The sequence below is a fragment of the Symsagittifera roscoffensis genome, chromosome 2, assembly GCF_963678635.1.
Source record: "Symsagittifera roscoffensis chromosome 2, txSymRosc1.1, whole genome shotgun sequence".
Taxonomy (NCBI): Eukaryota; Metazoa; Xenacoelomorpha; order Acoela; family Convolutidae; genus Symsagittifera; species Symsagittifera roscoffensis.
The window spans coordinates 29,626,856-29,698,944 of NC_087063.1; the positions used below are offsets into that span (position 1 = coordinate 29,626,856).

The following is a 72,089-nucleotide window of genomic DNA, read 5'->3' on the forward strand; positions in this document are numbered from 1 at the left end:
CTAAAATTGACTAATCAAATCAGTACTAATTCATCAAATCATAAAAAAAAAACACTTTTAGGCTGCTGGTTCCATGCTCAGCTCCACGTTTTTTCTTGATCATTTTGTTTTTATTGTCGACTAATTTTCATTCTTTTCTTGATGCTAAAAGAAATTTTCGTGCAAAAGAAAAAGTACGAGTGCTTGATGCGGTCATTAGAAACGAAAAAAAACGTCAGAGCCCAAGGCCAAAAACAACAAATAAGGAGGAAAATCGCCATGTTTCGGAAGTTTCTGCTTACAGTGCATACACTATAACCACTATATAGAAAATTTCACTTTTTATTATAAGAAATACCCAACAATACTTATAAAAAGTTCCAATAGTTTCGTTGGAAAGAGTACATACTTTTTGCAAGGTTTTTACCCGTACTCAACAAAGGCTGTTTATCTCGATAGAAGTTTTATATAATCTAAATTTTGGTGTTGTCTATATAGAGTTTTTTCAATTTTCATCTAACATTGGAAAAACAAAATTTCTAGAAAAAAAATCTATAATCAGTTCTCTGTCAACCGCAAAACGGATAACGTTTATTTTACATGTCTTCAGTATGATAGCATAAAAGGGTAGCAAAAAATGTTTGCAATCAGGGGCGGATTTAGGGGGGGGGGGGGGGGGGGGTGGCGTACGCCTCCCCTCAGGGATTCAACCCCCTGTCGACCCAAAGGGTGACCCCTTTGGTACTTTTTAAGAAATCCATTTTTGTCGACCGACCCTAATATTTTTCTAAAGAAGCCGTAAAGCGAGCCAAAAAAACTCGATTTTTTTGCCAAAATTTTCCAAAAAGTGCCTAAAAGCTTTTTGACCTGTTTTTTCAAAAATTTGTCTGTGGCGCAGAAATTATGGCCAAACAGGGACTATTTAGTGCTTTAGGAGAGCTTGGAAAATCAATTTGGTCGACCTAAAAAAGTTTAAAAAATTTGGAAAAAGTTTTGAAGTTCCGCCCCCCCCCTCGAGAAAATCCTAGATCCGCCCCTGATCAAAATGATCATGATTCGTTCTTGTCACCAAAATTCATGATGGCGCCAATTTATACTAACTTTGAGGGGGAGCATGCGCCAAAAAAACGCAATTTTTTGTCAAATACTTTCAAAAAGTGCGTAAAAATGGCTTTTATGACCTGTTTTTTCAAAAATGCTTTTTTTTACCTGCTTTAGGAGGAGAGCTCGGAAAATTAAATTGGTCGACCTAGAAAAAGAAATAACCTAGGTTTAGCTAATCTGGTTAGAAAAAAGATCAATTATAAATCGATCAATTACTGTTTACAAAACTTAACGCGGCGTGACAGCGTAAAGTCATAACGCCGGTTAAAAAATTGGGATCAGACGCGTGATTAGTGAGCAGTTGAGTATCTCTTCAGTTTCTAGTTTTAGTTGTCGTCTTGACAAATCGTGCTTGAGAATTTTCAGTACGTTATTTGAAGCAGCCCTTCTCTTCCTGGAAAATGCTTGCTACTAACAACAGCAAAATACAGGGAAAGTCTCGGCAGTGAAGTGTCAGGCTCACAAAGAATCTGGTCGAACTGAAGCCAACGAAATTTTTCTATGCGAGAAGAAAGTCGAGTTGTTTTCGATAAATTGTATATGGAATCATTTGATATCTGGTTAGGCCACTTGCTGTTTAAAAAGAATCGGAGGTGAGATCTTTGTGTAACATCTAGCTTCTGTTAGTAATTTGACGTCCCAGTTCAGCCGCCTGTGTTGTACATCATTGTCGAGACGACTAAGGCTTCGCATGCTCTAATACTTTTTGCGAGGCTCAAAGATATTCTCGACAGACTTTTGTGAAAACAACTAACTAAATTCATGATTAAAAACTCGAACTAATGTAATTTTATAAAATGTAAATTATACCTTGCAGTATATAGATCAACACACAACAACAAAGACGAACATCCAAAGACAAAATGATCCCATCACACTCGAACAAAGAATGGCTAATCACAACCGATATGCCGTCCACAATCACAACTCAAAGGATTTAGAGTACGACTTGACTTCGCAGAAAAGGACTTCATTGAACTAGACCAATCTGAAAACCATTTTGAAATCAGATTGATTTCATTGGGGAACACAGTCGTTGTCACAAGACGACACAACGATTGATGTTCCTAACTCCAGCGTCCTTGAACTTCTTTAACAAGAGGAGCCGGACAAGAATATGATGTTCGCCAAATACCAACGTTCATCATCCATCCTTTGAATTGCAGAAAGATAATTCTAAAAAACTCTGTAAACCCGGATGGGTGGAACCTGATCTAAACTACATTTTATGATTGGATAAATTGGATATTTTACCACTGTAAAGTATTTAATATTAACCAATCATAACTCATCTAACTAACAACCCACTTATTTGTAAGTGCTGAAATTACTTGTAATTTCAGCACCAGAGAGATTTGAATTTAACTTAGAAATTAGTTGCCTCTCCAAGAGAACTTCAGCAGCCGCAATAAACCAGTATACCCTAGATCTATTGAGCCTAGCAGAGACTAGGTAAACACCCTGAGACTAGAAAGTATAAGAGTAAGATTAGGATCGGTATTAGACTAAGAAGTTGCACGAATCTATCCGGCCGAAAATAAGATAGCGTGACGAGCAGACGGTGTACCCTATCCGAAATTACTCTATGAGTTAACCGCATCGGTCATAACTCAAAACATTTTTGTGGGAGGGAAACGCCGAACTTCTCTTGTTGACGCATTGCTGAATGTCGGATTTTATGCAGAGGTGAGATCCTAGCGATTTGGTTTTGTGCCACTCTTCGTTGCTTTTAACCAAGTTGCCATGTTTATTTTGTTTTCGGTGGTAGCGATGTACACTTTTGTGAATTGTTTTGCTTGTACTTTTAACGAGGTTCCATTTCATTCACACTTCTGCATTCAGACTTCTTCAACTGTAGTGTGAGTGCTACTCAGTTCTTCAAAAGCTTCCGAAATGTATTCGACATCATCAGCGTATTCAGACTTCAGTGGGAGGGAGCACTCACTGCAATGAGTATTTGGTTCGCTGAGAAGTGAATGGACCAGACGTAAAAAAGCAGCTAGATACAAAATGAAAAGGGTGCCTGAAATAGAGCCTCTTGGAAACTGCCAATAATAATTTCAACAGCTTTCGTAGTCGCGTGTCTGCTAGAAGTATGCTCAGAAATCTCAAGTCATCTCCGCTCCCGCCTGCATCTTGAAGAACAACGAGAATTTTATTCCGCTTCATTGTATCGAAAGCGCTAGACATGTCTATGCCGAGTTTCACAAAGTGTCATTTTTTCTTCACCTCTACGCTCAACAGTATTCTCTGGTTCCAAAAAAAGTCACCTGTGCCTTTTCCGCTTTTATAGGCGCGCTGTGTTTCTTTAGTGTAATTGTGTATCAGAGGCTTGATACACTCCAGCGTAATCAAGGGTAGCAATTTGCGCGTGCTGTTCAGTAGAGTGATGGGTTGCAGAATTGCTGGAGGACCTCGTAATTTTTGCGGTTTTGGGAGTGGTATAAAAGTCCCAATTCTGAAATTCAGTTCTTTGTGTAGTTCAAAAGACTTGTTGATAACTTCTGGAAAAATCCTTTTTGCTTAACTCGTTGGGTTTTTTTGTCGGGTCAGCATGCTCTACCATTTGAAAGGTTTCTGGTAGCTCTTTTGACTTGTTCAACACCAATAATAATCATGATAATAATAATAATATGAATTTAGCGTACGCAAGGGGTTTCCCCCACAGTTTCAGTTCAGTTAGTTAGACATATTTCTGCAGTTGTTTCGGGTACAGTTGCACAGAATTTTCCAGCTACAGGGATTTGAGTCATCGAATCTTTTCTCGAAATGCTCCCACATCCATTGCAGCAACCATCCTTTGAGTCCTTTTGTGTTGGTAAAGTCCACTTTTTGAGGAACCAAATTAGCCAACCTCTTTGCATGAAACCAGAAGTTTTTTTCACAAACAAATTTTGCAGGGCGTGTACTTTCAAATAAACGAAATCTTGTATTAGCTAGGTCATTTTTTGGCGGAAAACGGTCAGAAAAGTTGTAGTCGTAGTGATTATTGAGGATTTTAGATAGTCGAAGAAAATTATTAAGCTGAATGTACATGGGTAATGGCAGTTTTCCTAGACGCTGAAGCGACGTTTTGTAATTAGGATCTGTTGCAATCCAATTTTATTTATTGCGTCAAACACTTTCTAAGAGTTTCATTTCTTCGACGTTCAATTGATAGCACGCTGACCAGAACCATGTAGCAAAACTGGAATTACCATGGAATTGAACAGATTAAGTTTGGTCTTGGTATTAAGAGGCAGTGGGTTGTGCTTAAGCATGCATAGAGTGTTGAGGGCTTTTCTTCTTCTAAGTTTAATATGCGATGTCCAGCCTAGATCCGATTTTACAATTATTCCTAGTTCTTTTTCTTCTGAGACTTTCTTAATTAAAATTGAGTCGAAGTAAAAGTCGCTACTTGTGAGACGTTTAACCGGTAGGTGAGTGCATTTTGACGCATTGAACGCAATCTGGTTTTGTTGAGTCCACGTGAAGATGTTATTTAGGTCATTCTGAAACTCTGAGTTAAGTGTACCAATTCATATGAACTTTGCGTCGTCTGCGTATAGAAAGCTGGTGGAATGATTATGTACACTTGGTAGGTCATTAATCATGACAAGAAAAAACAATGGCCCGAGGATTGATCCTTGAGGAACACCGCTTGTGACATAGAATGATTGGGACAGACAGACTTTGATTTTGACACATTGTGTTCTATTTGTCAGGTAGTTACAAATTAGCTTTAATATTTTGCCTCTGATTCCCAACGAGTAGAGCTTATCAATCAGAATACCGTGATCTACTTTGTCAAAAGCTTTCTCGAAATCGGTATATATTACGTCTACTTCTTCATATTTGCTTATAGCTGAAAATATGGTATCAAGATAGAGCAGCATTTGGATGGTCCCTGACCTTTTCGCGCGAAATCCGAATTGTATATCGAAGGCGTATGTTTTCAGAGGCGTATGTTTTCCAGTGAAATACCGAATATGAGCATAGCTGGAGTTATCTCTGAAAGTCTCGCACTTCTGCTGATCGCTTCCCGCAAACATGCGATTTTCATTAAAAAGTGAAACAATTGGTGGCGAAACAGAGGCTTTTAGTGATTTCAGTGCCCTGAAAACATACATAGAATAATATCAGAAATAAGGATTTTCAAGAAAATCACCCTTTTTCTTAAACATTTCAAAAAAAAACTTCTGGTCAGATATTCAGATTAGAAGTTAAATAATCCTTGCCAGAAGAAAAGAATTTGTCCGGTACAGGTACCCAACGTTAGATACTTAAAAATGGAGAGAACTTGTGTTCACAGTTTTCAGTTAGGAACAGTTGAAGATTTTTTCTCGGTCGAAGCTGGTGGAAATGCTTTTCCTCCGTCAAACCATGGAACACTTGGAGTGAGACAGTCAAAATAATGTTTGGGTAAAAAACAATGGTTTTGGTCCTGACCCGAATAAAATTATTAGATAACAATTAAAGAAGCATAACTCATTAGAATTAGAAAAACAATCATTAATTAAACTAAGCAAATAATTGACAAACTCATTTAGAACATAACTTTCCCTTCGCAAACACTATCACCTTTGTGAAATAAGTTTTATGCTGATCTTTGAAATGTTGAATTGTTACTCGAGAACTTTTGATGGTCAAGAAACTCAATACAGGCGAGTCACACCTGAATATGGGTCCAGCCGGTAAAAATATATCTGATCTGGGTCAAATAGAAATCTATGAGTTGAAAAATTGGTGATCCGGAATTTAATCCGAAAAAAAAAATTGTTGATTCGTAAAAAATCATTAATCATACAAATTGGGTCAAACCAAGTCGATCATATTTGTTTGTGCTCGAGAAGGCCAAAACATACCCAATTCAGTCGAAACGATCAAAACATTTCTGGCTTGGGTCCATCAAAGTCGAGCTTTTTTTTCGATTTAGAAAGTAAGAGCTTGCTCAAATTCGATCGAGACGGTTGAAACATCAAAGTCTGGCCGAGACGGCAAGAAATGCCGAATTTCAGTCAAAAAATGCCAAATATATTTACTATGCCGTTAGTATAATTAAATTGTTCGGCGCTATCTTTAAATGTCTCAACGGTATGTGGCATTCGTTGGAAAGACAAACACGAATGGGTGGTTTTTCGCCACGTATTTTGAAGAAAAAAAGTTAAGAGGTAAAATTGTGCGTTTAAAGTTCACAATCAACTAGAAACACAGCTTTTGCCGGTGCGCTGAAGGGTTTCAGATGAGCAAAAAAACAACTGGTGTAAAAAGTGGACAACTGGATCTTAGATATAATGCCTTTGTTAGGAAGTGAGGAGAGAACAGCAGTTTAAATCAGGGGCGGATTTAGGGGGGGGGGGGCGGACGCCACCCTCTCTCAGTGATTCGACCCCCTGCCGACCTAAAGGGTCCCCCTATGGTACTTGTACTTTTTAAGAAATGCATTTTTGTCCGACCCACCCTAAAGTTTTTCAAAAGGCGCCTTCGATGCCAATATATACTAACTTTGAAGGAGAGCGCGGGCCAAAAAAACGCAATCTTTTTGTCAACATTTTCGAAAATTTTTTTGAAATCGGCCCACTGGTTTAAATTATTCCTCTTATAAATATTCAAATCTGGTTACCAAATAACAAAAGTGTAATTAGAGAAAACACTTGAATGAATTCAAAGTTTATTCAGCAACTTGCGAATGACGATTTCGTCCCCGGTAGTCCAATCGTGACCTCGGGAGAGGCGAAGATACTTCTTCACTTTCCCCGATCAGGCAGACGCACAATTTTCCTCAGTTATGACAAATATTTTTCCCGTATAAAATGCAATCACTTTTGGCAAAAATATAGAAAAAAGTGTTAAAGAGTTTTTGTGAAATAAGAAAAAAATTGTGCGATCTTCACTAAATGACTGCTCGTATCAGGGCGAAGCCCTGAATGCTCCGACTGCCTTTTAGTGTCTGTAGAGCAGAGTTTGCTTGTTGAAAATTGATGCATATTTCAACAATTTTTTTTTAATTTTGAGACTTTTTCTGAAAATCATCTCCCCACACGCCGACTGATTTGGGACAATTTAAATGGGAAAATGGCAAATCTTTAAGCCCTATAACATTACGAAAAATGATCCCACGTGAAACATTTTTTTAAATTTCGAGATCAGAGCAACAATACCTTTTAACTGATAATTAAAAAATTCGTCAAAGTTGGCTAGGTAAAAAGTCCAACTCTGTCTGAAGAAAAAGAACAAACCCCGAGCACAAATAATCCGTCACTTTCTTCGAAAGTCGGATTAACAACTTTCGGGTCGCAAAAATAACGTTGAGCCATTTGAGAGCGTTGTTTTTAATGATGTCAATTGAATGATATCAATTATAGGCTACCTGGGTTAGCATACGATTCAGATTTGTTTGTAAAATATCATAAATAACTCTGTAACTACGTTTCGTTCGGAAACTATTTTGTTTTGTTTCGACTTCGAAGAAAGTGATGGAATATTTGTGTGCTCGGGGTGTTTTTTTTTCAGACAAATTTCAACTTTTTTAACTAACTATTGTTGACGGATATTTTTCATATCATCTGACAAGTATTGTTGTTCTGAACCCGAATTCAAAATGATGTTCAACCTGTGATCATGTTCTTAACGTTATGGGTTTAAAGGTTGCCATTTTGGCCAATTTGGGGCAATTAACGCTCGATGTATTTCGCGAGGTTAATGCGTTAGCAGAAATTTAATCCGTTTTAGAAATCGTTCCAAATTGGTTAAAATAGTTATTTGCTATAAATGCTATGTTATTAGGAGCGAAATCTATCACTTTGTATTTTAAACTGCGTATGGTGGGATGGTTTTGAAAAAACTCAATGTTTGAACAAAAAGCATATTTTTTTTTAAATTTCCTTAATTTTTATAAAGCGAACACTGCTTCCTAATTCTTAATAGGCAGTCGGAACAATCAGGGCTTCGTCCTGATATGAGCAGTCTTGTTATTATGATTATTATAAGATGAGCAATGATGGGATTCATGAGCAAGGAAAAGACTGAAGAAAGATGCATGCATATCTTCTTGCAAAGTTGAAGGTTGCAGCTATTGAGTTAGGTCCTTGAGGTTAACTCATAGAGTAATTTCGGATAGGGTACACCGTCTGCTCGTCACGCTATCTTATTTTCGGCCGGATAGATTCGTGCAACTTCTTAGTCTAATACCGATCCTAATCTTACTCTTATATCTACTAGTCTCAGGGTGTTTAACTAGTCTCTGCTAGGCTCAATAGATCTAGAGTATACTGGCTTATTGCAACTGTTGAAGTTCTCTTGGAGAGGTAACTAATTTCTAAGTTAAATTCAAATCTCTCCGGTGCTGAAATTACAAGTAATCTCAGCACTTACAAATAAGTGGGTTGTTAGTTAGATGGACTATGATGTTAAAATATCTAATTTATCCAATAATAACATATAGTTTAGATCAAGTTCCAGCCATCCGGGGTTTACAGAGTTTTTTAGAACTATCTTTCTTCTCTGCAATTTGAAGGATGGATGATGAACGTTGGTATTTGGCGAACATCTTTTTCTTATCCGGTTCCTCTTGAAGAAGAACGTTCCAGGACGCTGGAATCAGGGACAGGAAATTGTTATTTCGTCATTCGACAACGACTGTGATCCCCAATGAAGTCAATCTGATTTCAAAATGGTTTGCTATGTCAGGTTTTTCTGTATTAGTAGAGAACTGTTTTTTGTGCAGCCTCGTCTGGGAATGGCGTGAAGATCGTGTTAGGGAGGGATGCCTTGTAACTCGGATCTGTACGTATACTTGAGCATCGAGGTGGTCATTGGTCTAGTTCAATGAAGTCCTTTTCTGCGAAGTCAAGTCGTACTCTAAATCCTTCGAGTCGTGATTGTGGACGGCATGTCGGTTGTGTTTAGCCATTCTTTTGTTCGAGTGTGATGGGATCATCTAGTCTTTGGATATTCGTCTTTGTTGTTGTGTATGATCTATATACTGCAAAGTATGATTTACATTCTATATATTTATGTTGATTTAGTTTTTTAATCATGAACTTAGTTAGTCGTTTTCACAAAAGCGTTTTGTTTTGGTTCAGTTAATTGGAAGAGTTACTCACCCTTGAGTACCTCTTATTAAAAATAGAAGTGCGGTAACAAAGCGTGGATGTAGCACGGTGGGCGAGGCCGGCTATAGAGCATGCTCAGGACGTCCTTCTCTGGTGGGTTAGGCCAGGAGTGGGAGTATGATTGCATGCTGTTTCTTTGAGAAGTCCTGTTATGTGATAACGTTTTATGTTGGTTTTATGTTGGTCTTTCTTATGTTACTTTGGTTGTGTCCTTTTTTCAAAAATCAAATTGTTTTTGGTATGGGTTTGTCTTGCGTCTTTTTTCTGTTTTATTATTTCTTTCTTAGACTTTATAATAGTCTTCAAAAGAATAAATTATCCAGTTTTAAGCTGGGTTTATCCGGTTTGGGTACCATTGGTTTTCTTTTCTTAGTCATGCTGTTAATTCATGATTTGTGGTGTTTAGTAAGCTGCGTTGGTTAGGTCGGTTTATTGTATAATTCTTTTCCAACGGGGTTAAAGGAAAGTTTGAAACTTGTTATCGCGTGTTAGAGTTGTTGATGGTGAAAGCTTGAAATTTAAAATCATTATTTAAACAAATCTTCGTGGGCGAGCTGTGCGAGTTTGGACAGAATTCTTGTGCGAATGAATAAAAAGATTGAAAAGAATAGTACTGCTTTCTCATTTTATCAATTTATTTCATAGAATTTGAATTTTACTGCGTTTTGGGAAGTTTAAAATTATAAATTTTCATCGTATTTCAAGTTTACTTATAAATAAGTTTATTTATAAATAAAATTACTACATTTGGTATGAATTTTACTACATTATTTAGTGCAAAAAATTCATGAGTCTTAAGATAATTTAACAAGTTTGTACTTTTTTCCTTTTCTGTTTTGTAGATGGTTGTGGTGTGAAGACTAAAAGAATAAATCAAACATTGATAGAAAATGGGTAGTACAAATTTAAATTTATTAGTTAGAAGTACTTCAAATTATATTTACCTTAGTCTTCTGGGAAAAAGCCGTGGGGAAGATGTCGTAAATCATGTCTGATGTTGTTAATAATTTGGCTAGTATGCGTATGATGTTTTTAGTTTGTAGCAGTGGCCAAAGCAATTGAAGTGCCTTGATGTTGTTTAGTTCTTTTGTGCCTACTGCAAACTCGTAAGGTGTGTTTTGGATGAGGTTATAAATTTTATGATTATATTTAGTATTGTGAATGAATTCTAATATGGGTATTTCAATAGGTTGGATAAATTCATGCGGGATAAGGAAGGCTCTTGATTCTTCGGCATTGAAGGTCTTTGTGATGGGACAGATTATATACATTTGGTTAACTGGGTCATAGTTGCGGAGGATGCCGTGGAGGTTAGTATCTTTAATGCAATATGTGAAATTAAGGAAAAATGGTGACGTGTATTTTGAGTTAAGAAACTGAAAACGATGTTGAGGTTGTCTTGATGGGGTGTGTAAATCAAAATGATTTTGAATAAAACGATAATATGTATATGTGTGCGTTTGTTTAGTGCGTAACATAATATCGTGAGAACAGTGCAAATTGCGTTCCTGAGGTGAAAGAAAGTGAAAGGTTAGTGAAAATAACTGAAATTTATCATAGAAGCTCTCGTATGCTTGAATATCAACTAGTGATTCTGAAAAATTATGATCATGCTTTCTATCAAAAATATTAAGTGTAAATACATATGATGTTTTGATGAAAATTTTTTCTGTTAGTTGCGGCGGGTTTGCGAAGCGGTCTTCATCTAAAAATTGATCTTGATTAGGGCGGATGATATTATGATCGTAGTATTCTATTGCAAAATCGTTAGCTCGGGGTGCAGTGAATGTTTTTAATAATTTTTTATATCCAACGTAAGTAAATTGTCGAGGTGTTAGTGTTGTGGTGAGTCTATATAACATGTTTTTGTTCTTTTTGATACTGTCATGAGTATTAGCTAATGGTAGGCAGAGGAGGTTAGTATAATTATAATAAGCTGTTCAATGAAGTGTTGGCATTAAAACGTGCTCATCAACAAAATTGCGTGTGTCGCTAGTATTGTTAGGTGTATTTAATGTATATTGCGGAAAAGAGGGTAAGGTGATTTCAAGAAAATTTTTCGTGTTGGTATGTTCCGGATGATTAATTTATTCGCGGGCTGTTCCGGGTTTGGTTGGTAACGGGTGATTTGGAAATTTTCGTTTAAAAGTGCGATAAGCTCGGTGAGTGCTGGTAGGTGTTTCGGTGGATGTGGATGATTGTGCTAATGAAGGAGTGTAAGCTGAGGAGGGTGTGGGGGTAGGTGGATTTGAGGATGTTATTGTGGATGATAGTTGATTTATTGTAAGTGTGTTGGGCTGTATTAATTGTTGTTGTAAATTAATAAAATTATCTAGCTTCTGGGAAATTTGGGAGGTATCTGGGGAATTATTATTTGATCTGTCGGAATGAAGTGGAGAATAGGTTGGGGTTACTTGGGAAGCATAAGAAGGAGTGGAAACGGATGGGAGTGGATGACTGGATGGGATTGGTTGAAAAGGGGGTTTTGAAAAAACTGAGGAGTTGGTATGGGTATAGGTAGAGGGAGATGGTTCGGAGTCTGCAAATTCGTCGGGGGTTTCTACATTAGAGTTATTAAATTGTGAGATATAAACTGAAATATCTGAGTTAGTATCAAAATTCGTGCTTGATGGTATATTAATAATTGGAAAATCGGGTGGTGGGAAAGCAAAAAGTGGATTATTGGTATTTGAGTTTAGAGGTTGGCTGGGTGGGAATTTGAGCGATGGAGGGATCCAAGTTGTCGGCTCATCGTGGGCTAAAAAAAATGATTATTTTGAGATTGAAAAGTGGTGATGTGAGGTTGTTCTATAATTTTTTTGTATTTATTTTCATCTTGTGAATGATGTGTCATTATATGCTGTATGGGACTTTGTGTTGTATTTGGTCTAGATTTTGGATTATTTGTGCTTGCTAGGTTTCGGAAGTTACGAGGAACTAATGATAATGGATGGTTTTGTGGTAAGGGTGGAAACTGTGGTGCGGTAGGTATTATATCTATATTATTATGTTCTTCGTCGTATGTGTTTTATTTTGTGGATATTTTTGTGTTATTTTCTTTTATTTGTGCATCTAGAAGTATTTTGTTTATTGATGATGAAAAAATTCCAAAAAATCCTGCTAATAGTATACGTGCTACACTTGCTTGTCGATTTACTTCTGTGTGTATAGCGCATGTGTTATAGATTCCTTTTAATAGTGAGAAAAGAAATCCTATAAAATTAAACATGGCGTATAAAATAGTTAATTTTGCTAAGATGTTTTAGGGCCATCCTAGAAAAGCTAGAATTTCATTCTTTAAGGTGACAAACTGAAAATATTTATAGGTGAAATATCTTGTTGTCTGTATTTTTCACCGTTTAAATATCTGTAGTCTTTAATATCTTTAAAATATCCGCTATAGTCTTGTGTATAAATGTCTGCAAATTCTGAGGTTTCAGCAAGTTTTCTCAAATTCTGGTCAATTGATTGTCGTTGTATCGTGTCCATTGTCGTTGTCGTTGTATCGGAATTGTTGTGTTCTAATGTGGTGTTGTATATCGGATTTTGAATATATTCCAATTGATTGTAAATCAATATTTGGGTTACGAGCAATAGCTCTGATGCTTTCGGGTGAAAATTTTTTGAGTGATTGCAATAATGTAGGGTATCGTGTAAGTAGGTAGTATTTATCTTCATCAGGATTTAATTGTACTACATTGTGGCTATTTTTTGATCCACATGGGACTGCGGTATCCCAAAAAGGTGTTCGTCTTGAAAGTGTATCGACAAAATGTACTTTATTTTTATAGAATATAGGGATTCTTTTATAATAACGTTTGTCTTCAAAAACATATAATGATGATACTTTTTGGTGCAAGTATAAAACCATAATATGTTGTCTTCATATTCCAGAAAATTTGATCTGTTTCCTGATAATAAGTATCCTGCGTAAGGTATTTTTAGTACTGCTAGTGCGAGTGATTGTAGGATTTGTGTTCTTTTCAATTCGCATAGTTGATAAAGTGTTTCTAATTCAGAAAGTGACAATTCTTGAAAAATTCTACTAATTGTGTAGTCTAATTTCATGTCTAAGTGGATATCATAATGAATATTACCAAAATAGGTGCTATTCATTAGTGATAGTTCTTGTAACCGTGTGCTTTTACTGTCATCTGGTTTTAGTTTTACACAAGTTTGACCTTTGCTTTTTAGAAGTTAACTGGGACGTATGATGTTCCTTCATTTATAGGATGACTTGTGGCATAAGGATCAAATTTTATTTTTCCAGTGGTCATGTCGAAACCTTTTTCGTATTCGACAAGTATTTCAGAGTATTGCGTCTTATAAAGTGGATTTCTGTATTTACATGCAAATTCTGTTTCTTGATAGATTTGAAGATGTGTTAATTTATTTTCTATATCATGGAGATTTCCGAAATCAATACTTTGTTTACGAGATTAGTTTACTTGTTCGTATGGAATTGATTCTATAAAAAATTTTTTATGAAAATTTATCAGTCGAGCGTGTATTTTTGCTACTTGAAATGTTGTGCATGTGTCTTTGGGAAACCAAACAATTGTTGCTTGATTCCTTGTTTTAGGGTCACAATAACCTTGATCATTTTTGCAAGGTAATCTAATTCCTTGATAGATCATTGTGTTATCAGATAAATCTCGTGTGAGTTGCATTTTTTCGAGTTGTATTTTCCGTTCAAAAAACATTATTTCTTGATATCCTTTATTTTTTGTGTCTGCTTTGCAGTTTGAAGGGTCATTTATTCCAATGTGTGGTATCCAGTGTTTATCGTGTATGTCATAAGTTAATCTTCCGTGTGCGCCATTATATGGGTAATTTTATATGTCCCTGATATCGTTCAAGTTCTGCTTGATGTACAGAATCGGCAAAGACTTGGAAATTTACTATTTTTCTGTCTGTGTTTTTATTTCTTGTGATATTCAGTCTGAGTAATTAGTTTTTACAATCCTCGGGATTTAGATGTAAAATTCGTTCTATATTACTTTGGTAAAATGATCCGTGATCAAGTAGGTTCTTATTTCCGTTGGAAACTTGTGATTAATGTACTTTTTTTTCGGAAAATGTTGCTGTAAATTTATATCCTATGAATGTTGTTGCTCGTACTTTTGAATATAATGTTGCGATTACATTTGTAGTTTCAATAGCTTGTGGTTCTGTTTCGCATTGCGATACTTGATTTATTGCATATTTGTGTAGTGTTTTTTGTTCGTTTTCTTCACAATCATAGTGTGTTACTAATAAATCCTGGGGTCCTGTGCGAGGACAAGGATTTGTTTTTTGGTCGAAATATATTAGGAAAAAAATGTGTTGAAATGTTAATATTTTTAGAATATACATGTGTATAATAATCCTGAGTATGGGTTATAAATGTTATGTAACCAATCGTGTTTTTTGTATATCTATCGTATTTATATATTACTTCATTTGTTATTAATGGTGGTGGTAGCGATTGAGCTGTTATATTTGGTGGATTCAATGGATAGGGATGTTGAGCAATATTATTAAGTTTGATCGTGATTTCAAATTTTAATTGGAGACTATTTTGTTGAAGTATTTGAATATTGTGTTCACGAATATCTTCCTGGATATCTTGTCTATATTGTAGTCTATTGAGTGCCCAACTGTGGAGTCGGTTACTATCTTGATGTTCTCCAAATAATGGTGGAGGTGCTACGAATGTGTTCCAATCTAGTCGTAAAGGGATATTTGATGATGATTGTTCTCGATATCTAGCGTCGAGGTTATTTGGAAAAACTATAGGGAAAAGCGTCAGTGAAATTTGACTTAATGATGGTGTTGACAGTAGTGATAATGTTTCTGGTAGTGATGATGGTGTTGTATCCGTAGAAATATCTATTAGTTCATTTACTATGTTTGGTTCACCTTGTGTATATGAGTGTGTTGCCCAATATGGTAGTCGTGCGGTGGGATTGGGTGGGTTAAAGGGATTTTTACGTACTTGTTCAGATGTTGGTGTTGAACCTAAGTAATCTGAAGGTAAACTTCAGGTGCTATGCTGTGAAAGGAGTGTGGGAGTTTCTGGCAATGTACTACTTGAATTTTCTGAAGTAGTTGGTGTTGGTGACTGGGGTATATCAAAATGAACTCTAGGGGTTCGAAATTTTCTATTTCTTCGCAGATGTATAATCTGTCTATTTATTTCAACTGTATTTTGATTTTGACTAATGTGTCTTATTCTGTTTAAGTCTTTTGGTAATGTGGGGTATAGATTATATGTTGGTTCACTTAGGGGTGCCTGTCGCTGAACTGGTTCTAATGGTTCGGATAAGCGAGTGTGTCGTTCTTCAAAAGTGTATATTTTAGTTTGTAGCAGTGGCCAAAGCAATTGAAGTGCCTTGATGTTGTTTAGTTCTTTTGTGCCTACTGCAAACTCGTAAGGTGTGTTTTGGATGAGGTTATAAATTTTATGATTATATTTAGTATTGTGAATGAATTCTAATATGGGTATTTCAATAGGTTGGATAAATTCATGCGGGATAAGGAAGGCTCTTGATTCTTCGGCATTGAAGGTCTTTGTGATGGGACAGATTATATACATTTGGTTAACTGGGTCATAGTTGCGGAGGATGCCGTGGAGGTTAGTATCTTTAATGCAATATGTGAAATTAAGGAAAAATGGTGACGTGTATTTTGAGTTAAGAAACTGAAAACGATGTTGAGGTTGTCTTGATGGGGTGTGTAAATCAAAATGATTTTGAATAAAACGATAATATGTATATGTGTGCGTTTGTTTAGTGCGTAACATAATATCGTGAGAACAGTGCAAATTGCGTTCCTGAGGTGAAAGAAAGTGAAAGGTTAGTGAAAATAACTGAAATTTATCATAGAAGCTCTCGTATGCTTGAATATCAACTAGTGATTCTGAAAAATTATGATCATGCTTTCTATCAAAAATATTAAGTGTAAATACATATGATGTTTTGATGAAAATTTTTTCTGTTAGTTGCGGCGGGTTTGCGAAGCGGTCTTCATCTAAAAATTGATCTTGATTAGGGCGGATGATATTATGATCGTAGTATTCTATTGCAAAATCGTTAGCTCGGGGTGCAGTGAATGTTTTTAATAATTTTTTATATCCAACGTAAGTAAATTGTCGAGGTGTTAGTGTTGTGGTGAGTCTATATAACATGTTTTTGTTCTTTTTGATACTGTCATGAGTATTAGCTAATGGTAGGCAGAGGAGGTTAGTATAATTATAATAAGCTGTTCAATGAAGTGTTGGCATTAAAACGTGCTCATCAACAAAATTGCGTGTGTCGCTAGTATTGTTAGGTGTATTTAATGTATATTGCGGAAAAGAGGGTAAGGTGATTTCAAGAAAATTTTTCGTGTTGGTATGTTCCGGATGATTAATTTATTCGCGGGCTGTTCCGGGTTTGGTTGGTAACGGGTGATTTGGAAATTTTCGTTTAAAAGTGCGATAAGCTCGGTGAGTGCTGGTAGGTGTTTCGGTGGATGTGGATGATTGTGCTAATGAAGGAGTGTAAGCTGAGGAGGGTGTGGGGGTAGGTGGATTTGAGGATGTTATTGTGGATGATAGTTGATTTATTGTAAGTGTGTTGGGCTGTATTAATTGTTGTTGTAAATTAATAAAATTATCTAGCTTCTGGGAAATTTGGGAGGTATCTGGGGAATTATTATTTGATCTGTCGGAATGAAGTGGAGAATAGGTTGGGGTTACTTGGGAAGCATAAGAAGGAGTGGAAACGGATGGGAGTGGATGACTGGATGGGATTGGTTGAAAAGGGGGTTTTGAAAAAACTGAGGAGTTGGTATGGGTATAGGTAGAGGGAGATGGTTCGGAGTCTGCAAATTCGTCGGGGGTTTCTACATTAGAGTTATTAAATTGTGAGATATAAACTGAAATATCTGAGTTAGTATCAAAATTCGTGCTTGATGGTATATTAATAATTGGAAAATCGGGTGGTGGGAAAGCAAAAAGTGGATTATTGGTATTTGAGTTTAGAGGTTGGCTGGGTGGGAATTTGAGCGATGGAGGGATCCAAGTTGTCGGCTCATCGTGGGCTAAAAAAATGATTATTTTGAGATTGAAAAGTGGTGATGTGAGGTTGTTCTATAATTTTTTTGTATTTATTTTCATCTTGTGAATGATGTGTCATTATATGCTGTATGGGACTTTGTGTTGTATTTGGTCTAGATTTTGGATTATTTGTGCTTGCTAGGTTTCGGAAGTTACGAGGAACTAATGATAATGGATGGTTTTGTGGTAAGGGTGGAAACTGTGGTGCGGTAGGTATTATATCTATATTATTATGTTCTTCGTCGTATGTGTTTTATTTTGTGGATATTTTTGTGTTATTTTCTTTTATTTGTGCATCTAGAAGTATTTTGTTTATTGATGATGAAAAAATTCCAAAAAATCCTGCTAATAGTATACGTGCTACACTTGCTTGTCGATTTACTTCTGTGTGTATAGCGCATGTGTTATAGATTCCTTTTAATAGTGAGAAAAGAAATCCTATAAAATTAAACATGGCGTATAAAATAGTTAATTTTGCTAAGATGTTTTAGGGCCATCCTAGAAAAGCTAGAATTTCATTCTTTAAGGTGACAAAACTGAAAATATTTATAGGTGAAATATCTTGTTGTCTGTATTTTTCACCGTTTAAATATCTGTAGTCTTTAATATCTTTAAAATATCCGCTATAGTCTTGTGTATAAATGTCTGCAAATTCTGAGGTTTCAGCAAGTTTTCTCAAATTCTGGTCAATTGATTGTCGTTGTATCGTGTCCATTGTCGTTGTCGTTGTATCGGAATTGTTGTGTTCTAATGTGGTGTTGGATATCGGATTTTGAATATATTCCAATTGATTGTAAATCAATATTTGGGTTACGAGCAATAGCTCTGATGCTTTCGGGTGAAAATTTTTTGAGTGATTGCAATAATGTAGGGTATCGTGTAAGTAGGTAGTATTTATCTTCATCAGGATTTAATTGTACTACATTGTGGCTATTTTTTGATCCACATGGGACTGCGGTATCCCAAAAAGGTGTTCGTCTTGAAAGTGTATCGACAAAATGTACTTTATTTTTATAGAATATAGGGATTCTTTTATAATAACGTTTGTCTTCAAAAACATATAATGATGATACTTTTTGGTGCAAGTATAAAACCATAATATGTTGTCTTCATATTCCAGAAAATTTGATCTGTTTCCTGATAATAAGTATCCTGCGTAAGGTATTTTTAGTACTGCTAGTGCGAGTGATTGTAGGATTTGTGTTCTTTCCAATTCGCATAGTTGATAAAGTGTTTCTAATTCAGAAAGTGACAATTCTTGAAAAATTCTACTAATTGTGTAGTCTAATTTCATGTCTAAGTGGATATCATAATGAATATTACCAAAATAGGTGCTATTCATTAGTGATAGTTCTTGTAACCGTGTGCTTTTACTGTCATCTGGTTTTAGTTTTACACAAGTTTGACCTTTGCTTTTTAGAAATTAACTGGGACGTATGATGTTCCTTCATTTATAGGATGACTTGTGGCATAAGGATCAAATTTTATTTTTCCAGTGGTCATGTCGAAACCTTTTTCGTATTCGACAAGTATTTCAGAGTATTGCGTCTTATAAAGTGGATTTCTGTATTTACATGCAAATTCTGTTTCTTGATAGATTTGAAGATGTGTTAATTTATTTTCTATATCATGGAGATTTCCGAAATCAATACTTTGTTTACGAGATTAGTTTACTTGTTCGTATGGAATTGATTCTATAAAAAATTTTTTATGAAACTTTATCAGTCGAGCGTGTATTTTTGCTACTTGAAATGTTGTGCATGTATCTTTGGGAAACCAAACAATTGTTGCTTGATTCCTTGTTTTAGGGTCACAATAACCTTGATCATTTTTGCAAGGTAATCTAATTCCTTGATAGATCATTGTGTTATCAGATAAATCTCGTGTGAGTTGCATTTTTTCGAGTTGTATTTTCCGTTCAAAAAACATTATTTCTTGATATCCTTTATTTTTTATTTTTTGTGTCTGCTTTGCAGTTTGAAGGGTCATTTATTCCAATGTGTGGTATCCAGTGTTTATCGTGTATGTCATAAGTTAATCTTCCGTGTGCGCCATTATATGGGTAATTTTATATGTCCCTGATATCGTTCAAGTTCTGCTTGATGTACAGAATCGGCAAAGACTTGGAAATTTACTATTTTTCTGTCTGTGTTTTTATTTCTTGTGATATTCAGTCTGAGTAATTAGTTTTTACAATCCTCGGGATTTAGATGTAAAATTCGTTCTATATTACTTTGGTAAAATGATCCGTGATCAAGTAGGTTCTTATTTCCGTTGGAAACTTGTGATTAATGTACTTTTTTTTCGGAAAATGTTGCTGTAAATTTATATCCTATGAATGTTGTTGCTCGTACTTTTGAATATAATGTTGCGATTACATTTGTAGTTTCAATAGCTTGTGGTTCTGTTTCGCATTGCGATACTTGATTTATTGCATATTTGTGTAGTGTTTTTTGTTCGTTTTCTTCACAATCATAGTGTGTTACTAATAAATCCTGGGGTCCTGTGCGAGGACAAGGATTTGTTTTTTGGTCGAAATATATTAGGAAAAAAATGTGTTGAAATGTTAATATTTTTAGAATATACATGTGTATAATAATCCTGAGTATGGGTTATAAATGTTATGTAACCAATCGTGTTTTTTGTATATCTATCGTATTTATATATTACTTCATTTGTTATTAATGGTGGTGGTAGCGATTGAGCTGTTATATTTGGTGGATTCAATGGATAGGGATGTTGAGCAATATTATTAAGTTTGATCGTGATTTCAAATTTTAATTGGAGACTATTTTGTTGAAGTATTTGAATATTGTGTTCACGAATATCTTCCTGGATATCTTGTCTATATTGTAGTCTATTGAGTGCCCAACTGTGGAGTCGGTTACTATCTTGATGTTCTCCAAATAATGGTGGAGGTGCTACGAATGTGTTCCAATCTAGTCGTAAAGGGATATTTGATGATGATTGTTCTCGATATCTAGCGTCGAGGTTATTTGGAAAAACTATAGGGAAAAGCGTCAGTGAAATTTGACTTAATGATGGTGTTGACAGTAGTGATAATGTTTCTGGTAGTGATGATGGTGTTGTATCCGTAGAAATATCTATTAGTTCATTTACTATGTTTGGTTCACCTTGTGTATATGAGTGTGTTGCCCAATATGGTAGTCGTGCGGTGGGATTGGGTGGGTTAAAGGGATTTTTACGTACTTGTTCAGATGTTGGTGTTGAACCTAAGTAATCTGAAGGTAAACTTCAGGTGCTATGCTGTGAAAGGAGTGTGGGAGTTTCTGGCAATGTACTACTTGAATTTTCTGAAGTAGTTGGTGTTGGTGACTGGGGTATATCAAAATGAACTCTAGGGGTTCGAAATTTTCTATTTCTTCGCAGATGTATAATCTGTCTATTTATTTCAACTGTATTTTGATTTTGACTAATGTGTCTTATTCTGTTTAAGTCTTTTGGTAATGTGGGGTATAGATAATATGTTGGTTCACTTAGGGGTGCCTGTCGCTGAACTGGTTCTAATGGTTCGGATAAGCGAGTGTGTCGTTCTTCAAAAGTGTATATTGCAGTTTTAGATTTTCCGTTTCTTCGAGTTTCATTGTGATTTCTGCTTGTTCTAGTTTATCTACTAATTTTCTAAAATCTAAGTCTGGTTCTCGAATTGAGGAAGGATGAGATGCTCTCTTTTTTATAGCAATTTTCCTTAATTGAGGTGTTAAGGTCATCATTAAAATTTCTGTCAATTTTGTGTTTTTGTAATTATGTGTATTAAGTGAATATGCTTTTCGAACTAGTGTTTCGATTCGTACTGCTAATTATTTAATTGTTTCATTTGGTATTCTGCGTATTTCGTTGCATAAAACTCTTTGGTGTTGTTTGTTTCTTTCAGAATCAAATATTTTTGAAAACTCTTGTGTAATTCTTTTCTAATCTGTTTTTATTTCTATGAGTAATACTGAAAACCTTTTTTGAGCTGCGCCATGTAGTGTTGTTTGTATTAACGCTGTGTGTCTATGTATCCAATTTTGATGGAGTGGTGTTTTAATTGGTTCGGGTCCTATATTTCAAATTAAATTTGCTGTTACTGCATTTAAATAATCTTCTACAGAATATTCAGGGTCTGTTCCTGTGAATACCATTAATGGTTTATTCGATTTTATTGATGATCCACCCATTAGGTAGTGATTCATTGTAATCTGTAGTGATTCTGCGGCATTTGGCATTTGTGAAAAGTTTGAAAATTGATTTTTTGTTATTTCATGTTGCTGAAGGTAATATGGGAGCGGTATTTCATTTTGCATTTGGGTTGGTTGATAAGAATGCATTGACATTGGGTTTCGTGGTTGTATTGGTTGAAAAGATTGTGTCTTAAATGGGTTTTGTATATGCATTTGTTGTGGATTTTGTATATCTGTTGGATTTTGTGGGTAAATTTTCATATTTTGAGATGGTTGAGATTGTCGCGGTCTCTGTGTGCAATTTTCTTTAGTATATGGTGCAAAAATATCTGGTTGATGATAATCATCGTCATCAGATGATAAATAAATTGTGTTATATGTTGTATGTTGTTTATTTTTATTCTTTTGAAAAAATGGGTAATTTTCACTATAATCCTTTGGAGGGTGTGGATTATCTGGAAAATTACTGAATTGATCGATGTTTTTGGGAGATTCCAATAATGGGAACATAAGTGATTTAATTTTTGTGTATTTTTCTTGGGGGGGGATTGATTTGTTTTTGGTTGGTGTGCATAATTATAATTGTGTTCTGCAAAAGTGTTTCTTGTGAACGTTTTTCGTGTTTTTGACGGTTTTGTCATTGGTCTATTTGTTTGATAGTCCATATGTGAATATTGTGGAGCAACCGAAGGTTTAACGGTCGCTTGTAAGGTTACCTGTGTTAGTGATATGTTTATATTTCTTGGTGTTGTCAGATTTGGGTGTATTGGTGAAATACTTTGTTGTGTAGTTATTGCTGTTGTTTGAACGATTTCTTCATTTCTGAAGTGTGATTGTGTTTGAATATCTTGTTGTGTAAGATTTTTGGTTCCATTGAGATTTTCATTATGTATGAATGTTGAATTTAAACTGTTATTTTGTGTATCAGGTAAAAAGGTATTATAATTTAATAGTGTTGCGTCAATCGTCAATGGTATTACTTTTACATAATCTCTGTGGAAAGATATTGTACTTATTGCTTGACTCGAGATATCTTGTGGAATGTTTAGAAATGCTGGATGAGACCATTCAGGTTCCCAAACGTAATCTGATTGTTCTGCAATGACAGTGTCTTCATTGGTATTTTGAGGTCTGAAAACTTTTCTTGCTTGTGAAATTAAATCTAGATTGTGGGTAAAATAATCTATTATAAACCATGCTAAAATCTTTTGCAAATCATGTTCAGTGTTTTGTGAGACATCATTATTGGTAAAATTTTCGTGGAATATATGTAAAAATGTTGAAAATACTGTGATTTCAATTCTTATTTTTGTATGTTTGGATTTTTCGGTTGGTGATATACTTTGAACTTCTGTTTTTTCTAATTTAGAGATATAACTATATATTATTGCAAAAACTTCGATAGTGAATATGGAGTTTGCTCTTTGTTACTTATCATATTGTATGCTTTCAATATATTCTATGAATACTTTTGAAATTTCTAATTCAATATTGTCTGTTTGAATTACATAATTACAATGAGCTGTTCGTGGTGTGCTGAATTCTATGGTGTAGATTCCGTATTGTTGTGTTAGATTACATATGTCTTTCAAATAATGTTCTATAATTTGACTTTTGATTTTTACATCCGGGAATTCTGCTTTACATGGACTGATTTCGGGTAAACAAATTTACGAGTAAGTTTTTACAAAACCGTGTTTGTCCTCTATCATCGAGTGAATCTATAAGAAAAGGAAAAACTGCTTCTTCATCTGGGCTCTCGTCACTTTGAGTGTGGCTCATTTTTTTGTTTGATGGCTGTTAATATATAACTATCAATGTGTCTAATTGGTTGATTCCAAGTATATAGGTGTACTGGTTTCTGTTTTTATATTGCTTTTTTCTTCTTCTTTTTCCTCTTTTTGATGAATTTGAAGTTGTTTCTGAGTCGGAAAAATATAATTGATCATGGATGGGGCAATTTTTATTTTTTAATTCTTTTATTTTGTATAGTTCGTCTAAACTGTTGGCTTCTGATTCGGAAAATGCGTTTCTATTTTTTGAAAATCTTCTTCGTGTGATTTGTCTTTGTTTGCTTATAATTTTTCTTTTTATTGTTTGTCGTTTTGTTCGAATGTATCCAACTGTTTGTGTATGTGGGGTTATTTCAAGTCATATTTTTGGTTGTCTATTTCACAATTGTGTACAACAATTGTTTGTTTATTTCCTAAATTACTGAATGGCATAAGGTTTAGGATGAGGGATGCAAGAAATTATTAGTGATTTTTTAATTTCCTAGACTGTTAGTCCTTACGATTTTTTGGTTAGCTTAACCTGGGTCTTTTTATTCAGGGTTGGAGAGAAAAGTATATCGATTCCGGAGAATGATTTTTTACTTTCTCTTGGCTAGTCTAAGTTAAGGTGTTAACTTACTTAATCTTACTTAGGGGTAGTGATTGTGTTCAAGGGTTGGAGAATAGTAAATCGATCCACAAGGTTCAGGTATAATTAGAACACAAGTAGTTCGTTGGATACTATTTTAAACTTACTTAGTCTAAGATCTCTCCTGGGTCTGGTAAGAGGAGGGTTCAAGTGAAGGATGAATAACCGAAGTTCTTCACTGTTTAGCCTAGTTTGAATGGTTAGTGTTATTAAAAATTTCCATTAGTCCTGGGTCTTTTGAAAAGGTTGGATAGTGAATCGACGTTTGAGGTTGTTAGACACTTGCTAAGTGGGTGGGGGACAACAAAATTGTTCTTTTTGATCCAAGGATAGACCTTTATGATCAGATTTTAAAATTAATGAGATAGAAAATTTATTAAGATCCAAGGATAAGCCTTGATGATCTAGTTTAAAAAAATTAAACTAAGTTTAAAATGATGTATACTTATTTGATAAAAAAATTTAGTTTTTAATGATGTTAGTTAGCTTATGATTGCTGTTATGTTTAGTGATGAAGCTGGAACAACAGGATGATTTATAATTACTAACTATTAATTGTCATGCTACTAATTTTTATTTTTATTTTCAATAAATATTTTTCAAATATGTTTTATAAAATACTGCAGAAATTGAGGGAACGATCTGAGATCTTTTTATCAGTCATTATTGTACATTAGTAATTTTGTTTAGCGCCTGAAATAATCATGAAGATTTACTTCAAAATTTTATGTTTGCAAATGAAAATCTAAATTCATTGCTAATAAGATTCTAAATATAAAAGTTTGTGTTGGCTTTTGCCTTACAACCATAAAACTAAATGGTAAGTTTCTATCTAGTCGTATGTCGTCTCTTGTCCGAGGTCTTCTTCCAATACCGGGTAGTTCTAGTATTGTGCGGAACTTTGGCTCTGATCTATTGAGTCGTAGAGACATTTCAATTAAGTTATTATCGTGCAACATTTTGAAAATGTTTTGTCTATTTTCTAATCTATATTTGGTTAATTCTAAGCAATTAAGGTCTTATTCGAGACATGGTCGCACCACATGAGTTAGGTCCTTGAGGTTAACTCATAGAGTAATTTCGGATAGGGTACACCGTCTGCTCGTCACGCTATCTCATTTTCGGCCGGATAGATTCGTGCAACTTCTTAGTCTAATACCGATCCTAATCTTACTCTTATATCTACTAGTCTCAGGGTGTTTAATTAGTCTCTGCTAGGCTCAATAGATCTAGAGTATACTGGCTTATTGCAACTGTTGAAGTTCTCTTGGAGAGGTAACTAATTTCTAAGTTAAATTCAAATCTCTCTGGTGCTGAAATTACAAGTAATCTCAGCACTTACAAATATGTGGGTTGTTAGTTAGATGAATTATGATTGGTTAATAATAAATATTTTACAGTGGTAAAGTATCTAATTTATCCAATAATAAATTGTAGTTTAGATCAGGTTCCACTATGGTAGTGATAAACGGCAGAAAGCATAAGGAAAACAAGTCCAGAGCTGTTCGAAGATGAGTGCAATTATGTAGAAAACTGTACTTTTGTCAAATGTCTCAAAAAATTGCACTACAAATAAAGATTTTTAATAATTTGAGCATAATTAGCTAGTTTTGAAAGAAAATTTGTGTCAGAGTGTTGATGAGTTTTCTGTGTAAAATAGTGAACAGAAAGAAAACATAAGTTGATGTCGAGAGCAGTGAACATATTGATCGAATTAGTGTCAAACTACTGAGGTGGTTGATACTCTAAGCTGAACAGGCACGGTTTACAATAGCCAGTTTCCGCGCAATCTCCAAAAATTGTAGTTTCATCAATTTTACAAAATACACCTGCGTTCATAGAGGGTGCAATATCGGTCATTGAGTGAAGTGTAATTTCCTCTGGTTGTTCTGGCTGGGACACGTCTTTCTTAATATCGAGTTCATACACACGGAATGTATTAGTGTTTAATATTAGGATTATGTCTCCGTTTGAAGCAATTACTACTTCTTGTTCTTTTCCTTCTTGATTATTGTGATAATCTGTCACCCAAAGGTGTCCGGTTAACAACTGGGACTGTGAATGGACTCCGGCTGATGGCATCCAGACTAGAGCATAAACTTGCTTTACTTCAGACAAGACTATATAGATCACAGACAGTGGCCTTAATGTTAATGCTGTTGAAGTTGTTGCTATGGTTGTATCAGTTCTGGTCTTTTTTGATGTATCTGATGGTGGTGGTGGTGGAAGCGAGATCACTGCCACTCTATTGGTATTGTTACCACAAGAGAGCAACAATGTGGTCTCGTTCGCTAAAACACAGCTGCTTATATTCCATCCTCCGTCCAATGCAATATTAAGTGACACAGTGTGCTGTCTTTGCTGATTTTTAAACACAGTCACACTTGTCCATTTCCAGTCTGACTCTCTTGCATCAAGTACAGCTACAACCACACTATGACCTGAAGCACCTACCATCCAGCTAATGTTTATTCCGTTATCAATTCCATCTGTGTCTAGTTGTTCTTTCTTCTCAAGTGTATTCTGGTCCAATATCTCCACTCTTTCTACTCCATCACTCTTCCTCTCCATACACCCGTACAACTCGTTGTTACCGTCCATTGCCATCATCCACAGTTTATCTTCGTCTCCCCTCAGTACAGTCCAGTCCATCGTTCTTTTTATTTCAACAACTCCACTTGTTTCATCTAATCCACACACTCGGATTACATTTTCTTCATCAACGTCTTTAATACAGAGCACTTCTTTCGTCTCTGTGTTATACACCGCCTGACAGAACACAACCTCATCATCTCCCACTGCCTTCCTTTCCACTCCCACTAGAGTCCTCCTCTTTCTCGCAACAACTTCTCTCATCCCACTAAAAGAGGAACCATCTTCCCCACCACTATCGCCTCCAACCGCTCCACTTGATACAGCAAGTCCCTCCAAACCACCGATTAATTCATCCTGTCCCGTTTCTCTAGAACTGTGAGCGCCATCTCCAAGTGTAGAGGAGATGCTACCCGCAGAGATGCTCCCAACCCCTCCTCCGACACAGTCACCAAAAATGACACCCCTCGCTCCCCTGCCACTATCGCCTCCAACCGCTTCACTTGATACAGCAAGTCCCTCCAATCTACCGATTAATTCATCCTGTTCCGTTTCTCTAGAACTGTGAGCGCCATCTCCAATTGCAGAGGAGCAGAAAATTGAGGAGGTTGACGATGTAGTGATTGAAGATGAAAGGTCAGTGACATCAGTTGACGCGACTGAACAGCACTCTAGAAAATGAAAATGTAATTTGTCACATGTGAAATGATAAATATGTAAAATCACATAAAACAAAAGATGGAATCACATATGTCAAATTACATATTTGAAAAATCACATTTCTAAATGAGCTGTTTTTTAGACATGTTGAATGTACAATATTAGTACGATCAGTCTTACAATTTTTCTAATGTAAAGTCTCATGTTTGATGCTTTTTTGAATATCTGCAGTTGATGCACAAATGATTAAACAGGTACCAGCAAACAAACTGAACGAACAAAATCTAACTTTTTTAAAAATAAGTTGGGTCACATATTCTTTTCGAGGGAGGGAATGTGCAATTTGTAATTTGTGACTCAAAGCTGATTTAGCGGGCAGACTGAAACAACCATCTAATACAAAGCTTACAATTTTTTCTAGAATTGATTCGGTGATCCTGACTTTCGATGATCTTGACATCTTAACTCGTTAACTGCACGTTAAATTTTCATATACATTGGTTTTTTTTGCCATTTGCATCGTTTTAGTTTGCGGTAGCAAAGTTAACCGACATTCTTTTTCCTAGTTATTTTTTTCAGCATGTGAAATTACATAAAAAGTATGTAAATTCACCTGTTCGTTATCTGGGAAAAATAGCGTGCCACATGTCATTCACATGTCCAAACATGTAAAGTCACATGTTTTCTACTATAAATCCCAAAATTAATTCAACTCGGCATTTTAATTTTAATATAAAAATGAAAAATTGTCACTAAGTAGCGGTATCTACAAGAAGTATAGGCAGAAAACATTACTAACCTGCCATTTTAAATGCAAGGTTTTACGGGGACAAAGATAAGTACGTTTGTTAACCAGAAAATTCTTCCAAATCCAAAACATTTTGGTGTTTGTGGGCTCCCCAAAATCTGTGCTTAGTGCAAGAGGACGGAAGATAATCTTTTAGTTCAAAAAGAACATAAGAAACTGTTAAGTTCTTAAGTAAGGGCACGGGAGCGGTTCTCACCTTCTCGGAATGGTTGCACATTCAGTGTTGAAGTTACCACTGAAAACATTTCCATTTCGGCCACTGGTCTCACAGGCAAATCTCCTACCCTGATTCGATCTTTGAACGTGGCCTTCTGTCTGGGACAGTCCAGCACTGGACATTTCTGCAATTCCTGTCAATACAATTTCAAGTTTCTCAGAATAAGTTCTCGTAAGACTTACGTTAAAAATTTAGTAGTTTGAAGACTTTCCTGAAAAAATGCTGGCCATATTTCACATAAAAAATCGTCCATATATATAATTTTTAAGTTTAGTAGTAAGCAAGCAAGATTGGCTTTTTGACCCACTTCAGGAATCCTTAACAAACGTCCAAGTGCTGAAAACGGTAAAACGTGTTAAAATAAATATTACTTCTCTAAATTATGCTTAATTTTCAAACTCTCGAGGTTCTTGACATCACAGTGGCGATATAATCAAGGCAAGTATAAAACACTCAATTCAAAAGAAACTCAAACGAGGGAAATATATAATAGTTTGGTAGAAAATGAAATATTTAATAAGACTGCTCGTATCAGGGCGAAGCCCGGAATATTCCAACTGCCTTTTGAGGCCAATTGAGAAGTGTTTCGTTTCATAAGAATTGATTAATTTTTCCAAAAAAATGAAAAAAGTTTTGAAAAAATTTCGAGATTCTTTTTTGAAAATCATCCTCCACGCGCTATAAAAAGTACAGAATGATAGGTTTTGCTCTAATTAACAAAGGAACTATAGCAAAAATCCTGCTTCAACCAATTTTGAACAATTTTGAAGACCGATTCAATCTCCGCTTAAGCTTTAATATGCAAAACTTATCGCGCTGAATGTCCCAAATTGGCCAAAAAGGTAATCTTTAATCTTTTAGCCTTTACAAACATTTACGAAAACGTTTTTCGGTTTCAGCTCGGGACAACAATAACTTTTGATGATTTAAAAAAAATCTGTTATAACTGGTTAGTTTAAAAGTTTAAACTTGTCTGGAGAAAAACAAGACTGCTCGTATATCAGGGCAAAGCCTGAGTTTTCCCATTGCCACTTAATCCATATTGAATACTTTTTTGTGGAAAAAAACTAAAAATCTATAAGTTGGACAATATCAAAGGTAAGAGTAATATTTTGAGTCGAGCGAAACTAATACGACCGATTAACTAGCTTCAATTCAATTTGAAATGATTTTGTTGTGCGGGATAATTTGCCACGCATAAGTAGTTCGCGTTATGCTGTCAAAAATATGAATACATCTTCGATGGTCGATATCTTCAATCGAGTATAATTTTTGTTATTTCAATGGTCAAAAATGACTGATTAAAAAACCACACTGAGCATAAATAATCCGTTTCCTTCGAAATTCGGAACAAAAAACCACCACAAGCACAAATATTCCGTCATTTTCGTCGAAAGTTGGAACAAAATGAACAAAACAGAGTATTTTTACGTGTATTTAAGCGTGTTGGCGCGCGCATGTTTAGCATGTAGCAAATATTTATTGTTCCGCCTTTCGAAGAAAGTGAGGAATAAATATGCTTGTTTTCTTTATTCGGACCACTTTAAAAACGCTGTTCACTCGGGGATCAATCTTTTGCTCTACATGCGGCTAGCCGAGTATGCTTACTACTGTACCAGCCTACCATGCTTACGATTAAACTACATCTGTAATCATCCCGCACTACAAAATCGTTTCAAATTGAATTGAGGCGCCTGATTGGTTCTATTAATACCATACGCGACAAGGCTTGTAAACTAAATGGTTTATCAAAAAATTATTGCAATAAATGACTTTCGGGCAAAACATATTGAAATCATTATTGCATTGCAGGTATAAGTTTTCTAATTATTGCAAACGTAAAATAGGAGCTTTAAAGAGTCAGAGCTGTCTTTTCTTGGAGATATTGCAAAGAAATAGTACTTGCGTCATATATGCACAGCGTTTGCTTACTAATTCAACAATTGACAAGTACAATAGTGAGCGCCGCATATGTTTTTAGTAACTCAATTGTAACATATGATTTCCTCACATAGTTCAACATAAAATTTTTGAAACTGAGAACATCACTATAAAGTAACAAAAATGCTCGTATCAGGGCGAAACCCTGAATTTTCCGACTGCCTTTTAAGGTCTATGGAGCATTAATAGCATGAAAAAATAAAATTATAAATATAAAAAAATGAAAAAAAAGTATGACGTTTTTTTTTGAAAATCATCCCCCCACACGCCATATACAGTACAAAGTGATAAATTTTGCTCCTATTAACACATCAGTTATGGCAATTGAGCTTCCTTCAACCAATTTGGAACAATTTCTGATACGGATCAAATCTCCGCTTACGTGTTAATAGCGCGGAACATATCGCGCGTTATTTGTCCCAAATTGGCTAAAATGGCAACCTTTAAACCCCTATAATTTTGCGATAAATGATCACAGGTAAAATATCTTTTCAATTTTAAGCTCAGGACAACAATACTTTTTGAATGATATAAAAAAATTACTAGTTGAAAAGTCGAAATTTGTCTGAAGAAAAAAAATCCACCCCGAGCACAAATATTCCGTTACTTTTGTATCGAAAGTCGGAACAAAGACATACAAAGCTGGACATATTCCATCAACTTCCAATATGTTGGAAAGGCCTTTTATGCAATACGCGGTTTATTATGAACCCTAAATTATGCATTATTGCTTCGTTTTGTATTATTGCTTTGTTTATTGGACTGTATTTAATTCAAACAATATTATTGCCGGTTTTGTTTGGCTAAGGTGGCATATTTTTGGCTCGCACTCTTCCGTAAATTTAATATAGAGTAGAAAAAAGGAAAAACTTAACATATAGGACAAATTGATGAAAAGATGGTTGTTTTGTAGTTGAACCGATGATTGCAATTCAAAAATTTAACATCATGCATTGCGTTCACTCTTCAACGGAATTGTTTGAGCTATAGTCTCAAAAGCTACCTCAAAAGTGAGGAGATTTCAGTGAGTAAATCAGCTCCCATACGATAAGACAAATCGCAACATTTTTAAGCGGAAACAAGAACCCCGAAGAATGCGCACTAAAAATGCATTCAGCAGAACAAAGGGCATCAAACACATCAAATCAGCAGATCAAGCAAGAAAATAAGTGAAGACACCAAAAATCAATTGAAAAGTTTTCGAAAAAAACTGGGAAATATTTGGATGAGACATAGGACGCGGATTGCCAAGTAGATCTCCAGTAACCCAAAACAAAACAACACTTACAAACCAGCACCAATGTTTAAATGGGTGTCCCACTCTTTAACCCCACGATATTTCACCCCTATGTTTACACCCCCTATATTATAACCACGTAACAAGATAACCCCACAACAACTAAAAACCCTTTTAATGACGATAATTAGTTTCAAATGAAGTCCTTTTTATAAGTAAAGGAGCAGTAGAATTAAGTGTACTAATTGTGTCCTGAAAAGCTAGTCTTAATTCACTTGATGCCTCTAGCATCTCAAAAACAATTGCATTTCGATTAAATAGAGAAACAATTCCTCACTCAAGCGTTTAAAACAGAGATAACCTACATGGTGCTAACTGAAGGCAACAAAAGACGTTTATGAGTTTTATAAAAAATCAAACTGCCTATTTTTTTGACCATTGTTGTAGCACTCTATCAGATCAGATATAATGTTTGAAGCGTCATTCTATTTTACTTTATCTTCGAAAGACAAACAAATGCTAGTGGTATCAGGCCACGAGTATTACTTTAAACGCAAAAACAAGACAACTACAAATTGGAACTGCTCGTAATATCAAACACATAAATGCTGCGCAACAGCAATTACGGATGGAGAAAACTTTTTTGAAACGAGGGATGAACATAAACATGACATTTCAGCAAGCAAACCTGATGCTCGACTAGTTTTGAAAAACATCAAGGATCTGAGCGATAGTAATACCCCAACTGTCGCAGTCGCAACCGCCATTCAGCCCATTACAGACGACATTGCCACTCAATTAACCCTACCAACCAGAGAAAACCAAGTTCGCACCGCACAACGAGCAAGCAAGCTACGAGAAGAAGTCTTACCAGTCTCACCAGCAACCAGAAGGTTCGAAATACCCGAACCTTTCAAAAATTTTATAAGATTTGACAGTGGGCAAAATGATCATGAGAGGATTTTTTATTCAGCGACCCTGAAATGCTTCGTGTGCTTGAAGAATCCAACTTTTGATTGGACGATGGAACTTTCAAAGTCATTGCATATATGCGTTCCTGCCGAATAAAACAGTAAAAACTTACCACCGCTATTTAGAAGCTCTTTAAATACTAGCCCTGATAGTAGACCTGAAAATATTTTGCTGGATTTTGAGCAGGCCATTATTCAAGCGTTTCAGAAAAGTTTTCCCGAGTCCAAGCTGTCGGGATGTTTCTTCCATCTTTCCCAAAATTTAATGAGAATAAAATCGCGGAACTCGGATTGAAAAAGGATTACGAAACAAACCACGAGTTCGCTTTAGCACTCAAAATGTTACCCACACTTGCTTTTGAAAAAGAAAAAGAAATACGAAATTCATACGATAAAATAGTGGAGGAAATTCAAATAGTTTGCGATCGCACTATAAAAGAGTCGGAAAAAATAGCAAAAATTGACTAGCTCTGCCTTTATTTTGGATCGAACTACATAAAAAGTCTCGTCCCGAATCGAGAAGTCCTATTCCCCCCTTCATTATTTAATCAAAGGGATGCGGCATCATTGGGTTTGGCCAAAACAACAAATGCTGTAGAGGGCTGGCATTATGGCATACAGTCATACTTCAGTGGATCACATTCCAGTATAAAGAAAGTAATTGCCATTTCGCAAAAAGACACTTCCGTCCAAAAACTTAATTTCTATAACGTCTCGAGTGGGCACCAGTTTACAAAAAAAATACCGGGTGCTCAATGAATAAGTGCAGAAAATTATGCATGTTTACGAAGAAAAAACGGATTTGCATTTCTTTCGCGCTATGGCGAACTTGAGTTAAATATTTGCTCTTTTGTTCTTTGTATATAATTTCAATTTAAATTTTTGTTTGTCAACTTTTTTGAGAAAAGACATCTCCTTGCAGCCTCCCGGAGAAGTAAAAAAAACGCATTGACTTGACTCGCATTTGAAAAATGATGTCTCTAGCAATCTAATCCCGGAACAATCGCTCCTTTGGATGGGATGCTAGGTTGCGACTATGGGCTGGCAAACCCTTTAGACATTGCGTTGCATGCCGACAATTTAAAAAAAATTGACAAAGCTTAGATGGTTCGGAAAAATAGTTCAGTTTCAATTAAAATGATCGATATTTTGATTTAAAGTGATCCGTTTAGATCAAATTTTGGGTCACAGCTAGTTCTCATTCCATATTTCAGTTAAATTCAGCCAATTATTCTTTGATTGGTAGGAATTGCTCTAGGGTCAAGTTCAGTTTTCGAAAAATTTAATCAGTATGCTAACTAGTTTGAATCATGACGATCGCTTTCGTTTTCAAGTTCATATCAATTTCTAAACTATCGGCAAAGTCATTTCTGTTCAAATCTAACACGTATTTAGCAGCGTGCATGTTAATTCATTTTGGTTCGCAAAATTTTTCGCAATTAAAGCTTTGATGTTTACCGACGATATGGTTCCGAATCCCTTTCATGTAAGTTGGTATTGAGAAGGGGTTAAATTGTAGTGGGGTTGTCTAATATCGGGGTTATATGAGAGGGGGTTAAAAAGGGGTCAAAAACACGGGGTGATAAGCTTGAGAACCGTTTAAATAGCCAGGATATAAAATACTTCAAATAGGGAAACTACTTTACACAGGGACAGTTTCAGGTATGTGCAAGGAAGGATACACATTGCTTGAAAAACGCCAAAACAGAAGACTTTCAAAAAGGGTTGCTCCAGCAGCGTGAAAAATTTCGAAGACGCATTTTATACACACATCAAATAGCGTGTTCGTAGTCCCGTTGTGGGGTCATCTGTAGGTGGGAGGAGTGTACGCAGGGGCGGATGCGGTTTTATATGGGGGGAGGGGATGGGACTGGCATGCAGGGGCGGATTTAGGGGTAGGGGGTGGGGGGCTGGTTGTTTGCCCTCCTCCACCCCCCTCAGGGATTCGACCCCCTGCCGAACCCAAAGGCCCCCCCCTTTGGTAATATTTAAGAAATCAATTTATGTTCGAGCAACTCTAAAATTTTTCCAAAGGCGCCTTTGGCGCCAATGTATACTATTTTTGAGGGGGTGGGCGCCAAAAAAACGCAATTTTTCGGTCGACATTTTAAAATCCACACCGCCCTCCAGAAAATCTTAGATCCTCCCCTGCTGGGGTGCATAGGATTTATGCTTTCGGGCGGATATCGGCTTTTGGGGTTGCGGTTGTGGAACTGTTCGCGTTGCAAAACGCTGCAAAAAGGAGAGTAACCTTTCATATCTACAGAAATTACAATTTTCATGGATTTGAAGCGTATATAGTAAGAACAGCGAATGCTGCCCACCAAAACTGACGAATAAAGACCAAATCCTCGAAGTATAGAACAAACACTGTTCAATCTTGGACCAATATAACGAATAACAGTACCTTTTGCAAAAAAGTAAGGACCACCTAAAACTGAAAGACTTACTTGAAACTGCGTATAGAAACACTTAAACATGAAGCCATTATTCATGACACACATACATAGACATTGTGCAAGGCAAGCGATCTTAACACCCGAGTTTCCTGAATAAAAATCAATTATATTAGATTCTCATTAACAGTCTCTACTAATATTGATCGTGTCTCGGATCCTAATGGGGATCCTCAGCTAAAGCAAAAATCCTAGGGATTGGGTCCTTGATTTTTTGAAAGACCCTCATTTTGATTTTGTGAAAGAAAAAATTTTTCCCCACGTAGCAGAAGAACTCTTACTTGGGATCTTGCTAAGCTTAGCTCCACACGATGCATAATTCCTGTGAACTCCATTTTCGGGTCCTAATTAATTATTCTGATTGATAATATTTCTCAAAAAAATTGGTACATTTCTTGAGGGAATATGAATTTTTGATCTAATAATGATTTGTTAGTGAACTTGGAATGTAATTTTATGGTACATACTAAAAATTCGCAGGAGATTTTGGTTGCATAGCTAATCTGTTGGCGGCAGCAAACTATTTCCTCACTTTGTGCTATAATTTATGGTGAAAAGGCAGAAATTTCAAAACAATCTTTAAGGAGGTGGCCGTTTCCAGACAAAAAATAAGCTAATGACAAACAGAAAATTGAAATTGGATAGAGCTTGGTGTACCGAAGATATTCATGAGGAATATTTACAATTCAGACTGTTTTCATCCACCAAAAAAACGATACTTCGATTTTGGTAAGAATTGATACAATGTGTCTCTCGAGAGTGAAAAGAAACTTTGGTTAAAAAAAATAACTTATTTTCAAAAAACAGTTTTATTTGAGTGAGCTTCTACAATTAGTCTTTATTAAAGTGCTTCTCTATAAATCATAGTAGGGTACTGTGAGCAACTTCTTTTTTGTTGACTTTGAAAAAATATTCGACGATTTGTTTGATTTTAACTCCTTGAAAAATGAAAATGCAAAACAACAAGAAACGCCAGTTAATCGTTCATAAGTTATTCAAACCAATTGTACTTATAATTTATCTATTGATTCTTTTTATTCTCACTAACGAAAAAATTTCCTAGCTGCAAGTTTTTTTTAGTTCTAAAAAAATTAACTTGGATGTTTTAGTCAGTTATGACTTCATATTTCTTCGATTGGTATCGATAATTCTTCCTTGGACAAAAACCTAAAAATTAGAAAATTTAACGATTACATGCTGTTTTGCGATAATTTAATCGGGAGTCATGAATCAGGTTCAATAACAGGGTCGCACGGACCATTATAATTTGCCCTGGAAAAGTAACAACAGTTTTTTGAAGCATTTGATTGGAATAGTTTTCTTTATTTTCGCTAAGTGGAAATAAAAATTTAAGAAAATATCCTTCATTAGAAAGCTAAGCAAAAGATCAGTTGTGCTTGACGTAGAAAGATTCAGTTCCAAGAAAAACGCCTTCTTATTTAAAGAAGTACCAATCACAATTTCAGAGTACAGTCACTCACACAGTTTATAGAATCCAGTGATTTTCAATTTACGTCCAGAGCTCTAGTTTCCAATGCTAAAGCTTACAATTTAAAAAAATCATTTTCACAGTTCCAATGGAAAGATGGTGACTATCTTCAACTAAACTTGAAATGAATTCTTCAAAGTCTTGTCATGTCTTGATAAACCCTAGCGCCGTTTTCAAGCTGAAGGGAAAACAGGTGACGGTTTTTGGCAAACGACTTGGGCAGATTAGGGGGAAACCTACACGTACCGTTACAACTTGCCTTGACGTAGAAGGTGCCTTGACTTGTACTTGACGTAGAAGGATTCGCATTTGTGATTAGAGATTTGGCAACCAGAAATTCAGACTACAGCGGTCGAATCATTGTCCTACATTCAGTGAATATCAATTTACTACCACAGCTCGAGTTTAAATTACAAAGACTTACCATTAATGAAAAAACAAAATTGTTTCACGATCGCCAATGGGAAAACGGTGGATAATCTTTCACTTAATTTGATTCAGTTATTTCAACGTTTTGCCTGCTGAAAACTGAGAACCATTACTAACGTTAAAGGAAAAAAATTACACATTTCTTATTCGAGAACATGGACCGAATAGCGGAAAACTAGATAAAACGTGTTGCCTGCTTTTGAAAAACTAAATTTGAAAATTTTCCAAATTGTAACTCATTGCACCTCCAGGATTCATTGTGCCTGAAACAAAAGCAAAGTAATTTTTTTAATTTTTGAAAAAGTAAAAAGAGCAAGAGATTGGCTAAAGTGAAGACATCCCCATTAAAAAATTCAAAATTTCGAGAATGGATGAATCCAAAGAGTGATCGAAAACTAAAAACTCGAACAAGTTCTATTGATTGTAGAGGCCAACAAGTTTTAAGGAAGGAGCAAATTTTATTTTCCTAAGAGGAACAGTCCTCTTAGGATTTTTTTCCAGTAGTTGATCAATTTGTTTTATACCACAGATTCAAATCTATATGAAATAATGGCGCGGAAGCAAGGAGCACTGTCTTCCCGAACCAGTCTGTATATCTTCATGATAACCAGGAGCTCAGATGGGCCAAGACAGTAGTGATTTGCCACATAAAATTAAGAAAATTGTGAAAAAACTGTGACAAAGCAAGATAGTCTGAAAAAACTGCAATTAGCCCAGCAAACTATAGGCTAGAAACACATGACAAAATCAGTTATGACGAAGAATTTACTTGTTGTGAAATTTAGGACTCATCGAAATCCTATTTTTTTCTTCTTTTTATTGAGCAATCAAGCTACATTTACTGTGACAAAAAACTATAGCACACTCTGTAGACTAATTTCATTTAAAAATGTCTAAAACATCAGCACCAATTGATGAATCTGATGCAACAAAAGTAACAAAGCTTGTATTTAGATATATAAAATGTGTATGAAATTATGTAACAGAAAACATGAAATTTTGTAGCCAGGAAGTTTGCCAAGATTTGAAGTAGTTTTTGTTGCGCTAAATGCCGTTATTCTATGTTTATTTTGCTTTCGCATTCTCACACTTTCCTTTACTAAACTGGTTTGTGAAGAAAGTTCAGTTTCGTTCTCCAGTTTGTCCAGCTTAATTGGCAGGTGCTACGAAAACCGAGGATATGAGTATAGTGATTAAAACGTCGTCAAGAGTTTTCATGGCAATAGGGTGCATCGCAAGATCTGGGAAAATAGTGTTTATTTTCAAGTTTGTGGTTGTAATTACTTTTTATTCTAAATTCGGTACATTCTATCGCTTTGTAAACACATGCCAAGTTAGTGTGAAATTCTTGAAATTTAGCGGATTTGGTACAAAATTATTGAAAAGATTCTCTGATATATATAAAGCAACTTTGTTTCAACAAAATTGATGACCACGAACGGTTAATATGATCACTTCACCCACAATTTTGTTCAAATCGCTTCGTTACGCGCAGCAAATAGGTTTTGTTATACTCAAAAATCTCAGACGCTACTACAAAATAAATACCGGAAGAACTTAAACGTTAGCGTTGCCAATATAGAGACATCATTACAAGTTATTTATCACCTCAAAAACTGTTGTTGCCAAAAAATATGCCATAATTGTAAATAGGAAAGGATTCCCACTAGTGCGACAAATTTGTTATTTTGTTAACTCACAATCTAATTAAGACAGTTGAAGACTTTGTTTTAATTCCGAACTAATTGGAAGCTATTTTTCAACCACATGCACCACATTTTCTTCATAGTAGCAAATTGGTCGCTAGTGCACTTGTTAACTTTTACAAAATGACCTTCATTGATAAGTTTTGTCGATTTTTGATAACCACTTTTTCGTGGATGAGATTGGGTCCGCTTTGAACCTTATTTTTTGGATCGGAACTAGTGGGTCTTCGATCGAATGTCGAATGCCATCTATGGTAATTCAATCTTCTAGCATGGTAAAGATAGCCCTGAGCTCACCGTGTAGCAGCTTCTTCGAAACTCGGAACCTCTAATGTGCTCGGAATTTGTAGCGTGCTCATTAGATTAGAACTAATGGATTTTCAAATATCAAATGCCGTCGATTATGATTCAATCTATATTTCTTGAGGGAATATGAATTTTTGATCTAATAAAGATTTGTTAGTGAACTTGGAATGTATTTTTATGGGACATAATAAAAATTCGCCAGATATTTTGGCTGCATAGCTAATCTGTTGGCAGCAGTAAAATATTTCCTCACTTTGTGCTATAATTTATGGTGAAAAGGCAGAAATTTCAAAACAATCTCCAAGGAGGTGACCGTTTCTGGGCAAACAATAAGCTAATGACAAGCAGAAAAATGAAATTGGATAGAGCTTGGTGTACCGAAGATATTCATAAGGAATATTTACAATTTAGACTGTTTTCATCCACCAAAAAAAACGATACTTCAATTTTTGTAAGAATTGATACAATTTGTCTTTCGAGAGTGAAAGAAAACTTTGATTAAAAAAGATAACTTATTTTCAAAAAACAGTTTTATTTGAGTGAGCTTCTACAATTTGCTATTTATTAAAGTGCTTTTCTATAAATCATAGTAGGGTAATGTGAGCAACCTCTTTTTGTCCACGATTTGTTTGATTTGAACTCCTTAAAAATGAAATTGCAAAAAACAACAAGAAACTCCAATTAATCGTCCATAAGTTATTCAAATCAATTATACTTATAATTTATCAATTGAATCTATTTAATCTCACTAACAAAAAATTTCCTAGCTGCAAGTTTTTTTAGCTCTTATAATTTTAACTTGGATATTTTTTGTCAGTTAAGACTTCATGTTTCTTTGATTGGTATCGATAATTCTTCCCTAGACAAAAACATGAACAATTAGAAATTTTAACGATTGCATGCTGTTTTGCGAAAATTAATCTGGAGTCATGAATCAGGTTTAATAACAGGGTCGCACGGACCATTATAATTTGCCCTGGAAAAGTAACAACAGTTTTTTGAATCATTTGATTGGAATAGTTTTCTTTATTTTCACTAAGTGGAAATAAAAATTTAAGAAAATATCATTTATTAGAAAGCTAAGCAAAAGATCAGTTGTGCTTGACGTAGAAAGTTTCAGTTCCAAGAAAAATGCCTTCTTATTTAAAGAAGTACCAATCACAATTTCAGAGTACAGCCACTCACACAGTTTCTAGCATCCAGTGATTTTCAATATACGCCCAGAGCTCTAGTTTCCACTGCTAAAGCCTACAATTTAAAAAAATCATTTTTTTAGTTCCAATGGAGAGATGGTGACTATCTTCAACTAAACTTGAAATGAATACTTCAAAGTCTTGTCGTGTCTTGATAAATCCTAGCGCCGTTTTCCAGCTGAAAGGAAAACAGGTGACGGTTTTTGGCAAACGACTTGGGCAGATTAGGGGGAAACCTACACGTACCGTTACAACTTGCCTTGACGGAGAAGGTGCCTTGACTTGTACTTGACGTAGAAGGATTCGGTTCGCATTTGTGATTAGAGATTTAGCAATCAGAAATTCAGACTACAGCGGTCGACTCATTGTCTTACATTCAGTGAATTTCATTTTACTACCACAGCTCGAGTTTAAATTACAAAGACGTACCATTAATGAAAAAATAAAATTGTTTCACGATCGCCAATGGGAAAACGGTGGATAATCTTTCACTTAATTTGATTCAATTATTTCAACGTTTTGCCTGCGGAAAACTGAGAACCATTACTAACGGTAAAGGAAAAAAATTACACATTTCTTATTCGAGAACATGGACCGAATAGCGGAAAACTAGATGAAATGTGTTGCCTGCTTTTGAAAAACTAAATTTGAAAATTTTCCAAATAGTAACTCATTGCACCTCCAGGATTCATTGTGCCTGAAACAAAAGCAATGTAATTTTTTTAATTTTTGAAAAAGTAAAAAGAGCAAGAGATTGGCTAAAGTGAAGACATCCCCATTAACAAATTCAAAAGTTTGAGAGTGGATGAATCCAGATAGTGATCAAAAACTATAAAACTTGAACAAGTTCTATTGATTGTAGAGGCCAACAATTTTTAAGGAAGGAGCAAATTTTATTTTCCTAAGAGGAACAGTCTACGCTAAAGGAATTTTTTTTCCATTAGTTGATCAATTTGTTTTATTCCGCAGATTAAAATCTTTATGAAATAATGGTCAGGAAGCAAGGAGCACTGTCTTCCCGAACCATTCTGTATATCCATATGATAATTAGGCGCTCAGATGGGCCTAGACAGTAGTGATTTGCCACATAAAATTAGAAATTTGTGAAAAAGGATGCTGTGACAAAGCAAGGTACTGTGAAAAAACTGCAATTAGCCCAGCAAACTATAGGTTAAAAACACATTACAAAATCAATTATGACGAAGAATTTACTTGTTGTGAAATTTGAGACTCATCGAAATTTTTTTTTCTTTTGAGCGATCAAGCTACATTTACTGTGAGAAAAAACTATAGCACACTCTGTAGACTAGTTTCATTTGAATATGTCTAAGACAACAGCACCAATTGATGAATCTGATGCAGTAATGATAACAAAGCTTGTATATAACTGTATAAAATGTGTACGAATTTTTGTAACAGAAAACATTAAATTTTGTAACAAGGAACTATGCCAAGATTTGAAGTAGTTTTTGTTGCACTAAATACCGTTATTCTAAGTTTATTCTGCTTTCGCATTCTCACACCTTCCTTTGATAAACTAATTTGAGAAGAAACGTCAGTTTCGTTCTCCAGTTTGTCCAGCTTAATTGGCTACGTGCTACGAAAACCGAGGATATGAGTATAGTGATTAAAACGTCGTCAGAGGTTTCTTGGCAATAGAGCAAAGCTCAAGATCTGGAAAAAAGGGTTTATTTTCAAGTTTGTGGTTGTAATTACTTTTTATTCTAAATTCGGTACATTGTATCGCTTTGTAAACACATGCCAAGTTAATGCGAAATTCTTGAATTTTAACGGATTCGGGTCCAAAATAATTGAAAAAATTTTCTGACATATATAAAGCAACTTTGTTTTAACAAAATTGATGACAACGAGTGGTTGATATGATCACTGCACCCACAATCTTGTTTAAATCGCTTTGTTACGCGCAGCAAATATTTTTTTTTATACTCAAATTTCTTAGAAGCTACTACAAAATAAATACCGGAATAATTTAAATGTTAGCATTGCCAATAAAGAGACGTCATTACAAGTTATTTATCACCTCAAAAACTGTTGTTGACAAAATGTATGCCATAATTGTAAATAGGAAAGGATTTCAACTAGTGCGACAAATTTGTTATTTTGTTACCTTACAATCTAATTAAGACAGCTGAAGACTTTGTTTTAATTCCGAACTAATTGGAAGCTAATTTTCAACCACATGCAGCACATTTTCTTCATATTAACAGTTTTAACCATTAAAAAAGCGCAAGACCTCACCCAGCTAAGACTCTCAGAACGACGACAAGAGTTTTCATGGCAATAGAGCGCATCTCACGATCCGGAAAAGCTCAGTTTCTGAGACCTCTTGTATGTTTGATAGTTCGGGTTGTTCACCGGTTTTGTCAATATCGAGCCCAATTACAAAAATTGAATATACTGAACATTCACTTTTGAGAGTTCAAGAGCAAATCCTTTTCTGTCTATCTTTTTAAAAATTTTCTTAATAATTTTGTTGTTATATCCTAATTTTCCCTGCAAACAATGATTATGTCGTCTGATAAGCTAATTTCAAGAGCGCTACCATTTCTTTCTGAAATTCCTTGGACATAACCGTGAGACAATAGAAACCAGTTTCAAAACGATAAGTATCCAAAGACTCCCCAGATACAATACTAAAACTGCAATGGCTACTGCCAAGATTGCAAAGTATAAGTTGGCTAAAAACATTATTTAAGCCGAGAGAAGTTAACCAAATTTTCACTTATATTTCCGTATTGATGACTTGCGCTGCAACGTCTAACTGCTCTAGAAGATATGGCATTTGAAGACAATTTTTGTAGATCTCAGCGTTCATGAGCTTTGCATCCATGGCTAGTTTGATAGTTCCGTCCTTCTGTTTGGTAAATCTTGTTACAACTACGGGAGCTACAAACTGGTCGCTAGTGCACTTGTTAACTCTTACAAAATGACCTTCATTGATAAGTTTCTCGATTTTTGATAACCAATTTTTCGTGGATGAGAATGGGTCCGCTTTGAACTTTTTTTTGAATCGGAACTAGTGGGTCTTCGATCGAATATCGAATGCCATCTATGGTTATTCAATCTTCTAGTATGGTAAAGATAGCCTGAGCTCACCGTGTTGCAGCTTCTTCAAAACTCGGAACCTCTAATGTGCTCGGAATTTGTAGCGCGCTCTTTTGGATTGGAAATAATGGATTCTCAAATATCGAATGCCGTCGATTATGATTCAATCTATATTTCTTGATCTAATAAAGATTTGTAAGTGACCTTGGAATATAATTTTATAGGACATAATAAAAATTCGCCGGAGTTTTTGGCTGCATAGCTAATCTGTTGGCAGCAGTAAATTATTTCCTCAGTTTGTGCTATAATTTATTGTGAAAAGGCAGAAATTTCAAAACAATCTCCAAGGAGGTGGCCGTTTCTAGGCAAACAATAAGCTAATGACAAACAGAAAAATGAAATTGGATAGAGCTTGGTGTACCGAATATATTCATACGGAATATTTACAATATAGACTGTTTTCAACCACCAAAAAAACTATACTTCGATTTTGGTAAGAATTGATACAATGTGTCTCTCGAGAGTGAAAAGAAACTTTGGTTAAAAAAAATTAACTTATTTTCAAAAAACAGTTTTATTTGAGTGAGCTTCTACAATTAGTCTTTATTAAAGAGCTTATCTATAAATCATAGTAGGGTACTATGAGCAACTTCTTTTTTGTTGATTTTGAGACAATATTGGACGATTTGTTTGATTTTAACTCCTTGAAAAATGAAATTGCAAAAACAACAAGAAACTCCAATTAATTGTCCATAAGTTATTCAAGCCAACTGTACTTTTAATTTATCTAATGATTTTTTTATTCTCACTAACGAAAAAATTTCCTAGCTGCATGTTTTTTTTAGTTCTAATAAAATTAACTTGGATATATGTGTACAAAGTTTTATGATTGTTCTAAACAAATGGAAGATACGTTTTCTCCAACTTTATGAATAAGACAAAGTCAAAATGACAAAAAAACGAGTCCCACGTTAATCAAACTCTGCACACAACTCTTCATTACTCGCATTGTTCCGACCACTTTGACGAAAAGCTATAGAGTATTTTTGTTTATTTTTGCACAAAATCAAGTATCGCAAAAATAACTTCGAATGATTTCTTTTGAGCAACCAACTTTTTTCCAGCCCTGCATTGAGCTGCAATTGAAAATTCAAAACTTATTCAAATTTCCAGAAAAAAAAACAATTTTGAAAGCAATTGAACAATTATAAGCAAAACCAAAACTTGGAAAACCAATAAATTCTTCGTCTTCGGAAAAGGGTGGTCAGCCAAACAAGATAATGAGTGCCAAGTGAAAAGGTTTCACAGCTACCTCATAGGATTATGAATTTCGTGTCACAAAACTCAGCTTCAGTGTCAAAAAAACTGCCTATCTTTCTGACAAACGACTTAAACTATTACTTATTTTGAAATCGGTCATAAGAAAAGAAAAAGGCAATGAATAACAATAAACATTCGAGAGAAACAAACAAGAATTCTAACCTTCCTTCAAGGTAAAGACAAAAATCGATGTAAAATGAGAAGTCAACAGATCTGCACGTTTGTGTCTGTAAGTTTTGGTTATAGGCGGGACAGAAGCTAAATATAAAACAAGCAAATCGGGTCCAAAATGATGAACTAAAAAGACCTATTGGAATCTGGAGTAAAATAAATATCAAAATTGAATATTTTGTTTTTTTCCTAAGCCAGACGAACTTTGCACATGCTTTCAGCGGTCAAAATTCTTAACAAAAATTGGAAAGGGTTCCTATTGTAATATTTTATTGTGGGTGAAGAAAGGTAGAGTTAAGTTTTTGGTTTAATGCTGGAATTAACAATCTGTTTTCAACAATTGTGATTCAAAAGAACAGGCACTTCAAAAATGGGACAATTTATAGAGGCAATTTATTTACAATTTAGACTGTTTTCATCCACCAAAAAAAACGATACTTCAATTTTTGTAAGAATTGATACAATTTGTCTTTCGAGAGTGAAAGAAAACTTTGATTAAAAAAGATAACTTATTTTCAAAAAACAGTTTTATTTGAGTGAGCTTCTACAATTTGCTATTTATTAAAGTGCTTTTCTATAAATCATAGTAGGGTAATGTGAGCAACCTCTTTTTGTCCACGATTTGTTTGATTTGAACTCCTTAAAAATGAAATTGCAAAAAACAACAAGAAACTCCAATTAATCGTCCATAAGTTATTCAAATCAATTATACTTATAATTTATCAATTGAATCTATTTAATCTCACTAACAAAAAATTTCCTAGCTGCAAGTTTTTTTAGCTCTTATAATTTTAACTTGGATATTTTTTGTCAGTTAAGACTTCATGTTTCTTTGATTGGTATCGATAATTCTTCCCTAGACAAAAACATGAACAATTAGAAATTTTAACGATTGCATGCTGTTTTGCGAAAATTAATCTGGAGTCATGAATCAGGTTTAATAACAGGGTCGCACGGACCATTATAATTTGCCCTGGAAAAGTAACAACAGTTTTTTGAATCATTTGATTGGAATAGTTTTCTTTATTTTCACTAAGTGGAAATAAAAATTTAAGAAAATATCATTTATTAGAAAGCTAAGCAAAAGATCAGTTGTGCTTGACGTAGAAAGTTTCAGTTCCAAGAAAAATGCCTTCTTATTTAAAGAAGTACCAATCACAATTTCAGAGTACAGCCACTCACACAGTTTCTAGCATCCAGTGATTTTCAATATACGCCCAGAGCTCTAGTTTCCACTGCTAAAGCCTACAATTTAAAAAAATCATTTTTTTAGTTCCAATGGAAAGATGGTGACTATCTTCAACTAAACTTGAAATGAATACTTCAAAGTCTTGTCGTGTCTTGATAAATCCTAGCGCCGTTTTCCAGCTGAAAGGAAAACAGGTGACGGTTTTTGGCAAACGACTTGGGCAGATTAGGGGGAAACCTACACGTACCGTTACAACTTGCCTTGACGGAGAAGGTGCCTTGACTTGTACTTGACGTAGAAGGATTCGGTTCGCATTTGTGATTAGAGATTTAGCAATCAGAAATTCAGACTACAGCGGTCGACTCATTGTCTTACATTCAGTGAATTTCATTTTACTACCACAGCTCGAGTTTAAATTACAAAGACGTACCATTAATGAAAAAATAAAATTGTTTCACGATCGCCAATGGGAAAACGGTGGATAATCTTTCACTTAATTTGATTCAATTATTTCAACGTTTTGCCTGCGGAAAACTGAGAACCATTACTAACGGTAAAGGAAAAAAATTACACATTTCTTATTCGAGAACATGGACCGAATAGCGGAAAACTAGATGAAATGTGTTGCCTGCTTTTGAAAAACTAAATTTGAAAATTTTCCAAATTGTAACTCATTGCACCTCCAGGATTCATTGTGCCTGAAACAAAAGCAATGTAATTTTTTTAGTTTTTGAAAAAGTAAAAAGAGCAAGAGATTGGCTAAAGTGAAGACATCCCCATTAACAAATTCAAAAGTTTGAGAGTGGATGAATCCAGATAGTGATCAAAAACTATAAAACTTGAACAAGTTCTATTGATTGTAGAGGCCAACAATTTTTAAGGAAGGAGCAAATTTTATTTTCCTAAGAGGAACAGTCTACGCTAAAGGAATTTTTTTTCCATTAGTTGATCAATTTGTTTTATTCCGCAGATTAAAATCTTTATGAAATAATGGTCAGGAAGCAAGGAGCACTGTCTTCCCGAACCATTCTGTATATCCATATGATAATTAGGCGCTCAGATGGGCCTAGACAGTAGTGATTTGCCACATAAAATTAGAAATTTGTGAAAAAGGATGCTGTGACAAAGCAAGGTACTGTGAAAAAACTGCAATTAGCCCAGCAAACTATAGGTTAAAAACACATTACAAAATCAATTATGACGAAGAATTTACTTGTTGTGAAATTTGAGACTCATCGAAATTTTTTTTCTTTTGAGCGATCAAGCTACATTTACTGTGAGAAAAAACTATAGCACACTCTGTAGACTAGTTTCATTTGAATATGTCTAAGACAACAGCACCAATTGATGAATCTGATGCAGTAATGATAACAAAGCTTGTATATAACTGTATAAAATGTGTACGAATTTTTGTAACAGAAAACATTAAATTTTGTAACAAGGAACTATGCCAAGATTTGAAGTAGTTTTTGTTGCACTAAATACCGTTATTCTAAGTTTATTCTGCTTTCGCATTCTCACACCTTCCTTTGATAAACTAATTTGAGAAGAAACGTCAGTTTCGTTCTCCAGTTTGTCCAGCTTAATTGGCTACGTGCTACGAAAACCGAGGATATGAGTATAGTGATTAAAACGTCGTCAGAGGTTTCTTGGCAATAGAGCAAAGCTCAAGATCTGGAAAAAAGGGTTTATTTTCAAGTTTGTGGTTGTAATTACTTTTTATTCTAAATTCGGTACATTGTATCGCTTTGTAAACACATGCCAAGTTAATGCGAAATTCTTGAATTTTAACGGATTCGGGTCCAAAATAATTGAAAAAATTTTCTGACATATATAAAGCAACTTTGTTTTAACAAAATTGATGACAACGAGTGGTTGATATGATCACTGCACCCACAATCTTGTTTAAATCGCTTTGTTACGCGCAGCAAATATTTTTTTTTATACTCAAATTTCTTAGAAGCTACTACAAAATAAATACCGGAATAATTTAAATGTTAGCATTGCCAATAAAGAGACGTCATTACAAGTTATTTATCACCTCAAAAACTGTTGTTGACAAAATGTATGCCATAATTGTAAATAGGAAAGGATTTCAACTAGTGCGACAAATTTGTTATTTTGTTACCTTACAATCTAATTAAGACAGCTGAAGACTTTGTTTTAATTCCGAACTAATTGGAAGCTAATTTTCAACCACATGCAGCACATTTTCTTCATATTAACAGTTTTAACCATTAAAAAAGCGCAAGACCTCACCCAGCTAAGACTCTCAGAACGACGACAAGAGTTTTCATGGCAATAGAGCGCATCTCACGATCCGGAAAAGCTCAGTTTCTGAGACCTCTTGTATGTTTGATAGTTCGGGTTGTTCACCGGTTTTGTCAATATCGAGCCCAATTACAAAAATTGAATATACTGAACATTCACTTTTGAGAGTTCAAGAGCAAATCCTTTTCTGTCTATCTTTTTAAAAATTTTCTTAATAATTTTGTTGTTATATCCTAATTTTCCCTGCAAACAATGATTATGTCGTCTGATAAGCTAATTTCAAGAGCGCTACCATTTCTTTCTGAAATTCCTTGGACATAACCGTGAGACAATAGAAACCAGTTTCAAAACGATAAGTATCCAAAGACTCCCCAGATACAATACTAAAACTGCAATGGCTACTGCCAAGATTGCAAAGTATAAGTTGGCTAAAAACATTATTTAAGCCGAGAGAAGTTAACCAAATTTTCACTTATATTTCCGTATTGATGACTTGCGCTGCAACGTCTAACTGCTCTAGAAGATATGGCATTTGAAGACAATTTTTGTAGATCTCAGCGTTCATGAGCTTTGCATCCATGGCTAGTTTGATAGTTCCGTCCTTCTGTTTGGTAAATCTTGTTACAACTACGGGAGCTACAAACTGGTCGCTAGTGCACTTGTTAACTCTTACAAAATGACCTTCATTGATAACTTTCTCGATTTTTGATAACCAATTTTTCGTGGATGAGAATGGGTCCGCTTTGAACTTTTTTTTGAATCGGAACTAGTGGGTCTTCGATCGAATATCGAATGCCATCTATGGTTATTCAATCTTCTAGTATGGTAAAGATAGCCTGAGCTCACCGTGTTGCAGCTTCTTCAAAACTCGGAACCTCTAATGTGCTCGGAATTTGTAGCGCGCTCTTTTGGATTGGAAATAATGGATTCTCAAATATCGAATGCCGTCGATTATGATTCAATCTATATTTCTTGATCTAATAAAGATTTGTAAGTGACCTTGGAATGTAATTTTATAGGACATAATAAAAATTCGCCGGAGTTTTTGGCTGCATAGCTAATCTGTTGGCAGCAGTAAATTATTTCCTCAGTTTGTGCTATAATTTATTGTGAAAAGGCAGAAATTTCAAAACAATCTCCAAGGAGGTGGCCGTTTCTAGGCAAACAATAAGCTAATGACAAACAGAAAAATGAAATTGGATAGAGCTTGGTGTACCGAATATATTCATACGGAATATTTACAATATAGACTGTTTTCAACCACCAAAAAAACTATACTTCGATTTTGGTAAGAATTGATACAATGTGTCTCTCGAGAGTGAAAAGAAACTTTGGTTAAAAAAAATTAACTTATTTTCAAAAAACAGTTTTATTTGAGTGAGCTTCTACAATTAGTCTTTATTAAAGAGCTTATCTATAAATCATAGTAGGGTACTATGAGCAACTTCTTTTTTGTTGATTTTGAGACAATATTGGACGATTTGTTTGATTTTAACTCCTTGAAAAATGAAATTGCAAAAACAACAAGAAACTCCAATTAATTGTCCATAAGTTATTCAAGCCAACTGTACTTTTAATTTATCTAATGATTTTTTTATTCTCACTAACGAAAAAATTTCCTAGCTGCATGTTTTTTTTAGTTCTAATAAAATTAACTTGGATATATGTGTACAAAGTTTTATGATTGTTCTAAACAAATGGAAGATACGTTTTCTCCAACTTTATGAATAAGACAAAGTCAAAATGACAAAAAAACGAGTCCCACGTTAATCAAACTCTGCACACAACTCTTCATTACTCGCATTGTTCCGACCACTTTGACGAAAAGCTATAGAGTATTTTTGTTTATTTTTGCACAAAATCAAGTATCGCAAAAATAACTTCGAATGATTTCTTTTGAGCAACCAACTTTTTTCCAGCCCTGCATCGAGCTGCAATTGAAAATTCAAAACTTATTCAAATTTCCAGAAAAAAAAACAATTTTGAAAGCAATTGAACAATTATAAGCAAAACCAAAACTTGGAAAACCAATAAATTCTTCGTCTTCGGAAAAGGGTGGTCAGCCAAACAAGATAATGAGTGCCAAGTGAAAAGGTTTCACAGCTACCTCATAGGATTATGAATTTCGTGTCACAAAACTCAGCTTCAGTGTCAAAAAAACTGCCTATCTTTCTGACAAACGACTTAAACTATTACTTATTTTGAAATCGGTCATAAGAAAAGAAAAAGGCAATGAATAACAATAAACATTCGAGAGAAACAAACAAGAATTCTAACCTTCCTTCAAGGTAAAGACAAAAATCGATGTAAAATGAGAAGTCAACAGATCTGCACGTTTGTGTCTGTAAGTTTTGGTTATAGGCGGGACAGAAGCTAAATATAAAACAAGCAAATCGGGTCCAAAATGATGAACTAAAAAGACCTATTGGAATCTGGAGTAAAATAAATATCAAAATTGAATATTTTGTTTTTTTCCTAAGCCAGACGAACTTTGCACATGCTTTCAGCGGTCAAAATTCTTAACAAAAATTGGAAAGGGTTCCTATTGTAATATTTTATTGTGGGTGAAGAAAGGTAGAGTTAAGTTTTTGGTTTAATGCTGGAATTAACAATCTGTTTTCAACAATTGTGATTCAAAAGAACAGGCACTTCAAAAATGGGACAATTTATAGAGGCAATTTATTTATTCGTTTTTATTTGATTCCTTCTTATAATAATGTTATGTTTTAAGTTTACTCTTCGAAAGCAGTTTTCTGCACCGTGAAATTGTAACCAACATGTCATAATCAATGAAAAAAATTGTTATAACAATAATAGCTGAGCTCTTGGTTAGTTTTGGTAGAGCTTTAACCATAGTTGTTATTGCTATAACCGTGTTTTGGCAACTTCGGTTTTGAACAAATCTCTAATGAAATTAGTCAACTATGACGCCCTTTCTCTTACACGTGATAAAGATGAGTTGTTGCTCCGACATTCGTAACGAAAGTAACGGAATATTTGTGCTCCGTTTAGGTGTGGTTTTTTCTTCAGACAAATTTCGAATTTTTAACTGGCTAGTTTTGACAAAAATTTTAAGTCAATCAAAAAGTATTGTTGTTATGAGCCTAAATTGAAAAATATATATTTATATTTACATATAAATATGTATATTTCCGTATTGATGACTTGCGCTGCAACGTCTAACTGCTCTAGAAGATATGGCATTGAAGAAGATTTTTGTAGATCTCAGCGTTCATGAGCTTTGCATCCATGGCTAGTTTGATAGTTCCGTCCTTCTGTTTGGTAAATCTTGTTACAACTACGGGAGCTACAAACTGGTCGCTAGTGCACTTGTTAACTTTTACAAAATGACCTTCATTGATAAGTTTCTCGATTTTTGATAACCAATTTTTCGTGGATGAGAATGGGTCCGCTTTGAACTTTTTTTTGGATCGGAACTAGTGGGACTTCGATCGAATATCGAATGCCATCTATGGTTATTCAATCTTCTAGTATGATAAAGATAGCCCTGAGCTCACCGTGTTGCAGCTTCTTCAAAACTCGGAACCTCTTATGTGCTCGGAATTTGTAGCGTGCTCTTTTGGATTGGAAATAATGGATTCTCAAATATCGAATGCCGTCGATTATGATTCAATCTATATTTCTTGATCTAATAAAGATTTGTAAGTGACCTTGGAATGTAATTTTATGGGAATAATAACAATTCGCCGGAGATTTTGGCTGCATAGCTAATCTGTTGGCAGTAAATTCTTTCCTCAGTTCGTGCTATAATTTATGGTGAAAAGGCAGAAATTTCAAAACAATCTCCAAGGAGGTGGCCGTTTCTAGGCAAACAATAAGCTAATGACAAACAAAAAAATGAAATTGGATAGCGCTTGGTGTACCGAAGATATTCAAACGGAATATTTACAATATAGACTGTTTTCAACCACCAAAAAAAAATACTTCGATTTTGGTAAGAATTGATACAATGTCTCTCGAGAGTGAAAAGAAACTTTGGTTTAAAAAAATAACTTATTTTCAAAAAACTGTTTTATTTGAGTGAGCTTCTACAATTAGTCTTTATTAAAGTGCTTTTCTATAAATCAAAGTAGGGTACTATGAGCAACTTCTTTTTTGTTGATTTTGAGAAAATATTCGAGGATTTGTTTGATTTTAACTCCTTGAAAAATGAAATTGCAAAAACAACAAGAAACTCCAATTAATCGTCCATAAGTTATTCAAACCAATTGCACTTTTAATTTATCTATTGATTTTTTTTATTCTCACTAACGAAAAAATTTCCTAGCTGCAAGTTTTTTTAGTTATAATAAAATTAACTTGGACAATTAAGTCAGTTAAGACTTCATGTTTCTTTGATTGGTATCGATAATTCTTCCTTGGACAAAAACCTAAAAATTAGAAAAATTAACGATTACAGGCTGTTTTGCAATAATTTAATCGGGAGTCATGAATCAGGTTCAATAGCATTGTCACACGGACCATTATACTCTGCCCTGGAAAAGTAACAACAGTTTTTTGAATCATTCAAGTGGAATAGTTTTTTTTATTTTCACTAATATAAAACGGTTTTGATTGGGTAGTTTGCACTCTCAGAGAACTTTGTAAATCTAAGCCAAGATGACACCTGGTTGTATGTTCCGAAAACAAATTGTTAGTAGATTGAAGCAGCCAACCCAGGGATAATAATTTTCTAAACCAAATAGAATTAAAATTGATAGTTCTTTTTTTGTAGTCTACAATGTGAGTGTCAATCCGCCTCTCCGAGATTGACAATGATTTCACGTTGGCGAATTGACTAAAATGTTTGCGGTTTTTTGTAGGTTTTTGAGAGTGCTGCAATAAAATTACATTCATCCTCTGCTAAGGATTCCGAATCTTCTTTCCCATTTCCGCAATACACCTATAACTACAACATTTCGCGAAGTGGCCCTTTTGTTGCAGTTCTTACACGATACGTTCTTAGCCAGACAAGATAATGAGTCAAATTTTTGTGATTAGGAGTAAAGTCGTTTCCGCAGAAGTAATACGGTTTAATTTCTCTGGGTTCAATTTGGTTTTGTCTGTTGTTGAATCTTTCGCTTGAACTTTTGGCTCAATCAGTTCTGTTTTGAATGTTGTTCTTTCGCTGAAACAAAAAAGATGTTTCTTGTTTTTTAAAGAACTAGAATAGTTCTGGTAGGAGTTAAAATTCAGGTTTGAGGGTCCTGAGTGACCCATTTGTTTCTGGAGTGTGAAGGCAGTGACATATCCATTCTTTTGAAAAAAAAGCTTATTTTAGTGTTTTTAGGTGTATTTTCAGAACAAACACAAATATCACGATGTATGTCTTTGAGTCTCAAGTTAGCAATAGAAACATCGGAAACAACTTCTTTCTCTTTGTTGACTGCTCAGCTACATTGGTTGGCTTAATCCGATTGTCTCCAGAAAAATGTTTCCAAACTTTAACGATCTGATTTGGAAGTAATGTACAATTATTATCAAAAAAACTAATCTTATCCTTTTTGAATTATTTTTCGCAGTAATTGTAGAAATCTCGAAACCTGATCGTTGCGATATCTACGTGAGCGAGACTCTGTAAATAATTTTTTCTAATTTCTGTTTCTAGCGAAAATAAATCAGGATTTGACTAATTGGTCCGCTTCATGAAAGAAAACATTTTGTCCAATTTTTGGTCATTTTTTTTCATTGATTTCTTAGTTTTTCCAGTTTTCGCGAATGTCGGCTTGATCCCATGAGATTTAATTGGCTCCATCTGCTAGGTTTTCAACATCACTTTTTCTTTCTGGTCAAAAGTTATAGTGGATCGCTTAGTAGAGTATTGGCGTTGCAGTGGTCTCGTAGGCTTACGGCAAAATAAAAATGTCCTATCCACAATTCCCAGAAGAATAAAGGTTTCTTTTTGGTTTTGACCAGAACGCTGGTATCCCTTCAAAATCAGTTTGGTCCTCATCGACCAAAATTATGTGGCTGCGTCATGTGAAATCTCAACCAACAGACTCTCTGAAGCCGGTAAAGACAATTACGCAGAATTGTTATGAATTGAATAGGTAAAATAAGTTGTTCTGCAATCGTACATTAAAATCAAGAGAATGATATTCACAATCTCCACAAAAAGCTCACTCGGTCGACAGATACCGACCTTGAGTAACAATTTAACTAGAAGAAAACTCATAGACTAACACTTTAATCTTTAAACAAAGCACACAGTGTTAGCATTTAAGGGCCGTACCACAGCCAACCTGACTCACGCAAGTATCTCGCGGGCTGGATAACCACCGATATTAAATGTTGACATATACATTATAAATTTGTTATACGAAAATATTTTCATTCCACACATTCCGCACAGCTCAAAAATGGCTGCTTAGAAAAAATCACAACAAAATTAAATTTCGTTTCCGAAATTTTAAAAACATGCGCCTAACTGCGGTTGATCATGATCATGTTCATGTTATTGCATCTGTTAAATTTACTTACTTAAATGTCAAATAAATTATTGTAGATTTAAAAAATAAGAGGAACCATAATGCATACCTCAGTTTCAGCCTCTAACTCAGGCGCGCATCGCACACAGATACAGTGACCACAAGGCAGTTCCTTTGCAGAGTCACCAGTGAAACCTATGCCGCATTTTCGGCATTCGAGTGACGGCACAGTAGCGTGGAAAGGTGGACGGGAAGTTGCCATATGTGCCGTGGGTTCGGAAGGCTTGTAGATTTTGGCTAAAACTCGCAAAAGGAACCAGTTGATGGAATTGAACTAAAATCCTTTATTTGATATGTGTACAAAGTTTTATGATTGTTCTAAACAAATGGAAGATACGTTTTCTCCAACTTTATGAATAAGACAAAGTCAAAATGACAAAAAAACGAGTCCCACGTTAATCAAACTCTGCACACAACTCTTCATTACTCGCATTGTTCCGACCACTTTGACGAAAAGCTATAGAGTATTTTTGTTTATTTTTGCACAAAATCAAGTATCGCAAAAATAACTTCGAATGATTTCTTTTGAGCAGCCAACCTTTTTCCAGTCCTGCATCGAGCTGCAATTGAAAATTCAAAATTTATTCAAATTTCCAGAAAAAAAACCATTTTGAAAGCAATTGAACAATTATAAGCAAAACCAAAACTTGGAAAACCAATAAATTCTTCGTCTTCGGAAAAGGGTGGTCAGCCAAACAAGATAATGAGTGCCAAGTGAAAATAAGGTTTCACAGCTACCTCATAGGATTATGAATTTCGTGTCACAAAACTCAGCTTCAGTGTCAAAAAAACTGCCTATCTTTCTGACAAACGACTTAAACTATTACTTATTTTGAAATCGGTCATAAGAAAAGAAAAAGGCAATGAATAACAATAAATATTCGAGAGAAACAAACAAGAATTCTAACCTTCCTTCAAGGTAAAGACAAAAATCGATGTAAAATGAGAAGTCAACAGATCTGCACGTTTGTGTCTGTAAGTTTTGGTTATAGGCGGGACAGAAGCTAAATATAAAACAAGCAAATCGGGTCCAAAATGATGAACTAAAAAGACCTATCGGAATCTGGGGTAAAATAAATATCGAAACTGAATGTTTTGTTTTTTTTTCCTAAGCCAGACGAACTTTGCACATGCTTTCAGCGGTCAAAATTCTTAACAAAAATTGGAAAGGGTTCCTATTGTAATATTTTATTGTGGGTGAAGAAAGGTAAAGTTAAGTTTTTGGTTTAATGCTGGAATTAACAATCTGTTTTCAACAATTGTGATTCAAAAGAACAGGCACTTCAAAAATGGGACAATTTATAGAGGCAATTTATTTATTCGTTTTTATTTGATTCTTTCTTATAATAATGTTATGTATTAAGCTTACTCTTCGAAAGCAGTTTTCTGCACGTGAAAATTGTAACCAACATGTCATAATCAATGAAAAAAATTGTTATAACAATAATAGCTGAGCTCTTGGTTATTTTTGGTAGAGCTTTAAGCATAGTTGTTATTGCTATAACCGTGTTTTGGCAACTTCGGTTTTGAACAAATCTCTAATGAAATTAGTCAAGTATGACGCCCTTTCTCTTACACGTGATAAACATGAGTTGTTGCTCCGACATTCGTAACGAAAGTAACGGAATATTTGTGCTCCGTTTAGGTGTGGTTTTTTCTTCAGACAAATTTCGACTTTTTAACTGGCTAGTTTTGACGGAAATTTTAAGTCAATCAAAAAGCATTGTTGTTATGAGCCTAAATGGAAAAATATAGATTTCACGTGTGATCAGTTTTCGTAAAAGAAATTTAAATGTCCTAGAGGGTTAAATTTTGGGCAGGTTTTATGGGAGGTTAAAGTTGGTCATTTTTGGGGCACTCTGTGGAAAAGGGTATGGAATTAATTATTGGTTGCTGCATGTTTTCCTTTCTAAAATTTTGGGGTATAGGCTTGCTGACATTTAAATGACATTAAATAAACCTTATATGCAAACAACTGAACCAAATGCAACCAAAATATGTGGTATATTAGAAAGCGCCGGATATTTTATTGCTTAATTGTGAAGAAATAAGAAATAGTCAAAACTGGTCGCCGCAACCCAATTTGAACGGAATAAGAATGAAACAATACTTTAAGCCAAACTAAAGTAAAAGACATAGGAAAATAACGAAACATTGAAAACTTTTGAAAAAAGGAAAAATTTGTCGAAAATTTCAACGTTTCGATTTTCCGTATCTACATGAGGCTGAACAAACGTCTAAAATTTGTGAAAAAAGCTTTGACCTTATTGAAAAGTATGAAGAACTAAAAATTGAAGTTGCTAAAAAAATTTTGAAAGGCGAGAACACGGATGAAAGTCGGAAAAAATTTTCAAGGCTTCTATAAAACGTGTAGTACTTCTTTTTAACAATCTTTTGTCAACTTGAGATTATTTATTTTTAAAAGCTGTCGCTAAAACACGGGGAAAAGTGTTGTTAATGTGTTAGAAAATACACGAGAAAAAACAATGACTGTCGAAAAAAGCAGTTGAAAACTTTATTACGACTTTTAAGGAAAGCAGTTAATCTCTTCTCAATTTTGCTTCGTTTTTTTTTCTACTACCAGGACTTTTTTTAAAATAACCGCTAGCTGTATTCTTATTGTGAGATTAAAAAACAAACCCTATTATCAAATTTCATTCTCCATCTCTGGATTCCATTGTGATGAGAGCTGTTTCACTAAACAATGATCTATCCCCAGTATGTTGTAATTGCTATTTTGTAGTTTCATTTCGATACGATGAAGGTCAATTACGTTGTGTTAATTTCCGATGGAAAAGAGAAAAACAACAAACTGACAAGTTTTTTGGAAACGCACTTGAGATAATTCAAAGATTCAAGCTGGACCGACTAACAAAGACAAGTTTAAGTTGCGATCGTAAAATTTGTTAGAATTTTTCTCCTAATGAAGTTGGAAATTGTACTTTGAGAAATCAAACTTTTGAGCCCTGCTGCAAACAGACTGGCAATTTATTTTAATGACAAAATTTTGCGCAGTTTTAAATATTGGCATAAAAAAACATTATGAACTAACAAACTTGAATTTAAAAAAGTGTTTACTGACTTTTTATCTGATTATAAATTTGCTTCGCTTCTCTCGTTTTAATATAAATTTGACAAAATAATAAGATTCTTCCAATGAAAATTTTTGAAAGTTTGTGATTTTTAGAGGTTTGTTAACCATCATTCAAATATACACTACTTGTCATTTAAACTTTGCTCGCTTAGCGTCTTCAACTCTACCACCAGCATGTCATCTTCTAACATTCTTCAATTGATTTCGTTCAACTGCACGGTCAACAAGGATTCTCCTCAAAAAACCGTAAAATTTTTCTGACAATTCGACTATTGTAATCATTATCTCTATGAGCAAAATTTCATCAAACAACTTGTTTTCCCTACTGTTGCCAATGGGCCTTGTTGTTTGCTGCATTCAAAGACAAAGTTTCGTAAGAATTTGAAAACTTATCTTTTCTGTTACACTTTTAGTGTTTTTTTGTGGTCATTGACCTCAGGTAAACTGATCTTGAAATAGATGCTGCAAATGCCGCATTTTCAAATTGAAATTTTTGTACGTACATTTATACATAAATACATACATGCATACAAGCATACATACAAGCTTACATACATGTATACATCGATAAATACGTAGATGTATACAAATATAAAAAAATTCATAAATTCAAACAAACATAAAAACACACATATATGAGAAAAATGCAATCAAACCACCATACATTCACAAATATGTTCGTACATACGAACAGAAAGATAAGTTTCAAATCCTCGCTTACATAAGTAGTATATGTTGGATGAATTCGAAGGGGGGATGAAAACCCCCATGTATTAACATAGGCAATAGAGTATCCGGTCTTCACCCTATGTAATAACATAGGCTATAATTTTCCCAATGTATTAAGATAGGGAATAGATTTCCCAATGTATTAAGATAGTAGGTTTCAGATGGTAAGATGGTAAACTTCAGAAAAATTTTTGGCGCCCGATCTTACCATGTTTTAAGTTAGTGTTTAGATTTTCCATGTATTAGGATAATGTATAGATAACCCTATGTATAAGGATTGGAAACTAATTTTATTAATACAGGGAATAGGTTTCCCAATGTATTAACATAGGGAATGGTAAGGTTTTAGTGTGATGGTAAGAAAATGGTAAGAAAAACGGAATTTTTTGGATTTTGTGTGGAAATGTCTAGTTTTTTCGCAAAATTCTCGGCATGCGTTATGTAATTTTTGAGTATTACTTGTAGATGTGTAATGAAGAGTCTATGTTTATTGGTTCATGGTAAGTCCATAGTAAGATGTGCAAAAATTTGAAAATGCTTACAAAAAAATTGTTATTTTTTCAAAAAACATCAATACACGATAACATTTGATATGATTTGACTTAATAACTATTTTATTAGATGATCTTTTTTTTGAAACTTTACTCAATCTAGCTTAAATTATGCTGAAACCTACTGAAACCTTAAAAATTCAAGTTTTTGGAAAAAATTGCAAAAATTTCAAAACTTTTGGAAAAACTTGCAAAAATTTCAAGTTTTTGGAAAAAATTGCAGACAACTCAAGGTTTTGGCAAGTTTTTTGTTGCTTCTGATCTAATTTTAAAAAAAATATGGATATGTTCAGAGTTAAAAAAATTTAAGCTCAAATTGTATATCAATTGGCATCATGTTGAGACACTGATACAAAATTTGAGTGGAAACATGAACTTTTCCACAATTTTCTCTCAAAATAAACAAATACGATAAAATTTACCTACTTTTAGCTGAAAAGTGGTTTATATAATGCTCCGATCGTAATTTTCGAGAAAGTAAAAATTCATCAAATCTATCCAAAATTTTTCATTTTTAACCTTTCAAATGTGTAATTAACTGGTTTTAGTTCAATTCAAGGAAAATTCACCTTGGAATCTCAGTGCAATTAAACAATAAGAGCAATATTTATTGAAATTTCTAGATCAAATTCCATGATCCAGCTCCTCCTCAGTTTTTTCTCAAAGAAACACCCAAATTTGTACGAAAATTACAACTTCTGAGATTTTTTTAACTTTATTTTTAAAAATAAGTTCCAGATCATTGATAAAATGAACATTTTACTGCTAAAATTGACTAAAAATGGGGTATATATTTTTTAACCGTATATTAGATTGTATGATAGTCAACAAAATCTTCTTCAAAAGTGATGATTAACTCCCTGTTGCCTCTACAATATTATTTTCCGTAGAAACTTTCTATGTCTTAAGCTTATTCTTGCTTTCTGCTTTTGCATGTTTTCGCTCTTGAACTCACTTTGCAAGAAATTTTAGTCAGAACAGGAATTTAGGAGAAAATAATATCAATTGAACGAACACTTTGTTGGCAGTGATTAAATTAGAACTGATAACGTCTAATTATTACCATCTAATTTTTACATGCTCTCCTTCAGGTTCCCTTGTTTAGTTTCTACAGCAAACTATGTCAGCAAAAACCCAACTTTTGAAATCATTAATTATCACTTTTCAAAATACTTTGTAATTCGCTTTTTGTTCTTGATTTTTGTGGGAAATTTTTTCAAAAATGTCGACGTGAAAAAGAATCGCTGCTATTTTAAGCATTCGAAAGCACATGTACAATTTGAGAATTTTAGGTTGTATGTTTATGTGTATTTTTTAGAATAAATTAAGAGCAGTTCTATTGTTAATATCTGCAAAACCTTTTTTGAAGTAGAAATACACAAGCGAATTAGTTCCACATTTCTGCAACATTTATAACATCTAAAGGATCTGTTCTCGAAAACACCAATTTAGGAAAGAAAATCATGGTGCAGACTGTAACAATTGAAAAATTTTGCTAACTTTATTAAGCAAAAACTCTATAATTCAACGCAATTTTCTAACTGAAAAAAAAAATTGAAGCTAAACTGAACTAAATTTTTACTGTGGGTCTAGTTGAATTTTTTTTGTTAAAATTCATAGAATTAGGAGATCATACATCTGGTTCTGCTAAAGTCTTAGTTTGTTTAGAAATACCTAGAATATTTTCTCTAAAAAATTTTCTACATCAAATTTTTTATCCAAAAGAATGAAATGTAGATCTTGAAAGCAAGCTTTTGATTTATGCTTGAAGTATCATCTTCCAAAAGATGTTGGAGTTAGGTTTACTTCACAACAAGTTATTTTCAAAAAATCTGAATTTTCATATAAGTTAACCTAGTATATCAAATGATAAAAAATTTTCCAAACAATACACTTTTATGTTGGATTTTGTCTGAAGATTTAATATATAAGCTAACTTTTAATTTAAAAAATCTCTAAACTCCTAATGAATTAAATTGAGTTTCTATATCAATTTCATTTTTTCTCAGTTTCTGCTTCATCTACTATCTTCCAACTTAATCAAATTCGAACAAATTGCTATTTGAAATTAGTTTTTAGAGGGAAAATTTTATTATTTCAACGAACGTTCATTAATCCAAAGCAGAATTAATACCAGAAATCCTTTTAAAAAAATCTTCAAATTATTGTCTCGACCTAAGACTGTATGTTGCTGTTTCAACTTTGAATTTCTATTTTGAAAAAAAATTTTTGGTTGAGAATGATGTATTTTATTATCTTGAAGTTTTCAAATGTTAGCAAAACATACATTTTCCAGGACAGTTATCAATTTCTTTTCTGAATCGTAGAAAAAAAAAGCAAAAGAAAACCATAATTCTTAGTAAATCAACTCGGTTTTTGAACTCGGTTTTTGCTGGTTTTATCATCAATCAGAACCTTTGAACATGACAAAATAAGAATAATGATGAAAAAACTGTACTTTTTTACCAGAAGTTTTCAAGTTTAGTGTATAGTCTTTTCAGATTCAATAAAAAATTATTTCATCAAAGTCTTTTCTACTATGTTTTTATTAAAATTATAATGTTTTAACCTTCTCTTGGAGTCTTAGTTTGCTTAGAAATACCTAGAATATTTTCTCTAAAAAATTTTCTTCATCAAATTTTTTATCCAAAAGAATGAAATGTAGATCTTGAAAGCAAGCTTTTGATTTATGCTTGAAGTATCATCTTCCAAAAGATGTTGGAGTTAGGTTTACTTCACAACAAGTTATTATCAAAAAATCTGAATTTTCATATAAGTTAACCTAGTATATCAAATGATAAAAAATTTTCCAAACAATACACTTTTATGTTGGATTTTGTCTCAAGATTTAATATATAAGCTAACTTTTAATTTAAAAAATCTCTAAACTCCTAATGAATTAAATTGAGTTTCTATCTCAATTTCATTTTTTCTCAGTTTCTGCTTCATCTACTATCTTCCAACTTAATCAAATTCGAACAAATTGCTATTTGAAATTAGTTTTTAGAGGGAAAATTTTATTATTTCAACGAACGTTCATTAATCCAAAGCAGAATTAATACCAGAAATCCTTTTAAAAAAATCTTCAAATTATTGTCTCGACCTAAGACTGTATGTTGCTGTTTCAACTTTGAATTTCTATTTTGAAAAAAAATTTTTGGTTGAGAATGATGCATTTTATTATCTTGAAGTTTTCAAATGTTAGCAAAACATACATTTTCCAGGACAGTTATCAATTTCTTTTCTGAATCGTAGAAAAAAAAAAGCAAAAGAAAACCATAATTCTTAGTAAATCAACTCGGTTTTTGAACTCGGTTTTTGCTGGTTTTATCATCAATCAGAACCTTTGAACATGACAAAATAAGAATAATGATGAAAAAACTGTACTTTTTTACCAGAAGTTTTCAAGTTTAGTGTATAGTCTTTTCAGATTCAATAAAAAATTATTTCATCAAAGTCTTTTCTACTATGTTTTTATTAAAATTATAATGTTTTAACCTTCTCTTGGAGTATGTTTTGAGACTGCTGAGCTCATAATTTAACAATATGTTGTCAATGCATCTTCTTGATATGATTATTAAGTTTTTGGCTGCTATATGTATAAAAGTTACAATTGGAACACTTTAAAACGCCACAGTGCTTTCGATGTCTTGATGCGTGTAAGCGAGTGTATTCTCTTTCACATTCAAGACACACAATTTTTTCGTTTCTATTCAATGACGGCATCTCAGTAAGTAGAAAACGAAAATGGGAGATTTAGAATGACCAAAATTTTTAGAAAAGTTAAGTTGAATAACCTCAAAAATTGAATAATAATGAATAAAAAAAGCAAATTTCGTAACCAATTGCTTTTAACGTGAAAGAAAATCAGAATGGATTTACTATTTATCCTAGCTGAAATAAATTTTATCCAATCTAAACATGGAGTTTTCAAAAGTTTTGCTATCAATTAATCAGAATCGAGCATTAATTATAACGAAATTTTTATCTATTCTGATATCAACCGATCAGAATCGACTTTCAATGGTCATGGAATTTTCAATAAGTTTTATGTCAACCAATCAAAACTGAGTTCTACTTCTCATGGGGTTTTCAACAATTTTGCTATCAAGGATTTCTTTACAGGTAGTATTTGTGGTAATAACCATTCAGAATGAAGTTTTCACAGTTTTTAAAATACTTTGTAGATCAGAACCAAACTATGTTTATTAAATTTCCCAATCAATCAATTTATTTGAATTGTTCTAACATAGCTAACTAACATATACCATTGACACCAACAGAAGATAAATGAGGTTTCTTGTTTGGTTTATATTGTTTTTTCGATGCACAATTCAAATTTTGAAATTTCAATCAAAATTTTTCGATTTGTGCTATTTCTAACCAGTGAAAAGGAAAATCTGACAAATCTAGATTTTGCATTTGTATCAAATTCAAAACAGTAATCGAAATGATGTTCCTTATCTTCACTATTTGTTTCATAGACTCTTCCATTCTTTTGTTTTTTACTGATTGACCACTCGAGTTAGTTCTTCTAAATAAAAACATTGTTGATAAATCTGGCAGTACTCTTCTTTTCTGAAATCTCCTCTCTATCTTTTTAACAGAACTATTGAAGTTTCTGTGTTTCTTTAGAAGTTAAAACTAAAACATTCTCCATCAGCGTCATCTGTCCACCACTCTTTTTGTTTTTGTAGTAGTTCAACCTTAAAATCTGATAAATGCTCTTTTCAGACATTGAAAACGCTTTTGATAGAAACATATTTCTTATTGAAATTAACAAAGAAACTTGAAAAAACTCCAATTGTTGAACCATTTTTACTTATTTCTTAATCAACATTATATGTTTGTCCCTTATTAAGAGACTGAATAGTATTAATTTAATTCATGTAGCCAATCAAAACCTAAAAATAAGGCAATTGAAAGCAACCAATGAAATTCAGAACTTCGAGAAAAAATGATAATGTTACAACTAACTATACATTTGGTTTGTAATTTTGTTCAAATAAGACAAATTTTACTTAACTTTTGATAAAAGCAATAATTAAATAAATTATTTTGTAATTCCCTATACAAATACTGGAAAATCTACTTATAATTGGATATTGTTTTATGTCAATTTTGATTAAATTTTTATGTTTTGTCTGAATTTTCCTCAGATATCTCAGCTCTAAATGTGCACTTCAGTGACAAAAGATAGTTTTGAACCAACAATATTTCAATAACCAACATAAAAAACAACACAAAGCAATACTGATTCTTACAATTATCAACAAACGTAAAGTCTCCCAAAATTTTGAACAGTTCTTTGAATTCGTTCAAAGTATAGTTGACATAGGCAACTTGTTTCATTGCTTCATTCTCTTTTGCAGTAAGGAGTCAAATCTGAATGTAGTGTGGCATGTTCGCACTGTACTTCTTGATTGTGACACACACCCTCCTCATGTTTTATGTTGCTATTTCATATACTCTATTACAGATCTCCAGCTCCTGATCCTTTGCCAGATTCGGCTTCATATATAGGTACGAGTCCAAGGTTTTCAGCATCGTGAACAACAGTTTTCCGGATTGTCGATAATGCTTTGCCTTCTTTTTCTTTAAGATAGAGACTTGTTGGGACTTTTCAAATTGTCCCAAATCGTTAACTTTTAATAATTGAAAGCAGGGCTTAAAATAAAATTTCCGCGTGTAGGATTTTTGGAACCAAACAAATCTCCCAATTCTTTTTTGACTATTTGAGAACTCAATATAATTGGGACTAGAGTCTTTTTCTGAGTAAATTTTCGAAAAACAGACTGATCAGATAAAGAGAAATGAGAAAAATGATTTTGAGATTAAATGAAAATGGAAGTAAGAAGGTTCACTCATCATGCTTTCCATATATGGAAGTAATACCAAATAAGGAATGTTTTGTATGATTTTTACATACACCGAAATCACGTAGGCATTACTTCTCCTACATAAATCCACAATTCTCACCAAAAATCATTCTTCCCAAAGATCATTGTAAAAAACCGCTATTTATTTCCGTTTCCAGTCATTTTTACGAAAAATACATAGCAACACATAATTATTGTGTTTCTACCCACAACTTTTTATTTCCTTTGGAAAAATGTAAGTTCCATTTGGTTTTAATAGGAATATTTTTTCGCCAAATTTTTCAGAGATTAGATAAATATGTATAAATATATCAAGAAATTGACTGTCTTTACACTTTGTTCAAACACAGATTCTATTCAAGTATTGTTACGTCACGAAAAGATGCCTAGTAATGCAAAGAAACGACTAGTTTGGAAAAAATTCAAGAGACATTATTTATGTTCCAACCAGAAACTGGCTTCCACACAAACTCTTGGTTCAGCGTTTCTGCATAGAACTTGAAAAATTCAAAACTCAAAATATGAATGTGATTTCTTCAAGTTTTTTGATTGCTTTATTGATTGGCATGGTTCTGTGCATAGTGATTATGTAAGCTTGTAATCAATTGTTTTCAATTGTGCTCTTAAAAGTTTACACTGATAAATCTTTAAAAACTAAGCTTTGGTCAGGTACACTTTTTTCAAATGATAAAAAAACCAATTTTCAATTCAATGGGAAACTTGTAAAAAAGGGGAAAAAATCAAAAAAAGAGTTAATTTTTGAGTTCCTTGTCACTTTCTTCTTCATGTGCCACACCATGTTTTCTTCTAAAAAGAGCTAAGTTATCAAGTTGAACCTTCAATTTTCCTTTCTTGTACCTTCTATCACGAAAGAATTGTTTCAATTTTTCGCCAATCATGTAGGGAGGTTCTTAAGGGACTGAAACACTCCTTCTGATCTTCTGATTTTTTCAAAAATAGTCAGTAGTAATGGTTCACTTGTAAGCAATTGAAAACTATTTCCGTATCCCATATCAACAGCTTCATCAAAATATTTTTCATTTGAATCAAATGAAAACCCGTACTTTTTTCTCGAAGGTGACTTAGACAGAGCCAACTATTTTCTAAATTCTCTAACTCTTTTACTCTCGAGTTCTCTCCATTCCGAACGATCTATGATGTTTTGCTCACCAGCTTGGGAGAGTTTTTTAAATTTGAGAACCTTAACAGTTTCGGTGCCAATTCTCATGAAAAACTGAACTCCAAACATTTTGCAACGCTTGATTGACTTTAAATGTTTATGAAGGATTTTGTAAAATAAGAAATTTTTGTTGAATAAGGTTTTTCAAAAGGGAAGAAATTCATTGAAAACTATTCCTATTATTTACAACCTTGGTTGCGTATCCTTATTTAGTTTTTTTTTTCAACGTCATCACCTTAGAGTTAGTTCTGGAATTCTGATTGGTTAAATTTTAGTGATTATTTGTAGAATTTGGAAGGTTGAGAAACATCTAGATGTTAATTTGTAATGACTTCTTATAAAGTTCACGGATTTAATCTGTAGCTTCTAAAAAATTAGAAGATTCTAGAATTTAAAGATTAATGACTTCAATTTCTCTGGTGGAAATATTCCACAACTTGTACTGTTCTATAAAAGTTAAAGTGTAATGACGTCATTTTCTCAGGTGGAGTTACTTTTTTAATATCTATATAATTCAAAAGACAACTTCTTAGTTCCGTAGAGGAATCATATCAGACACTCTGAATGGCTTTTTCAAATAATTTTCTTATGATAATTGAATATTTGTTACAAGAATTTTGTCAAAAATATTTCTTTTCCAGCATGAACAGTTTTTAACATATAAATGTAAATAATTTTTTTTACGTGTACCAAAAATTCTCTCAAGAATTTTTGCAAATTGCAAAAAAGTTAAGATTTTTTGTGGTAAAATGCACGTTTTTTCTTGGTTTTTTCAAAAATTATGTAACATTTTAACTTTATTTCTTAAATGATAAAGAAAAAACTCAAAACTTTAATGTAAAAAGCATGTTGACTTATTGCTTAGAAAACTTCTATATTGATCGCTTTCATCGCTATTCACTATGTTAATACCTTGGTTTTCAATTGTTCCTGATCAACAGACATGCAAAAATTAGTTTTCTGAAGGATTAAATTTTGAATGGAAATTTCATAAAAATTAGTAATTAACTGTGCAAGAAAAATTAAAGTGATTTATTTCAATTTTTTTTGAAAGACGCGAAAAATGTTTCAATAATTTTGACAAGAAGCGAAAAGTGTTTCACTTTTTTTGACAAGATGCAAACAATGGTTCATTTTTTTTCCTACAAATGCGAAAAGTGTTTCACTTTTTTGACAAAATGCGAAAAAAGTTTCACTTTTTTCGACAAAATCCAAAAAGTGTTGAAAATTTTTTGACAAGATACGGAAAATGTTTCAATTTTTTTGACAAAATGCAAAAAATGTTTCACTACTTTCCTACAAAATGCGAAAACTTTTTCAATTTTTTTGACGAAATGCAAAAAGTGTTTCAATTTTTCTACAAAGTGAGAAAAGTAGTTGATTTTTTTTGTCAAGATGCAAAAACTATCAGGTATTTTTCACTTGTGTAAAATTTGTCTAGTGTTTCTCCGAATTTGTGTGCAAAAAATTCTCGAGTTTCCTAACATAGTTCGGAGCTCTAAATTAGATTTCAATTGTTTTTCAATGGTTTACCCTGAACCTTTCATCTATTCTCATAATCGAAATGAAATTGAAGAAATTAATTAAATACAAAGAATAAAAATAATGCCAAACAACAATTGATTACAAAAACATTTAATCAAAGAGCTGTCGAGCAGCAGGAGAGTTCTGGAAGTTCTTTATAGAACCCAGAGCTGGACGAGGTTCCATTGCTAGTGGTTGTAGTGGAGGAGTGTTTTGAGGTGTCATTGTTTCTGAGAAACCCTCATCTTCGTCTGTTGTGATGGGGTTTGCGACTGATCCTGCCTCCTCCCAAGTAAAGAGGAAGTCTTCGACTGGTTGAGCTACAAATCTTGAGTCAGGATTCTCGGGGTCGCTCATTCCCACATGATCAGAAACTTCCTCCATCATTTGCATTTCTTCAAGTTGGTTCGCTGTCATGGGTACTTGTGTCATATGATGTTCGTTGAAGTCCCTTCGCAGCACTTCCACCATGTGCCAGACTTGGATTGCGAATTCCATTCGTGTCAGGAGACTGTTTCTAGCAGTTGAATTTGTACTAGATCAGGCGAAATTTCTACAGAGTACATGAGGTTGCTGTTTTGCACTGAGAAGATCATTTTGAGCAATAAACTGAGCAAAAGAGTAAAAACAAGAAAGAGCTGAGTGAGCGGATAGCTGACGGAAGATAATTTGAAACTAAGGTATTTAAGCTAAAGAGGAGGTAGTTGACGGTAGTTGAAAAGAAAATGATTTAATTAGGAGTTAGGGATACCTTTAACTCGAATGTGTGGGTTTGACCAATCAGAATTGATTTTCCCTATTTATATTGTAGTCGTGTCCAATCAGGTTTCAGCTTCCTCTTATGGCGTTCTTGGATAAGAGTCGTGTCCAATCGGAAACAAAGCTCCATTCTGGGTATTGTCGTTTCCAATCACAAAAATGTTCATTTTTGGTCTAGTTATTCAATCAAAGAAATTTTTAAGGACTTAAATCTTCCAAATAAGTAAAAATTTACACAAAAGCAATTGCAAAAAAAAGTAATTTGCAGTATAAGTAAGAAATTTTGCTGATAAAATAACAAAAGAATAGCAAACAAGTAGCATCTCTACAAGTTTTTTCATCAAGATAATTGAGTGTTTTGTATGTAATCACTGAGAAAGTGTTGATGTTTGAGTAGATTGTCAAATTCTTTGATTTTGATGTAAATTTGGGAGGATAAGTCAAATTTGATGAACTTTGAAAATCCTTAAAGAAAGAAGGAATAAAGAAACTTGCTGGGGAATTTTTAAAAATTTGTGTATTGGGTAGGGGATAAAAAGACTTTTTGATATATTATCGTACGACTTTTTGATTAATTTCAAATTCTCGAGAATAAACAAAATTTGTTTCCTTGTGAGGTGTAATTCAGCCGTAAGTTTGAAGCTTTGACAAGCAATATGTGGATCACAAGTAAACTCTTTGATTGAGTAAATTTCTCTGATTAGACCTTTACTTAGTCGGAGAACTCTATTTTGGACAACAAGAACGTCCAAAAAATTGTAAAAAAAGTAAGATTTAACTTCTATTTCAACAATAAGAAAATCAATTGGAACTTTTTATTTTTTCTTGTAAAGTTACTCGAGGGAGTTCAGATGTTTTGATAAACTTTTTTCAAATAATGATTAAGTATTTTTTTTTTAAATAAACAGTTCACTTTTAGAAAATGCTTGATTCTAATAGGATGATTTCCAACAAACAGTGTTACGAATAAAATATTCAATTCTGATCGTTTGATATTGAAATTATTGAAAAACCCATGAGAAACAGAACTCAGTTTTGAATGGTTGACATAAAATTTATTGAAAATTCCATGACCATTGAAAGTCGATTCTGATCGGTTTATATCAGAATAGATAAAATTTTCCTTATAATTAATGCTCGATTCTAATTAATTGATAGCAAAAATTTTGAAAACTCCAGGATTAGATTGGATAAATTTTTTTTCAGCTAGGCCAAATAGTAAGTCTATTCTGATTTTCTTTCACGTTAAAAGCAATTGGTTAAAAAATTTGCTTTTTTTATTCATTTTATTTCAATTTTTGATGTTATTCAACTTTTCTTTTCTAAAAATTTGAGACATTTTAAATCTCCCATTTTCGTTTTCTACTTATTGAGATGCCGTCCTTGAATAGAAACGAAAGAATTGTATGTCTTGAATATGAAAGATAATACACTCACTTTCACGCATCAAGACATCGAAAGCACTGTGGCGTTTTAAAGTGTTCCAATTGTAACTTTTATACATAAAGCAGCTAGGAACTTACTTATCTTATCAAGAAGAAAACTTGTCAACAAAATGTTAAATTATGAGCTCAGCAGTCTCAAAACACCCTCCAAGAGAAAGTAAAATTGATATATTTTTAATAAAAACATAGTAGAAAAGACTTTGAATAATAATTTTTTACTGAATCTGAAAAGACTGTACACTAAATTAGAAAAACTTCTAGTATTTTTATTTTTTATTTTGTCATATTCAAAGGTTCTGATTGATGATAAAACCAGCAACAACCGAGTTCAAAATGTCCTGAAACTTTCAATGGAAATCGATACGAAATTCTTCCATCTACTGTAAAAACTCCATCAGTTGCCAGCTTGTGGGGATTTTGTTGCGATAAATTTGTAGTAAAAGTGAATCACATACGCTAATGAGTGCTTAAGTATTTGTTGAAATACTATAAAAAACTGGACATTTATAAAACATTGATTAATTGAAAGGTTTTACATAATAACCACTTTAAAGTTTTCTTGTAAAAATAATCATAGAGTAGTGCGTAGCAGATATTGGGGATTGATTTACTAAGAATTATGGTTTTCTTTCGCTTTTTTTTCTACGATTCAGAAAAAATTCAACAAGACACACACTAAAAATTTAGTTCCGTTTAGCTTCAATTTTTTTTTTCAATTAGAAAATTATGTTGAATTATAGAGTTTTTGCTTAATAAAGTTCGCAAAACTTTTCAATTGTTACAGTTTGCACCATGATTTCCTTTCCGAAATTGGTTGGCGTTTTTTTGAGAACAGATCTTGTAGATGTTATAAATGTTGCAGAAATGTGGAACTAAGTTCGCTTGTGTATTTCTACTTCAAAAGGTTTTGCAGATTGTAAACAAAAGAACTGCTCTTAATTTATTCTAAGAAATCAACATAAGCAAACAATCTAAAATTTTCAAATTGTACATGTGCTTTCAAATGCTTAAACTATCAGCGATTCTTTTTCACGTCGACATTTTTGAGTAAATTTCCGACAAAAATCAAGAACAAAAAGCGAATTACAAAGTATTTTGAAAAGTGATAATTAATGATCTCAAAAGTTGGGTTTTTGCTGACATAGTTTGCTATAGAAACTAAACAAGGGAACCTAAAGGAGAGCATGTAAAAATTAGATGGTAATAACTAGACGTTATCAGTTCTAATTTAATCACTGTCAACTGTTCGTTCAATTGATACTATTTTCTCCTAATTTCCTGTTCTGACTAAAATTTCTTGCAAAGTGAGTTCAAGAGCGAAATCATGCAATAAGCAGGAAGCATGAACACGCAGAAGACATAGAAAATTTCTACGGAAAAACTATGAAAATTGTTTTGTAGAAGCAACAGAGAGATAACCATCAGTTTTGAAGAAGAGTTTGTTGAATATCATACAATCTAATATAGTGAAATATACCCCAGTTTTAGTCAATTTTAGCATTAAAATATTCAATTTTTATCAATGATCTGGAACTTATTATTAATAATAATGTTGAAAACGTCTCAGGAGTTGTAATTTTTGTACAAGCCTGGGTGATTCTTTGAGAAAAAACTGAGGACGAGCTGGATTATGGAATTTGATCTAGAAATTTCAATGAATATTGCTCTTAGTGTTTAATTGAATTGAGATTCTAAGCTGAATTATCCTTGAATTGAACAAACAACCAGTTAATTACACAAATGAAAGGTTAAAAATGGAAAACTTTGGATAGATTTGATTAATTTTTACTTTCTCGTAAATTACGATTAACTACCCTATTTTCCCGAGAAATCGGAAGTATCATTTTTGATTCATCTAATATGAGTCTTATGTGTTCAGAGCATTATATAAACCACTTTTTAGCTAAAAGTAGGTAACACTTTATCTTATTTGATTATTTTGAGAGAAAATTAGGGAAAAATCCATATTTCCATTCAAAGTTTTGTATCAGTGTCTCAACATGATGCCAAATGAAATACAATTTGAGCTTAAATTTGAACTCTGAACATATCCATATTTTTTTAAAATTAGATCAGAAGCAACAAAAAACTTGCCAAAGCTTTGAGATATCTGCAATTTTTTCCAAAAATTTGAAATTTTGCAAATTTTTTCGAAAAATTTGAAGTTTTTGCAATTTTGTCCAAAAATTTGAAACTTTTGCAATTTTTTCCAAAAACTTGAATATTTTTTTAAGGTTTCAGTAGGTTTCAGCATAGCTCAAGCTAGATTGAGTACATTTTCAAAAACATGATCATCTAATAAAATAGTTATTAGGTCAAATTTTATCAAATCTGATCGTGTTTTGAAGTTTTTTGAAAAAATTTCATTTTTTTTATAAACATTTCCAAATTTTGCACATCTTACCATGGATTTACCATGAACGAAAAAACATAATCTCTTCATTTCACATTCTACATGTAATAGTCAAAAGTTACATAACGCATGCCGAGTTTTTTGTGAAAAAACTAGACATTTCTACACAAAATCCAAAAAAAAATAACGTTTTTCTTACCATTT

The 72,089-nt window shown here is 33.7% G+C and overlaps 1 protein-coding gene across 1 annotated transcript; it reads right to left on the reverse strand.

The window, feature by feature from the left end:
* Positions 1–25,586: 25,586 nt before the first annotated feature.
* Positions 25,587–55,775, reverse strand: LOC134839791 (uncharacterized). Its single transcript, XM_063855413.1, has 4 exons — positions 55,280–55,775; positions 54,421–54,645; positions 28,118–28,271; positions 25,587–27,124 (listed from the first exon to the last, which is right to left on the reverse strand). Exons 2-4 carry the CDS (start codon positions 54,571–54,573, stop codon positions 25,587–25,589), a joined length of 1,845 nt encoding a protein of 614 aa, XP_063711483.1. The 5' UTR covers positions 54,574–54,645; positions 55,280–55,775.
* Between the last annotated feature and the right edge of the window lie 16,314 nt (positions 55,776–72,089).

What these genes read in the sequence shown, in the direction of transcription:
- LOC134839791 (XM_063855413.1), bottom strand. Translation starts at nt 54,573, where the DNA reads ATGGCAACTTCCCGTCCACCTTTCCACGCTACTGTGCCGTCACTCGAA. An exon ending in AGTTAGAGGCTGAAACTGAG is followed by an intron (nt 28,272 to 54,420) that starts GTATGCATTATG and finishes TTGTATTGACAG; the next exon opens with GAATTGCAGAAATGTCCAGT. An exon ending in TGTGCAACCATTCCGAGAAG is followed by an intron (nt 27,125 to 28,117) that starts GTGAGAACCGCT and finishes TTCATTTTCTAG; the next exon opens with AGTGCTGTTCAGTCGCGTCA.